Source organism: Corvus kubaryi, unplaced genomic scaffold (genome assembly GCF_017639235.1).
Source record: "Corvus kubaryi isolate FWS band 111438036 unplaced genomic scaffold, C.kubaryi_AGA036_p1.0 split1-37296, whole genome shotgun sequence".
Taxonomy (NCBI): Eukaryota; Metazoa; Chordata; class Aves; order Passeriformes; family Corvidae; genus Corvus; species Corvus kubaryi.
In genome coordinates, this window is record NW_024582075.1 from 5,731,039 (window position 1) to 5,803,127 (window position 72,089).

At 37.5% G+C, this 72,089-nt stretch overlaps 2 protein-coding genes across 4 annotated transcripts; one reads left to right on the forward strand and one right to left on the reverse strand.

Moving 5' to 3' along the window:
• Positions 1 to 18,828: 18,828 nt before the first annotated feature.
• LOC121657413 (synaptonemal complex protein 1-like) lies at positions 18,829 to 40,508 on the reverse strand. 3 transcript variants are annotated; one of them, XM_042013119.1, is made up of 14 exons: positions 40,378 to 40,508; positions 35,574 to 35,774; positions 33,480 to 33,584; positions 32,565 to 32,683; positions 30,504 to 30,584; positions 28,848 to 28,970; positions 28,151 to 28,243; positions 26,608 to 26,668; positions 25,976 to 26,124; positions 25,300 to 25,503; positions 24,741 to 24,907; positions 24,132 to 24,283; positions 23,411 to 23,488; positions 18,829 to 19,816 (listed from the first exon to the last, which is right to left on the reverse strand). In XM_042013119.1, the coding sequence occupies exons 1-13, from the start codon at positions 40,469 to 40,471 to the stop codon at positions 23,445 to 23,447; spliced, it is 1,593 nt and encodes a 530-aa protein (XP_041869053.1). In that variant the 5' UTR covers positions 40,472 to 40,508; the 3' UTR covers positions 18,829 to 19,816; positions 23,411 to 23,444. The 3 variants fall into 3 exon arrangements, with proteins under 3 accessions (XP_041869053.1, XP_041869054.1, XP_041869052.1); XM_042013120.1 differs by lacking the exon at positions 23,411 to 23,488; XM_042013118.1 differs by having other exon boundaries at positions 18,829 to 23,488.
• Positions 40,509 to 48,605: 8,097 nt separating this feature from the next.
• ANXA1 (annexin A1) lies at positions 48,606 to 65,297 on the forward strand. Its single transcript, XM_042013047.1, has 13 exons — positions 48,606 to 48,713; positions 52,467 to 52,546; positions 54,572 to 54,665; positions 55,452 to 55,546; positions 56,830 to 56,943; positions 57,514 to 57,604; positions 58,600 to 58,679; positions 59,573 to 59,629; positions 60,955 to 61,048; positions 61,608 to 61,703; positions 62,696 to 62,754; positions 63,438 to 63,560; positions 64,959 to 65,297. Exons 2-13 carry the CDS (start codon positions 52,481 to 52,483, stop codon positions 65,016 to 65,018), a joined length of 1,029 nt encoding a protein of 342 aa, XP_041868981.1. The 5' UTR covers positions 48,606 to 48,713; positions 52,467 to 52,480; the 3' UTR covers positions 65,019 to 65,297.
• Positions 65,298 to 72,089: the final 6,792 nt, after the last annotated feature.

Genomic DNA, 72,089 nt, shown 5'->3' on the forward strand with positions numbered 1-72,089 from the left:
TAAATTAATCTTCAGCTCCTGGAGTAGGAAAATAATGCAGACAGACCTGGTGAGATGTCTTTTCTCTGCAGGACAAAGTGATCACTATGATAATTACTAGAAGTTGTCACTGTCAGGGAGTAGCTAAGGTTTGCACTGATTTTTAAGACAGATTAATCAACTCAACTTGTATACAAGTGCAGGTAATAAGGATGGATCCAGCATTACTACCTAGAAATAGAATGAATAAATAAATGATATCCATAAGAGAAGTCTTCGGAGTGGCATTTCTTATGGAGAGACAGGGAGAAAAATGTTACACCAAGATGGAAATAGTTCAGTTCTTGTCCCACCTTTACCATAAAAATGATGAATTTTTTTTACATCCAGAATCTCAACATACTGCTTAAAAATGCAATTAAAAATTCATATTTCTTCAAAGTACATTTTTGTCTTTTAAGGATAAGAAAATGAAAAATGTGACCAGCTTTACATAGTTTTTTATTAACCAAAAGATAAAATTTAAAAACTGCAGGGTACTACAAATATCTTCCCATCATGGGAGGAGACATCAGTAGAGTCTACTAACTTCCAGAAGGTTATGAATAAGCAACTTATGACAGATGAAAAGAACAAAAGAAAATATAGCTTTATTATATAGAAAGGCTAAGTGAAATGTCACAGGTTAATACAATCATGCCTTTTCACACAGAGTAAATAGAAGAAAAAATAAAGCTCAGTTGTGGAAACAGATAGCTGAAACAATGGAAGCAACATGCACCAAACATGCAAGAGGTGTGAGGGGAAACTGAGTGATGTGATCCAAATGCTGATGCAAAAAAAAGCAATGGCTAAGGCATTGTTTAAGGGAGCTTGGGACAAGCATATCACCATCTCAGTCAGATTAGTGTTGTTAATATGTCATTTAAAGGAAGAGGTAAGAAAGAGATTCAGGATAAAGTGCTGACAAAAAGCAGGAAGGGACTGTGAGCACAAGGATGATTAGTTAAATTCTAAGGAGATCAGAGCATCCATGCAGCTTTTGTAGATACGCTCAAGGAATGCCTTTGTAGGGGTCCTGTTTCTTTCTGTCTTCAGGTTTCCAATCTACAGAAAAACATGAGCAAAATAACAAATAATTGCTGAAACAGGAGGATTAGGTAGCTGTTCATGTTGAAAGGAGGCAATACTACTTTTTCAGAGAGAAGAAATGGCAAGTGAGTTGACATGACTGATTTTGTCTGGGAGGCTACAACAAGATTTTTAAATATAAGTACTGTTCAAATGTGCTAAATCAGACCAGAAGTTGATTGCATAATGGAGATGATGAAAGCTACCAAGGTCAAATGAAAAGATTCTTTAAATATTTTTTTCTTTTTTATCAAAAAGAAAGATGGCTGACAATTGATCTAAAATATGTATTGGAGATTTTTATTAATAATTTCAATGGAACCAACAGCCAGATATGCTCCTTACACTGACCTAGCACTCTCCCCATATAGTGCAGAAATATCTCAGGAACTTCATCCTTAAAGTTTACTAATCCTACATAATGGAACTTCCCCACCTTCTACAAGCCAAAAGCATCTCAGTATCATGACAGTAGCTCAGGGATTTTCTCATGATCTATTTTTCTTCCTACATCATCCCAAGCAGGACACAGGAGGTGAGTTTAGCAAGGAAACAGAAACACTGTAACTGTTCTATCCAAAGAAGAGGTCATACTTTAGGTAAGAGCAAAAGATCAAGAATAATGGATATGTACTGTTTTCATTTAAAGCCAAGTACGAAATGCCAAAGAATAACATCAAAGCTCACAGGATATTAATTGCTATAAAATGTGGAAGTTCAAATTAAAAAAAAAAAAAAAAAAAAAAAGAAAAGAAAAAAAAAAAATCAATTGCACCTCCTTGTGGTCTACGAAAAAAGTGATGAGTCTTAGGCACATGGGTTTTTTTTTTTTCCTAAACAGAGACAACGAATCTATTTGCTTATATTCTAAAATTACATTAGATAAAAAAATCCAAATGCATTTATTCAGAGATGTATTCCTGTTCTGTGTCTGTGTAGAGTATTCTGAAGCAGATTACTGGGAGGGTGGTGAGGCACTGGCACAGAGTTGTGGATGCCCTACCCCTTGAAGTGTTCATGGCCATGTTGGACAGGGGTTTGAACAACCTGCTCTAGTGAGAGGTGTCCCTGTCCATGACAGGAGCAGGCACAGGGGTTGGAATGACGTCCCTTCCAACACAAGCCATTCCATAATTCATGATTACTGCAAAAATTACATAAAATAGGCATCTGTAGTTTACTGGCTATTTGCATAGGCATTGGCCTACAGGAGGGATATTTTTTGAGCAGTATAAATATATAAAAATCAACAATCAAATACTGTCATTATTACATAAAAATATGACCCAAATGCTGGCCACACCTCTCCTCTGCCTACTATTGACCCGTTTCAAGGGCACCACGTCAGGTTCTCTTTCTTCCTTTTTCTTGTTCCTACTTTCAAATATCTTGTAGCAGACTTTCTGGTAGAGATTGTTCAACTATACAGCCAGCCAGAGGTGACTGCAGAGCATTCAAAGTTATGTTTGGGCTGCTTATGCATCCCTAGGATCTTCAAGGATCCACTACTGATTTTACCTGGCTCTCCCTTAGAGACTGTATCTGCTACAGTCATGGTTTTGGTACAGTTTTACCCTCCAAGCTGTGGACAAACCAAACATTTAACAGGACATCTCCATTACTTCCTTTCTATTCTGTGCAGAACCTGAGCAATATGCACCAAACCAGGTGTTTCCCTGGAGTTGTATGGGAGAATCTTCTACTTGGAAATCAAAGATTTCCACTTGTAACGATAGATATTATAGATCTCTAAGTGTAGCAGTAAAAAATGAAATGAAATGAAATGAAATGAACCCACAATCCCACAAAAATGTCAAACAAAAAAACCCAAAGCCCCAAAGCCAAACAAACCAAACATCCAACCGAAAAAACTCCATAAAAATACAGTTCTCTGAAGAGAGATTACAATATCAATGACAAAGACAAACAAGAAAACAAAGGAATAAGGAGTTTTAAAATATAAGTTTTATGTATCCTTGTGTTAGGAACCTCTAGGAAGACCATGGCAATAGTCTATTCTCTGCTTGCTTATTCCACTCGAGATCATGTGCATATATATATACAGAGTTGTTTTTAAATCTGTGATATATTCTTGGTTTGAGTAATCTCCTTGTTTTCTGTTATACTCAGATAGATAAAATATATCTAACATAATTAATTTTGATTATCTGAAATTGATTTCTGTATTTATAGAAACTGTATTGCGTGAAAGTGAGTTCCATGGACTAGGAAACAAATAAGGAATTAATAAAGATGTTTTTCTTTAATTACTCTTAAATATTGTTACCTGGAAAAGTGCAGAATGTATTTCAGAATACTCCCTCTGGTTTTTTCTGAACCATCCTCATTTTAAAAATACTGCAAAACAATTTTTCCAGCAGAAGTGAATAATACAGGTCCATTTTTAGGAAACACCTGCATAGCCTCTATATTCTCTTTAGTCTGAAATGCTTGCTTTGAAAATGATCTTTTCTGTCATTTCTCATTCCCTGGCCAGAAAACCTGAGGAAAGCCTAATTTCCAGAAACAGTATCCATTGAAAGCATACCACAGCACTACTTGCTTAACGTAGAAGGTGGAAAAAAGCTTGAGCTCCCTTGAATTATCAGTCTATGCGCTCAAAGTGGGAATGAAATGGCCTAGCATTAAAAGCTTTCAGATAATATTTCATGTTCATAGCCACACCTTCATTGTCAAACCACAGCCAGCTTTTTTGCTGTTGGAACAATGAGATACAGAGAATGACTTGTTCTATGGCAAAACTTGCTCTTGCAGATAAAGAAATTCATAATGCTTCTGTCGATGCCTTGTTGGGACTACCTAAAAACAGAGGCTAGACAAAATTAGGAGAATAAAAGTGATTATATTTATTGAAGGGCCTCCAGGCACACTTTGGGGAGATGAAGCCCACCTAGGGGCTATACCCAAAAATGGACCACAGGTCATGGGTTTTTCATACTTTTGTAAGTTTGGTCAATTTGCATATCAGGGGTTAATCCTCCAATTGCAACTTCAGGTAATTAAGTCATTACCCCAAGCTTGTTTCCCCCCCAGCTCACTTTTGTTTACACTTCTTGGGGCCTGAGACAGCAAGGTGCCCTTGAGTTTCAGGCCTAGAGAGAAACTGTTTTTTCTGACCAAAATGGGAGAGCAGTAGCTAACACTGTCTATATGGAGTTTAGAGTTATACACTAAAAAATTGCAGAATAAAAAATACATGAAAAATATAAAAGCTAAAATCCTAAGGCATCACTGTAACCCCTGCTTGTTGATGCCTTTAGCACTGGTCACAGACTGTGACAGGAAATACTTACATACTGTGATGCAGCTCTGTTCATCTCTCCTGAAGCTGTTCAGAACTTCTATCTAGAAGATACAATTGTCATCACGCTTCTTGGGAATGGTGAGGCCAAAGTCCATCATATCTTGCCTAGGCATGAAATTAAACTTATCATGACCTGACATAATATCTGGAAGGGTCATGGTAGGATTTGATGTCCAGTACACCTGGGAATACGGCTTTCACCCAGGCAGTCAGGGCAGCTTTCAGTAGAAACACTGTGACATTTAGGAATGCCTTAATTAACTGTGGGCTCTTAATTGTGCCAAATTAGTACCTTGCTTTGCATTGATAGATGCAGCAATTCATTTTCTATAGCATTTATTTCTATCTTTTTGCATGTGCAGCCCCGTGTGTGAACTAGGCTGTGTGATGAAAACCTTTGTTTACTCTAAGATAATGTTTCTACATTAAAGAATGAAACACTTAAATGTGTAGAAAAACTCTGAATTCAAAGTTCATCATACAAAAATTTTGTAAAAAAGTGGATGTCATGGTGCATGTTGAATATATAATCTTCAGTTCCAAGCACCCACCAAAGCAGCTCTCTCACTTCCTTCTTCAGCAGGGGAGAGAAAATATAATGAAGGGTTCATGGATTGAGGTAAGAACTGGGAGAGATCACTCATCTAATACCATCATGGGCAAAACAGATTCAAATTAGAGATGTTAATTGAATTTATTGCTAACAAAATCAGAGCAGGATAACGAGAAGTAAAATAAGATCCTAAAAACACCTCTGGACTGAGTTGTAACCTGCTTCATGAAAAGCATGGGTAGGGTGGTAGACAAGAGGCTAGGTCAGAGGCTCCAGCCAGCCATGTCTACTGCTGCAATACCAGAATGAAAAGCTGTGTCAAAAGAACTCATCATTCAAGAATTTAACTGCTTGAATGCTGTTCAATTATTTATTAGTGCTTATGATTGGCCAAGATTTACCTGTGTGAGGTTGCCAGTTTTTTGTCAGCCTTTCTGTTCCTTAAATGACACCTGCTGCAGTATGAAGTGGGAAAACCATGGTACTGGGTTGTGACAGATAAATCTTTTATGAAAATATCTCTCATTTCAAAAATGGATTTATTCAGGGTACACACACTGTTGGTAGCAAGTCAGAGTACAAACGGTGTGCACAAATTAACTTCTCATAGCAAATATCTGATCCTTCTGCAGTCTGATCAAAGTTTGTCCCTATAGATTCAGCAGTGTTTTTTCCTGGAAGACTCTTCTGCATCTATGAATATCTGTGTAAAAGAAAGCTGATGAGGCATTCAAACTAGAAAGGAACAAACTCTTCCTGTAAACAACATAAATTTGCTAAACAGACTGGTTCTACTGAGGAGAGTCTCATGGTTCTCTGTAGCAATCTAAATGGCCTTAAACGCAAGTTCTGATAAATACAAGTCGTACTTCAGGTGTAAGGGAATCATCAAATATGTAATGGCTGTCCTTAAACTGAACAGCCTGGACAGCACTTTTTGCTGGTGGTTTAAAATACGGCATCCTTGGCAGAGTTTTCCCTCAGGTGGGCTCATGTGTTATTTTTGTTGCCTTTTAAAAAGAAAAGGTTTTGGTGTTTGGTGGAATACATGTATATAGACATTAGGTGAACGTGCTTAGTTTCAAACTCAAGTGGTTAAAATGTGAAGTGCGCACTAGCCATTCATTCCGAAGGACGTACAAACCCCCCAGTATTAGAGGGAGACAAAGCCTTTCTGAAAGTGGGTATTACTACTGCTGGATTGCACACTGGGTGATACACAAACAGGCCATGGTTTAAATGGGCATTAAGCACACATTGATATATTCTTTATGGTTTGAACAGTAGGGTTTGTTGGAGTTTGTAGACTTTCATTTCTGCCATAAAGGTAAATTAAAAGCACAAATTTTGCTTGTGTCCAATTTTAAAAATCACCCTAAGCCGAGTTTCAAGAGGTTAAAATACGTCTTTAGACAGATGGCACCCTACCTGACTGTTCAGACTGAAGGACTGTTCAGGTGTTATAATTTAGGTAACTTTCCTGCCTCCAGTGTCTCTTGGCACACTGACTTCAGTTCACATACACTGTGCATAGCTCTATTGCTACAAAGGTCTTTGTAGCTCTTTTGGTTTGCCCTGTTTTTGTATATGACCTGTGTCTGTAGATTGACTTATTAAGAGTTTAGACTGGGGATTTTTGAAAGTCAACATTATTATAGAGGGGAAAATTGAGCAAAATAAAGAAGGAAATACATTAGTCTGTATTTTCATTCTTTCTGTGAAGGAAAGTTTAATATGGCTTGCTTGTCTAGAAATATTTATGTCAAATTTTATGTTGGTGTGGCATATATACATGCCTGTCTCAAATGAGCCATTTATGGTCACTCAGAGAATTGCCATCAAAGATATTAGCAAATAATGGTTTTAATATGAATTTATAAAAATGCAACTTAACAAAGTTTGATGGCAAGGCTCACTCTATTACTTACTACATGGATGAAATTCGATTCAGAATTGAGTTAGAATGAGACTAAAGATGCATAAAAGTAAGGGGGACTCTCCCTTTGAATGATGAGTTTCATAGTGGACCCCTTGCTTTCTAAAGCAAGAATGGAACTTAGATGTGGGTAGGTCCAGTCTTAGTCTCACAGATGAACAGTGATTTGTGCCTACAGGAATCAACTATATGGATTTCATTAATATTAATTTAGCTTGTTATCAGTTACTTACCAAGGATCTGTTCCAAATAAGAACTCTCTCCACCTTGGGTAAGGAAGGATGCTTCAGTCTCAGGTAAGAAATCTCAAACTCTGAGAGGCATACCAGCTTATGGGGAGAGTCACTGGAATGCTATCCAGTTGCAGCTTTAGAGAGAGCTCAAATTGGATTTACCCATAGATCTGTTATAGTAGAAACTCTGTCAACCTTGAGGAGCAACTTTAAGAGTTGCCCCAGCTCAACGGGAGATCACTGACATGCAGCGACGTTACCTTGCAGGGAGAACTCAAAGAATGCTCACTGAGGCTGTCATTTTTTTTGGGATAAAGTGATTGGCTCGTAGTCAAAATGCATATAATGGGAAAAGTATGCATGGGACTCCTTGTAACCACAACTTTGTTCCTTGACAAGTGAACCTTGGAAAAAAGCACACACTAAGTATGTGTTAATTGTTTGATCAGCATGCCAAACTCATATGTATTGATGATCATTTGGTCACTCTGCTACTTTGTGGGTTTCCTGAGGGAGATCTTGTCCCGGCTATGGTTGAAGATTTAATCTTCTTTGGAGAACATATCAAATGATTGCTATTTTGTTAAGAGGGTTGAGGTCATCCAACACACTGCTGTAGTGGAGTTAGAGGCTCTTCAGCTAGAAATGAACCATGACCGACCATGTAATGTTGGCCTCAGTCAAGTAACACTGACCAGCCCATGAGCAGACTGACCCCATCACATCTGCATGGTGGCTGCAGCAGGGCAGAAAGTCGGACCCCCCAGGCTTTGATGTAACTGTACAGACCAGCTTTGACTAGGGGGAGTCCCATCAGCGAGCCTCTTGGATCAGTCCTCTTCTCAGCAGTGGTTCTGCAGTTGGGAACTCTCCTATTGGGTTGGAAGGCCACCCGGAGGAATGCCGGAAGGTTGAGAGACCTTGCCTTCTTAAAGGGAGGAATTGTGCATTTAGAAGGTTACCCTTCTAAAACTTTAGAATTCTTTAGTCAGCTATTAGTAGCAATTTAATTTGACAACCCGCATCTGTAATCGGTTAATAATGGAGATTAAATAAAATTCTGTTTGGCTAGTTATTTGTCGCAATTAAAAACTCTCTGCTACAACTTGTTGTACACTCAGTGGAGGTGAAGGCTGAGCATGGCTCTCACCTCACTCAGTTGAATACATTTGCTGAAGAAAGCAGAATTAGGAATAACACATTTTCACTCCTAGGGAATTAGAAGTCAGAGTATGCAAAAACAAATACAGACATCAGCATGGGTAAGTTAAACTGTTAATATAAAGAATTGTGTATGTATACATAACGTATTTATGTTTATATAATTATTTGGTTTTAGTAACTTGTTTCTCTCTGGATAAACTTTTGATCACGGTTCTTAAACACTATATAGTTGCACCATTTTATCTGTTGCATAATAGTATATTAATTAAGAAATATTCATATAAAAACATGCAATTAGAGAAAAGAAGGTTTCAGGAAGATTTGTTTATGTTTTTAAAGGCTTAATTCTGTAATGGCATGCTATTTAAGTTTTGTGGGGTTTTTTGCTGGACTGTCATATACTAATACATCATATGCTGCATATGTTTTTGATAAGCAAGGTGTTGTGATGGCAATGAAAAACAATTTCAGTTAGCTCTTTCAAAAAAAGCAGAAAAAGTAAAAGTATATAGCATGTCTTTTGGGGGGCAATTTTCTATAGGAACAGGCATGTTTCTGATGCACATTTCAGGGTTACACAGCGGAAAAGTATTCAAGCACATTGTTCATTAATAAATGGATATTGTGTCCCATCAGTGACATCTTCAGATGTGAGGGTAGCTGAAAATTCTTACAAATGCGTTACTGACTGTGGATCAACTTTTCTTTCTGAGGTGCCTGCATAGTGCTGCAGGTTTTCACATGATAAAAATGAAAGAGATACTATCTGCAAATTCAGCTATTATTTTAAATCTGCAATTTGCCCATACTTAACTGTAGCTTCTGATGAATTTCCTTTTCCAAAAATAAGAACTTTGAATTTCATATTTTTGTTAAGCCTGTGTACCTGCTGAAGTATCTGCAAATCTGAAAGTTGTCAGCTTTTCAAAATACGGAATGTACCCTTTCTCTTCTTAACAATGCAGGGTCCTGCACCCGGGGAGGAATAACCCTGTGCACCAGGAAGGGCTGAGGGCCAACCTGCTGGACAGCAGCTCTGTGGAGAAGGACCTGGGGGTCCTGGTGGATGGCAAGCTGTCCATGGTCCATCAGTGTGTCCTTGTGGTCAAGAAGGCCAATAGGGTGCATTAGGAAGAACGTTGCCGGCAGCTCGAGGGAGGTGATCCTGCCCCTCTGTTCAGCCCTGGTGAGGCACATCTGGAGTGCTGTGTCCAGCTCTGGGCTCCTCAGTACAGGAGAGATGTAGAGCTCCTGGAGTGGATCCAGGGGAGGGATATGAAAATGATGTGGAGCATCTCTTTATGAGGAAAGGCTGAGGGAGCTGGGCCTGTTCAACCTCAAGAAGAATTGACTGAGAAGGGATCTTGTCAATGTCTGCAAGTACCTGAAAGGAGTGTGTCAAGAGAATGGAGCCAGGCTCCTCTTGGATGTGATGAGCAATAGCACAAGGGGCAGTGGGCAAAAAGTGATGCAGAGAAAGTTCCACCTGAATATGAGGAAGAATTTTTTACAGTGCAGGTGACTGGAGTAGATTTTCCAGAGAGGCTGTGGAGTCTCCCTTGTGGGAGATACTTCAGAACTGTTTGGACACGGTGCCATGTGCCCTGGGATGACCCTACTTGAGCAGGGAGGTTGGACCAGATGATCCACTGTGGTCCCTTCCAGCCTGACCCATTCTGTGATCCTATGATTTAATCCTGAACTCTTCTGAATATGACATTAACCTATCCCCATTTAAAAGAGAAATATCTTCAATGGAAATTGTGGATTTGCAGATTTATGATACTTTGTGTTTCAGCTTTGGAAGATATCATAAAGAAGAAGACAACAAACTTATGCTAACCCACAGAAATTGCCTGTCAGAATTTTCCATGAAAAGAGACTGCAGTGTTAGTGTTAACAACTTCTATTTGAATGATTATGTGCAGATTCAATCTTTAGTAAGTTAGGAATATTTTGTTTCATGACTTAGGATGTAAAGAAATGGTAAAATGAAAAGAATGAGCCCATTTTAGCACTAATTGTTGGAAAACACAGAAGTCTCTTCTCATGGAAGTATAATTAATTTGTCAACATCTGATATGAGCTTTATTTTAATCTTTTCTTTCCTGTATATTCCTCATTACTAATTCATGCAATTACAACAATTACACAATGTTAAAAAGGCACTACAGTCACTTTTAGTCTTTACACAGAAAGATAAATTTAATAAATTTAGTCACTATCATCTTGGCATCATATCTTTTTAAATATTAGCTGCCAGTTTTTAATATAATATCAGTGTCTATTTTTAAACAAAAGAACTTATGCCTCTATGATAAAGTATGATTTTAGGTCATAAAGACTGTTAAAAATAGCCTCTTAAGTAATTTATATTGTAGTAAATCAAGCACAGTTACTTTCAGTTGGCCTCTATACTATGAAGTACATTTAAAAATACACTTGCATCTTAAAATATATCTGATTGCGATCTCTGTATATTCTAGTACATTACTTATTATTAAGGCCATTAAAATGACATTTTAAAGCAAAAAAAAATTAAAACTATTTTTAAAGAACTAATTCCATAACTTTTTTCCAATAGTGATAATTTGTTTTCTTTCACTGATAGCTGAAACGTAATGTAATTTTAATTAAAAATTGTAAATATGCTTATAGCTGGTGTGGCATATAAAGTGCTTATATATGAATTTTTCTGTTATTCTGCATTATGATGAATTTAGCCATACTATTTTCATGCAAAATATACAAACAAGATTTGCATGCCAGTAATTTTTTAATTTTATTTTGACTTTTTTGAAACACCTGTAGAACCATTGCTAACTGCCATGACGCATCAGTACAGGGCATGACATTTGTTGAAAACTCTTGTCAGGCTGAACAAAGACCATGGACCACATAGTTGGTAACTCTGGAGCTTTTATAGTATACTACATTTTACTGTATCTAACTCTGGAAACTAGCCCATAAATTACACTCAAAAGATGTTGTCTAACAAGTCCTTAAATCTTACTATACACTTCCTCAAAACTGGTGGCTAACAAACTCTTACTTTTTTACAGTACTTTAATAAGATTTCAACTCCCCCAGCAAACTGCTCAACTTCGCTGGTTAACAAGCCAAAACACAAAGCCATAAGCTCCCCACTCCCACATCAAAGCTCAGTTCGGAGTAGGCAAAGCAAGGGAAGATAGGAATAAAGGCAGAAAAAACACAGAGAAGTATGAAGCTCTCAAGTCCTTAGATCCCACATTGGTCCTGCTGCTGGGGTGGTCCTGGGATGAGGTAGTGAGGAAGAAAGCAAAAGCGGAACAGAGGAAAAAGAAAGGGGGCCTGATCTGCTTCCTTTTACAGTTAACCTAGTGCAGCCTCTTACATAAACTATACTTTTTTTGTCATTTAATTCACAGATGCATGGCCAGCCCTTTGAGCACTCCTCCAGGGAGTGAGTTAGGAATGACAATGATCATGATGAGGACACAGAGCACAGCTCTCAAGGTGGCAAATAAGGTTGGTTCGGCACAGCACTCTTCCACCTCCACGGCATCCTCTCTTCCAATCAAAACTTTTGTGTTGCAACAGTCAATGTTTTTGAGAAAAACATGCTTATGCCTGGTCCTCCACACTAATAATTGGAACTGTAAGTGTCATTTTAATTTAAGATGCAGCATAGGAATCTGTATCAAAATCTGACCTTTGGAGATACTTTTCAGATATGCAGAACACTCTATTCCCTACCAAGACCACATCATCCACCTAAAAAGCTACCTACAGGTTAAATATCAAAGCTCAATATTTTAGTAACATCCAAAAATTCAAATTTGGATAGTAAAGTGTTGTGGTTTGACACTGGTCCAGCGCCAAGCGTCCACGAGAGATGCTCACTCACCCTCCCCTGCCACATCTGGGCAGAGGAGCAAAAAGGAAAAAAAAAAGTTAACGAAGGCTTCATGAGTGAGATAAGGACCAGGAGAAACACTTCAAGGGTGAAACAGGCTCAGCGTAAGTTGTGAAGTGAATTTATTACTAACAGAATCAGGGAAGGATAATGAAAAGTAAAATAAGCCTTTAGAACACCTTCCCCCCCCAGCCCCTCCCTCCTTCCCACTGACTGCACAGGGAGACAGGACATGGGGGTTTGGTCAGTCCATCACTGAGATTTCCTTCTGCTGCTCCGGGAGAGGAGTCTTCCCCTGTGAGGCCGTGGGTCCCTCCCACGGGAGACAGTTCTCCTGAACTTCCCTGGCGTGGGCCCGCTCTCAGGAGCAGCAGCCCCACCGCCCCTGCTGCAGCCTGAGTCCCTCCCACGGGCCCACAGCCCTCCCAAACTGCAGCGCCGGGGCTCTCTCCTCCCACGGGGTGCAGCCCTCCAAGGCCAGGCTGCTCCCGCCTGGAAGCAGGGCCCTCTCTCTCCACGGGTTCTTTCACTGGATCACAGCCTCCTCCAGGCATCCACCCGCTCCGGCACGGGCACCTCCCCCACGGGCTGCGGGTGGATCTGTGCATCCCCCGTGGATCCATGGGCTGCAGGGGCACAGCGGCTTCACCATGGGCTGCACCACGGCCTGCAGAGGAACCTCGGCTCCGGCTCCTGGAGCAGCTCCTGCCCCTCCTTCTCCACTGACCTTGGTGTCGCCCTGTTGTTTTCCCTCACATGTTCTCACCTCCTCTTCTCTGACTTGAATCCAAAGTCCTGTGACTTTGTCTTGATTTTCTTCTTAAGGATATCATCACAGAGGCATTACCAACCTCTCTCATTGGCCCAGAGCCATCAGCCATTGGCTCTGCTGGACATAGCGGGAAGCTTCCAGCAGCTTCCTCAAAGGAGCCGTCTTTGTAGCCCCCCTGCTAACCAAAACCAGGCCGTGCCAAACCAATACAGTAAAGGTACAACTTGAAGTCATTTAAAAGGACACGTTTCTTCTCTTTCTCTTTCACTTCCTCGATATTTAGATTGCACAGCTAATATTATGTGTATGAAATTCGACTTTTTTTTTCCTGTATATGTGTTGAGCTTTGTTTATACTAATGAAACTGATTTCTGTATCATTAGCCAAATCAAATATTTTTTACAGAACAACTGTATTAATATATCTAAAATATAATGCTTAATTTTATAGGTTTGGATACTGCTACATCTAGTATTCTGGTGTTTAATTACATTTTCCAAACTCAAAAAACTATACAGCAGGAAACTGGTAAATGCTCTGAAAATTTGTCTCTATACAAGTATTTTAGACCTAGATGATGCATGATCTCTTTGAGAACTTCACTTCGATCCAAGATTTAATTATGCAAATTTCAGAAGCAAAGTCCTTCTGAAGCATGCACCTAATTTCTCTCTTAGTCAGTGGAAAAAAGCTAACAACTTCACACAGAAGACTATGAAACATTCTTTTTGGAACTTGTCTGTGACCTGTCCATGGTCTTTTGTAGAATAGAATCATGCGAACTGGAGAAAAATGGGGAATGAAATGCATATCCTGCGTGTGACGCTGTGGTTGTGGTCAAATGGTATGGTACCATATACTAGTATGTAAGTACCAAAGAATACAGAAAAAAAAGCCCCCTTCATTTGGTGAAGTTATGTATCTAGAAGAGGCAATCAAAGATACTTAAAAGGACTGAGAGGTACTAAAAGTCAGCAAAAAATGCAGTTGTCACAGCAAGAGGCCTGTAATTTAGAACTGACGTATGCCATGTCTTGAGGCACTCACCAAGAACATTCACCAAGAATGCTCTGTCTGCCCCATGGAGGACTTGTTTGACTTGAAGAATATGCTACTAATGTCCTCACATGTTGATGGGATGGGTTTAACTGCCAAGTGACTCTAGCCAATTTCAAATTATTGGGTTAAGTTTTGTGTGTTTCAATGAACTAAAAATTATTCATGCTGATAAAGCTGCATAAACGTCTTTTGCAGAAGGGATGGTGAAATGCAGAAGCAGAGAAATAAAATGGCTGGTGGAAATGAAATGGAGTCAAGAGTAGGACCTTGGTAAGTAAGCAGAAGGCAATAGCTGTAGCTGTGCTGAATGAAACCAGAAGGCTATGATTTCTCATTTATTAGCAATCTGGGGTTTCAGTATATATTTCATATCATAAGCAAGTAACAATTTAATAGTTTATCTCTTTTTCTATCCTAAAAAAAAGAAGTATTTGCTAATTTATTCAGCTTAGAGCATCCCACATGATGCAGGAAAGGTCTAGAATAGTAAAAAATATGTTTTAATGTGAGCAGAGAGAAAGGTGACCAGGACTGCGCTATATAGAGGACATACTAATAAGAACTACTGTTATTATTATGTAAAATTTCTGTCACAAAATTAAATTCAAGAATCAGAGAATTACAGAATTAACTAGATTGGAAAAAACCTTTGAGATCATTAAGTCCAATCTGTGATTTAACACCACTTTGTCAATTAGACCATGGCACTGTGCCACATCCAGTCTTTTCTTAAACACCTCCTGAATGGCGACTCCACCACCTCCCTGGGCAGACCATTCCAATGTCCCATCACTCTTTCTGTGAAGAAATTCTTCCTAATGTCCAGCCTAAACCCGCCCTGGGTGCAGCTTAAGACTGTGTCCTCTTGTCTTGTTGCTGTTGCCTGAGAGAAGAGACCAACCCCCACCTGGCTGCGTCCTCCTTTCAGGCAGTTGTGGAGAGTGATAAGGTCTCCCCTGAGCCTCCTTTTCTCCAGGCTAAACAGCCCCAGCTCCCTCAGCCTCTTCTCATAGGACTTGTGCTCCAGACCCTTCACCAGCTCTGTTGCCCTCCTCTGGACATGCTCCAGCACCTCAACATCCTTCCTAAATTGAGAGGCCCAGAGCTGGGCACAGTATTAGAGGTGTGACTTCACCAGTGCTGACTACAGGGTAAGATTGACTTCCTGGTCCTGCTGGCCACACTATTCCTGACACAGGCCAGGATGCCCTTGGTCTTCTTGTCCACCTGGGCACACTGCTGGCTCTTGTTCAGTCTGCCACTGTCCCTTTCTGCCTGGCCACTGTCCTGCCACTCTGTCCCCAGCCTGTAGCACTGCAGGAGGTTGTTGTGGCCAAAGTGCAGGACCCGGCACTTGGTCATATTAAACCTCCTATTGCTGGATTTGGCCCATCAATCCAGCCTGTCCAGGTCTTTAGCATCATCTGCCTGACCCTCTGGACCCAGGGCCTCGTATCCACTCTGTAAGGGCACCTGGGAGGGTGATGGGGGTCAGGAGGGAATTTTACAACCTCTGTGATTGGGTACCCATTTCCATTCCCCCCATCTGCTAGGTCTCCTCCTTCTGCCTGATGGTAAGAGGGTCAGGGCTCCTCTGACTCCTGCTGAGCTTCTTGCAGGTTTGCAAGGCTGTAACTCCACCAGTCTATTTCTCTTTCCCTAACGTTCCTCAGCCTTCCCAGTTCTTCCTTAAGCCCTGCCACCAGACAGAGCAGATCATTCACCTGCTCACACCACACACCGGTGTCTTTTGCACTGTCCTCTGGTACTGCCCCCAGGCTCAGACACTCCCTGCAGCCAGGGGTCTGGACAACTGTGTCCTTGGGGGACTCTGCTTGGGTTAGCTTTTGCTGGCAGCAGCAGCAATGGCTTTTGATCATTTGCTAACCATGGTTTGGGGGGGGGATGGAAAAAGCACCCTCCAACCAGCCAAAAGACACACCACACCACCGGGAGTGCGGCTGCACCCTTCCTGCTCATCCTGCCTGTGGGAACTGCCTGCAAACTGCTGTGCCATGCTCTCACTGACATGCCATGCCCCTCGTTGCCTGCTTCCATTTGTTGAGCTGCCATCTGCATAATTTTGAAATATTTGTCTTACAATGATCAGTTAATTGGTTAAAAAAAAGAAGTACCAAATGAACAAATTCTCTAATAAAAAATTTAAAAATCAAATAATCAGTTCAATCAATTACCATAATATAAGTGTTCATCACTGATAGGAAGATAAACATATATAAAATATATTAAGGGACATATTTCCAAAAATTAGCCAATGAAGTAAAAAAATCATTACTAGACACAGATGAAAAAAAAACTATAACATAAAGAAAAAGGTGAAGAAAACAAAAAAAGGTAGAGTAAAATTAAGAAAAAAAAGTAGGGTCTGCAAAGTGGAGAAATACTTTCTGCCAGGTTCTGAAAATAAAGTCTCCCCAGGGATAGTAGTTTCATTACCAGCTGAAACTACTTTAATAGAGATATACTTAAGTGAAGGAAAGATGAATAGTTTTAAGTTTCCCCTAAGGGGTTAAATTTTAGAATTAATATTCTGAAGTGTCTCTTTGTCATTGACATTTCAATCAAGAGTTGATTTATACCATTTCTGGGAGTGGGACCTAAACCGCACAGGACTCTGTTGTGCAAACATGAGAGCCAGTGTCACTTGTCTGTTCACAGTGTAATTTCTTCTAGTTATTCACAGATGAATAAAGCAGTCCTTCCAATTCTCACTTTCTGGAGAGGAAGAGAGGGTGGGAGACTGCTTCCGCTCCATCACCATGTTGATAGGCAATCATAGGTCCCATGAGAATTTAAACATAAAGCACATTTCAGATCTATTTATTCCTCCTTACAGAAGAATATTTTGCAACCAGAGAAGAGAAATTCAAAAACTCATTTGTATTTGAACAAGATGAAACAAAAAATTGTTTGTTAATTAAGTAAATCTTAACTTTTTACAATTAGCAAGAAATCAGCATATTAATTTCTGATCACCAAGCAAAGGGATGTGATGTGGGATGTGTCAAGTCTTAGCTGAGGCATTGTAAAACAAGGACAACTTTCTTCTAAATTACTGGGTAAACTGAATAGAATAAAACTTGGACCTGGACAGTTTTTAAAATCGTGTACTACCCAACTTTGTGGCTGTTAAAGTATCTGAGCAGGTAAATAAGAAAATCAGGCTCAAAACCAGAGAGATTCCTGGTAATTTTCTGTGCTCTTAAATAAGATTATAATCAGCAACAACAAGAGGAAAAACACTTGTTATTAGCTTTATTTGATTTCTCTTCATTAAATTGGGATCAAATAGATGGGGAGCAGCTATTAACAGTTCATGCTACCAGATGTTATCACTATATAGATAATTGATTTCATTTAATAGGAAAAGATCCCTATACTGGCAGTCCTGAATTCCACTGGGAATAGAATAGAAAAGGTCCTCCAGAGCCCATTCACAATTTCCTCAGACAGTGACCAAAACTTCTGGGTTTCTCTAAAGCAAAATACTCTTTTTTTTTTCTGATTTTAATGGATGTTTTTTACATCAGCTAAAATTACTTAAAATAATAACAATAAATTTGTCTGATGAGATTGAGATTTCCGTGTTAACTAAAAGTTAATTTAGTGACAGATCTCACATGATAAACAACTCTATTTGATTTTTTTTCTTCACGACAAAAGATTAGATATGCTAAATTAGAGCTATACAGAAGTTTTCTTAAAGAGTACTTGACTTTTACAGCTAAGATTCCTTCCTGATGAGAGAAAATAATTCTTAAATTAAGTTTCTGGATAATGGTATTTTTCTAAATAATTATTATTTGTTCTTTCATTATACTCTTCTTTAATTTGATTACATTATTATTTAATCTTTTGTTTATTTGTTTATATACACCAGAGGAATAGCAAAGCAAAATTATCAGGGACAGTGTCAATTGCTTTGCATACGTCCAGGTGGTCAGAAGGTCACCAAATTTGTCAGGCATGATTTCCCCTTTTTAAAGCCATCTTGGCTGTTACCAATCACCTCTTCATTTTCTGTGTGCCTTAGCATAGTTTCCAGGAGAATCTGTTCCATGATCTTACCTGGCACTAAGGAGAGACTGACTGGTTGGTAGTTCCCCGGGTATTCTGCTTTCCCCCTTTTATAAATAGGGATTATATTTTGCTTTCTCCAGTCATTGAGGACTTCACCTGCCTGCTGCAATTTTTCAAAATTCATGGAAAATGGCTTAGCAGCTATGACAGCTCCCTTGGGACCCTCAGATGAATCTCATCAGGTCCTCCCATGGACTTGTACAGGTTCCTTAGGTGGTCTCAAACCTGATCCTTTACTGTACTGGGCTTATGGTCTTCATTCTCCCAGTTCCGGAATTTGAGTTTGTTGTCAGCTTGGCTAGTGTGCCTGGGGCACTTCCTTTTGAAGACTGAGGTACAGAAATCATTGAGAACCTCATCCTTCTCTTTGTCCAGGGTAGTCAGGTCTTCTGTTTCCTGCTACAGAGGGCCCACATTATCCCTAGACTTTCTTTTGTTTAGAACATACCTATAGAAGCCCTCTCTTTTATCTGCCTTGTTGGGGTGCATTGCTGCTGGACTATGATTCTAAACCAAAATGACACTGTTTTCTTATCACTTATTGTACATTGATTAATTTAATTACATTTAAAGTATGTAATGGATGGTATTTAATATGATCTTTTATGAATAATTTTAATTAAAATCTAATTCTGAACCTTAATGTTGACATTATAAAAAAGTAAAAATCAATAACCTAGTAGAGAAATTATTCCTTTTCTCTTTGTCACAGAATTAAAAACAGATATAAAAGCTAGCAACTTGCATATGAACCAATGAAATTGCTTCAGAAAACTTGCATAGACATGAGATTAAGTGAAGGAAAGAGCTAAATTATAACCTTTGGAGTCAGGCATTCAAAAGGGCTAGAGAAAGAATAAGAATAGTGCCAAAATTTCTTCGTAGATTAAATCTTTTCACATGAGGACTTTAAATAGCTAACAAAGCTGAAAAATGAAGTTAATAAATATATTCATTTTTTGGATATTTTATTTTACACTTCTATAAATAAAATGTTCAATTGCTTTGCACTACACAGATCGATAGCTGAACCACAGCTCAAAAGTCTCCTCTGACTTAAAACAGGGTTCTGCCTTACTGCATGACTTCCATTCTTTAAAGCTGATTTAAAACAGCCCTTAACTGTCTCATAACCAAAAAATCAAAATTCTAATGGCAGCAAAAAATCAAACTGTCTATGTGTACATTGTGCATATAGATTGTATATAGCTTTTATAAATATTTAGGTTTTTTCTCTGTCAGTGGTGGACTGGAACTGGTTCAGTCCTGTCTAAAGCTTGGACTTATCATTAGTGTTGCTCCATGCTGGGATGGTAGGTTCACAGCAAAGCACTCAAGATCATCCTCTCTGTCCACTCTAGCTGTTTTTCTCTAAAGCATCTTTACTGTAATGCATCTACATTTGGGTGACGTCTGCATCCTTGTTCCCTTTCTCTTGCATTCCCTTCCAGTAGTCTTAGAGTGCGCTCTAAGATTCAATGGAAAAAGGCCCTGAGTACACTAATGGCATTCAGAAACAGACATTGTGTTCCCAGTACTACAGTTCCCAGAAGGATAGTTCCCAGCAGTACAGCGATAAGTACACATCAATTTGTTTGCACAAAAGCACTGTCATAGGGATGCTTTATCCATACAGAGTGTTCTTTCTGGATAGGTGATTCAAACCTAGAAGAAGCACATTATGAACACACATGCAGTTAAAAAAATAAGGCTTTGGTTGTTAGTATCTGAATGATAGATCAGTGCTGGAATACAAATTTTTTTCAACTTATGATATAGATGGGACTTCACACAGCTGAGCAGTTCAAATAAACCACTCAGATTCAGGCACACATGCTTGACAGATGACAGAAAAACCTCAACCCAACTGTAAAAGCAAACATGTGGTGTTTAAATTTATGGCATTTACTTAGCATTATCATCTTCAAAAACCACTTGTTAGAGACAAATTGTTGTCTTCAACAACAACCATCATCTTCACATTCATTTGTTCCTTATTAAAACTATGGTTTCACAGTTTATAATTTTAAAGATTTCTTCTTACCTATGATTTATTCAATTTCATCTTTTATTAAAAAAAAAAAAAGAGAGTGAAAAGTTGAAACACATACCATGGTAGAGAAGCCAGCACTTTAAAACAATTGCTAAATAATTTGAAGTGGGACAAAGCAAAGTTAATTTTGGAGGCTTGTGCTTCACAGATGAAAATCAGCCTTAGAAGCTACCTCTCTGCAGATATTGATTGTAGAGGCATATTAAATGCCCCACTTTAGACAGCAAAAGCTTATACACCCCATCCACTTGCAGCAGGACTATACCTGTTTGACTCAAAGGCACTTTTTCTCACTCACAGACTCTTTTGGGTTGTTGTTATGCAGGTTTTTTGTTTCTTTCTTTTAGAAGATTTCTTAAAAAAATTTATTAAAAACCATAAAATTCTCAAAACACTTAAAGGCCTGTGTAAATTTTCTGATAGTGAACCACAGGTATTTAATGCTTCTAATTTTTTTGTCCACTCAACAAATACTGCAGAAAATGTTTTTCTGCATCAAGCTTTCTCTCCAGTACTCCTCCCTAAAACAGGGGGCTTCTTTCAGTATTGGTATCTCTCTTTAGTGTTCCTTCATTATCTGTTAAACCTAAAAAATCAAAACAAAACCAAAGACAAAAAAGCAACAAACAGTATAGTTAAAAATTACCAAAAGAATAATTTACAGGTTTTATCCATTATTTACCAAGGAAGAACTTCTCCACATTAACTCAACATGATGGTTGTTGTCTTAGTGTCTATGTAGAGAAAGTAATTATTTTATACAATTTTGAATCTATTCACTTGGAGATTCAGCAACTTAAATATTGTAAATGCATTACTGGACTCTGGCTTTTGATGCATTTTAATGCATATAGTTGGATCAGTTTCAGCACAGAATCACAGAATGGGTCAGGCTGGAATGGACCACAGTGGGTTATGGTCCAACCTCCCTGCTCAAGCAGGGTCATCACACAGCACATGGTACAGGACTGTGTCCAGGTGATTCTGGAATATCTCCCACAGGGGAGACTCCACACCCTCTCTGGACAATCTGTTGTCACCTGTACAGTGAAGTTCTTCCTCATATTCAGCTGGAACTTCCTGGGCATCAGTTTCTGCCCATTGCCTCTTGTTCTATTGCTCAGCACTACCAGGAAGAGCCTGGCTCCATCCTCTTGACACCCTCCTTTCACGTACTTAGAGACAATGATGAGATCTTCTCTCAGCTGCCTCTTCCTGAGGCTGAACAGGCCCAGCTCCTTCAGCCTTTCCTCATAAGAGAAGTGCTCCTGTCCCTAAATCATCTTTGTAGCCCTTTTCTGGATTTGGTCCAGGAGCTCCATGTCCCACTTGTACTGAAGAGCATAGAACTGGACACAACACTCCACATGTGCCTCACCAGAGCTGAGCAGAGGGGCAGGATCACCTCCCTGAACCTGCTGGCAATGTTCTTCCTAATGCACCCCAGCATACCATTGGCCCTTCTTGACCACGAGGACACACTGCTGGCTCATGGACAGCTTGCCATCCACCAGGATCCCCAGGTCCGTCTCCACAGAGCTGTTGTCCAGCAGGTCACCCCAGCCTGTCCTCTTGCCTGGGGTTGTTCCTTCCCTGTGTTTGCCTTTGCAGAGCTTCAGACAGTTCTCCTCTGTCCATCTCTTCAATCTATGGAGGTCCTTCTGCACAGCACAGCAGTGGTAGCAGCCTCTGCTCCCAGCTCAGTCACCAGTGAACTTGCTGAGGAGGTATCTGGCGCTTCATCCAAGACATTCATACATAAGTTAAACAATTCTGGGCCCACTACCGAACCTTGAGGGACACCACTAGTGACAGGCCTCCAGCCTGATCCTGTGCCACTGATTATGACCTTCTGGGATCTGCCATTCACCAGTTCTCAATCCACCTCACTGCCCACTAACCCAGTCCACACTCCCTGTTTGCCTATGAGAATGTTGTGAGAGACAGTGTGAAAAACCTTGCAGAAGTCAAGTTAGACAACATCCACTGCTTTCTCCTCATCCATCCAGGTGGTTGTTTCATTGTAGAAGGCTATCAGGTTGGTCAAGTGTGATATATCTTTAGTGAATCCATTCTGATTGCTCCTGATCACCTCCTGTCCACATGGATAGAGATGGCCTCTAGAATGAGGTGCTCCATCCCCTTTCCAGGAATTGAGATGATTGGTCATCCCTGAGCCCTCCTTCTTCTCCTTGTTGAAGACCAGTGACATTTGCTTTCTTCCAGTCCTCAGGCACCTCTCCCAAACTCTATGACCTTTCAAAGATGATGGTGAGCAGCCTCACTGTGATTTCTGCCAGCTTCTCAGCACTCAAGTATGCATCCTGTCAGGGCCCATGCACTTGTGGATGTCATTTGCCCAGTCTGAGAAAACTCAATTCAAACAGTTAGTTTTTTCAGTTATTTACTCTGATGTAAATTCACATGAAGCAATGCTTCTTTTGTAACCTACTAATAAGCAAGGAATCTATGCATCCCAAATCATTAGATATATGAAACAGGAGCTGCTGGAGCATGTCCAGAGAAAAGCAACAAAGCTGGTGAAGAGCGTGGATCACAAATCTTATGAAGATAGACTGAGGTTTAGCCTGAAGAAAAGGGGCTCGGGGGGACCTTATTGCTCTCTACAACTATGTGAAAGGAGGTGGAGTGTGATGAGCATTCGTCTCTTCTCCCAAGTAACAAATGACAGAACCAGAGGAAATGGCCACAAGTTGAACCAGGGGATGTTTGGATTGGATACTGGGAAAAATTTCTTCATGTAGGGGGTTGCCAAGCACTGGAACAGTTTGCCCAGGGAAGTGGTTGAGTCACCGTAGCTGGAGGTATTTAAAAACCTTGACAGTGCTGGCTTAATGGTTGGACTGAATGATTGTAAGGGTCTTTTCAAGCCTAAAGAGTTCTATGATTCTAATATATTTTACTTGCAACAGACATCAAGGACCACCAAGATGCACAAAGATTTCTACAAGAACAACAAAATAGATATAGAGGTGCAAAATAGAACATGGAAATCCCTACAGAAAACTGTAATCCTGTAATTCACTAGTTCGCAAAACTATGTTATGCTTGGATGTAAATATGCTTAGAAATCATGGAACATAATTCAGGGAAAATCTCAAATCCCTTAAGAATATCTAGGAAAATGAGTGCATTATTGATAACTTCTTTAAAACCATGTGGGGTGATACATTGTAATGTATTACCTTGATTTCCATTTTAAACTTCTGCATGAGTTCCTCAGAATGATGACTCTATCTCCTCAGAGCTTATTGCAGGGTCTTCTGGAGAGTTCCCATAATTATATAGTTATACAGGATCAACATACAACCCAGTAAATCTTCTAAACTAAAAATAGTATTTTTTCAAGTAGAAGAACACATCCACCTTCCTTCCATCCACCCTAAGTCACCAAGATCAGGCTTTGTGTTGCAGACTCATAGAAAAAGCCAACCAAATATTTTAAGAAAGCTTTTCTGCTAGTCCCACTAGAAGAGCATAGTGTATTAAATTCATGCAATGGATATTTTTAAATTTTCTTGAAAATGGCTTACTGCCTTCTGAATTCCACAATTGTTATTTCATTCAGTGCATGCCTGCCAAATCTGGGGACATTCTGGGTGCATCTAACTTGAACATGCACTGAGATATTTAGACACAGTATACAAAGAAATCTATTTTCAAAATGATAAAGATACTGAAGAAAAGATGAACAGTTGAGTATAAATTTGGAAACCCTGCATTTACAAGCCATGACCCAGTATTACAATTCATATAGTAATTCACTAAAATGCACAAAATGGAGGATATGTCATGGGAATCCTTAAGGCATGGCAACAACATGCTTTTTACTGCTGCACTCTTTTTTCAAAAGTATGTTGGCTGAGGATAGTTAGGCTTCTGTGAATGGACAAAAGGATATCTCACCTGACAAGGCTACAAAAAGACAATCCCTTTTAATCCAGTTGGGGATTTCTCCTGTCTGGATACAATCAAACACAATTTTTTCTGTTTCAACACATTCTAAATCATACTTTGCTTTCCCAATGTTTCTGAAAAGCTTCTTTGGGAGGTGTGTCCTATCATGAAAAAGAAAAAAAAAAAAAAAAGAAAGCGAAAAAAGAGAAAAAAAAAGAAAAAAAAAGAAAGAAAAATAAAAAGATAAGTTATTTGTAAAGAAGTTAATTTTTAAAGAAGGTAATTTGTAAAGAACTTGCTGTAGAAGAAGTAGGAAGAGAAGATGTTGATGTAGTAGCACAGGCCTGCCAAATAAGCTTATTTCAGCATATTTTATAATACAATGGATAAAACTTGCACAAGCCAGTTAAGTTGAAATTTTTTTCTGCTTTTTATACAAGGTATTTCTAAGTTACTTGATTTCTTTCATAATATAGATGTATACTCTACTTTAATACTTTTTCCCCATAAATACACATGAAAATTTTAACAGCATTCTTCAAAATATATTTTCTCTCTGTGAAAAGAGATCATTATTTTTCTATGTTATTTCTTTGTTTTATTAGCTATTCAATATACCTTCTGTCATCCGTAAGTTCATTTCCATAAAGTACTTCATAGGACAGAATGTCGGCCTGAGCATTATTAAAAACTTCTTTCTGATCAGCTCTTTCTTCCTCGTTCTTCCTGATAAGCTGAAGGATGTATTGTTGTGCCCGAGGGACATCACAATATATGGTGTGAACCTAACATGGATAAAAAATTAGATCATATTTCCTGTAAAGCTGTAGCATCTGTTTGCAGTTCATGCAGTTTCACATAACTGAAAGGTAAGAAAAACATGTTTTTTTCCATGATACTATTGTCATGTTTCACTAATTGATCTTTTAAAATAATGCCAACTAATGAGTGTTCAAGTTGGTCTAATCAGTTTTCTGTAGGATTTCAGTGGGTATTTATGGTGCTTTAATTCCATGTGTTATTCTGAAAATCTTACCTGTAGATTAATGTATACAAAATAACATTTTTCCATTTTTAAGACTATAACAATAAGAAAAACCCTGCATTTTTTTCCTTAATGAACTTCTTAGAAAACCCATTAAATAAATTTTCATCTTTGCAGAAACAGTATTCTTACCATCTTGATAAGAGATTTCAAGAATATCAGCACTGTCATTTGAGGTTTCATTGCCTTGTTAAATCTCCTTTCACTTTGGAGGAGCTCAGTGACTTCCCTCTCTCGTTTCTTTAAAGATTCTTGCATCTCTTGCAGGATGATGCGTGCTTGCCAAAGATATCCATTTTCCATTGACCATTCAGTCTTCTCTTCTTCATTAACTACCTGGAGGCAACAAAGGTAACTCTTATATACTAAGCCAAGATCTAGATTTTGATTGCTTCCATATGAAATTCCCAAGATTATAACGAGCAAGGTGGAGCAGAAATGGAGAAAAGCAATGAAATGTTGAATAAGACAGTTTCTTTGGTTCCAACATTCAAAATACAGTTTTTATAATTCAAGGAGGTGGATACTTCAAACCACTTTGTAGCAAAGTTTCTACTATCAAATATATAGTGACAGCCATAGCACACTATCAGTGATTCCTGAACCAATGAGTTTGTTTCATTATCATCATGTTTTAATCATTCATCATAAATGTATCATTCTCAAGCCACGTATATATCTGCACACCAAAATTACCATCAGTTAGCCCATGATTGATTTCAACTTTTGCTAGCATCAGCCTGATTGCCTTTGAAATACCTGCAGTAATCTCATAAACAACCATTTACATTTCCATTTTTATGCTCACTTGTTCTGTTTTTAATACTAAAACCTCTGATATATCTGAATTTTCTCCTTCTGTCTTTTCAGACTTTTGCTGAAGAATTTTTATCTGGAAATTCATGAGGTCTTGCAATCTTTCCACATGTAGACTCATGTTGTGTAGTTCCTGTAAAGCTGAATTGAAAACAATAGAAAACAAGGTAAGAATAACTTCAGCATTTCTAATCTGCAATTCCAACAATACTGTCTCTGTGAAATTATCTCCCCTTAGAAATCAAGAATTTATCATGAACGAATAATTTTTAATAATCAATATTTCATTTTAATCAATAATTCATTTTGACTTATTAAAACTAGAAGAATTATTAAGGACTCGTGCTTTGTTCTGCTCTACATTTCTAAAGGATAGGCTACAAGTGTTGAAATAAACCTACTGAGAAATTATGCTGACAGTAAAAAACCTGGTGTGCTAAGGAGTTTGGAGTCATTAAAGACAGTACTTGTAGCTTCAACATTCTTTTATTATTCCACCTGCACGCACAATATTGAAATGGAAATACTTATATTGACTTCAGCTGGTATGCAGCTCAGTGTAAACAAAAAACCAAACCGGAAAGAAACAGAAACAGATCAAGAAACTGCATTTGAAACACTCACTCAGTGTGTGCTGGGTATAAAGAGAATCTAGCTTTTTACACAGATTTTCTAGAATCCAGACCTGCAAGTCAAGAAAAGGACAATTACAGGAAATCAATGTTCTACCATTTTTCATTATATTTCCTTGGGGAGAATAATCAATAAAACGTAAATAATGTTGTTGCTACTTCTGTGTACAACCTACACAAATGGGCTATTGACCAATAATTTTCTTGAAAAGAAAACACAGAAATAGACCAGACACTGCTCTGGAGCTAGTGTTTTCACAAGAGCCTGAGTCAAGGGGTCCTGTGCTTATACTTTCTTAAGCATTTGTTCACATTACTGAAATGATAATAGAGACAAAAATATTTGATTCTCCTGAAACAATTGAATAACAAAGCTTTTGGAAGGATTTCTACGGCAGCCCTGCAGAAAAGGTGTGTGCCTGCATTATCTGGCCTAACAGAAAATATTCCTTCTTCCCACAAGCCTTAGGACATAGTATCGTCATCTCTTTTAACTCTTTATTATAATACTTTTGCTACATTTCCTTGATACATAATAATTAGGTCAAAAGATTTGTAAACCCCAGGGTTTTTTTTGCAATTTATCAATAAGGCACAGGGTATTATAGTGGTGGGCATGGCTGAAAGTGTTTAAAAAGTGAAAACCTTGATTTTAAATACCGATGCCATGCAGAATTTAAACGGAAGGTGGTGCTACATCACTTGAAAGAAGAAACTAAAAATCTTGCTTGAGATCGTGACTCAGAAATCGTACAGCAGTCTGCATTCAGTTTCACAGACCCTGTCCCCAGCCCCCCTCCCTCCCCCACCACTCCCCACCACAAAGTTGGGTAAGATCTTCCTGACTACGTGTCTTGAAGAACTGCAGTGAAAACTGCCTGTAACAAAGCAATGTTGCAAAATTAGAGGAAGATTTGCACATATTAAACAGAAGAGAACCCTGTGCAGAAAATAATAAATATCAGGTCATGCTTACCAATGCTATCTATTAAAACGCAACAATTTTTTTTACACTTATGCTGTTAATAAATTAAAGTATCATTATTGCAGACAAATTTGGAAAACCTGGGGAACTTTAGGCAGTTTTTCCTGGGAACTACCAAATAAAGTAGTTTTGCTGCTGTGTCAGCCAGCTGAAGTGCAGTATTACAATAACTTAGACAATGAGAAGCTTTTGTTGATTTTTAATTCTAATTGCTAAACAAAGAAGAAGCAATGTACTGTACTGTAATTTTAAAATTCTTTAAAAAAAAGACATAAAATGTGGAATGCAAGAGAAATCACCATCTAATAGTTTTTAGTGGAAAGCAAAATACAGTAAGACAAACCAGCATATGCTACCTTCCTTGCTGTTTAAAAGGTGAAAACCTGCATGAATTCTCTGCAAAAAAGGAAGGCAAGTACATAGAAGTCAATCTTTGCTGATTTAGATGTACATATCTAAAGGCAGACAGGCAGACAAACAGCACACACTAGAAACAATAACAAGAATGCCATCTAACACCAAAAAGAAAACACAAACTATGTTTCTTTACCTTTTCTTCTTTCCAGTTCTCTGTTTGTTGTTTCATTTGGTGAAGAACCTCTTCCTTCTGTTGGATCAGCTGTTTGTTTCTTTCTCTCAGGTTCTGAAGGAAATAAAATAAGGCAAAAGGGATTACAATTTTGACACTACTTTTCAGAAAGGCAGACAGTTTGAGGTTTTTTGTTCCACACCTTGAAAAGTCATAACATTTGGACCAGGCTGCTAAGACCTGTGGATCTTGCACCAAAAAATTAAAATTCCTCATTTAGCAGTGACCATCTGTGGCCAGAGATAGTCTGATTCTAACGACCTTTTCTAAAGGCTTGAACACTCTGAATCTTTTCCTCAGTAGCAGAACAGCAGGAGGAACAGGATAAACCTTAATATCTATTTATCACCAAGTAAGCAGCACACATCCTGTATATTCTAGGAATATCCTTCACACTTTATTTACATGAAAGGAAGGCTATTTTCAAGTGCATAGCTGGGCCAAGCCATTTGGAAGTGTACTGTGGAAGGCTTTATTCATCTCCAGAAGGAGAAAGACACAGCTTATTTTAAAATAAAATTTTACAATTTTACAAACTGTGTGCCTTCATTTAACTGTCTGTCCATAAGAAGAGAGTCTTAATTATAAGGCTTGTTCCTGCAACCTCTGTAAGTACCTGCCGTGCTTATCCCCATGTAAAACAGTAATAATTGGTTACCTCAATTGTATCTTGCCAGTGTATGTTGTTCTTGTTCATCTGCTCTTGGTAAGCTTCTAACTGGCATTTCAGACACCTCATTTTCTCACTATAATGTTTCTTTATAGTAGTTACAGTCTCCTCCTTTATAACAAAATATTATTGAGAAAATAAGTCATGAGTGAGCATAGAAAGTCAAGCACAATAAAGAAAACAGTTTCCACAACAGGTTCTCTTCATTTTCTTTATTCAATGTTTTTTATTTTTATTCAATGTATTTTATTGCAAAATATTATTATTGATCCCAGGAGGTTTGTACTATCATTCATTGAAGACTTCAAGTAAAACTTACTGCTAAAATAATATATATTTTGTGTATTTTTCTGCAGAAATAAAGCCAAAGCCTTTCTGAGAGCAGATCAGAATGAATTCACCTGAAGCACAGCTAAGCAATTTTAAAGACATTAAACTTAGGTCAGAAAGTGAAAGTTTGGAAGTAGCATAAAAAAAAAATCTGCACAGCAACCAAAATGAAAGCGATTCTGTGAAGTAAGATGATTACAGTCCCAGTGTTTGCAGGCTGTTGTCTCTTGCTATGCATCTGTGTTCTTCCCTTTTCTTTCTCTTCCCTTAGTGATCTGCAGTCATTTGAAAGTGGAAGATGTGACTGTGCCAGGGTTACATTCCTACCAAATTTCAGAAATAGATTTCCACTGGTATTACAATGCTTGTGCAGGTGTGACAACCTGAGAATAAGATGAAGTCTTGTTCTCTACCAAAGGGTATTTAGCCTTTGTATGCTACACACAGGAAGTTCTCTTGATTTTACTTGACAGTCAGAAGTGTTTGTTCACTTCCCCTTGGTGGCTTTAGAGGAATTTCTGAATCTCTTCCTTCTGTGTGCCCAGAGTAAACTTTAATTGTGTGGAAAACATTCCTCTTCATAGGAGCTAAGTGCCTGTATTACTCTGGATCAGAAAAGGAGAATGATGTGACAAATAAACAGAAAGGTGAAGCTGTAACTGCAAGAACAGATTCCAGAACAGAGTAGTCAAAGATGATGTAGATAATTCCATCTTTTGGGAGAGTTATTGACTAATGAAATGCAGAAATGCTTCCACTAAGGAAAGAGACGTATTGTAGAGTTTTGGTCACATGAATGGCATCTCTGGACTGTCACCGTCAACTTGCAGGAGTTTACAGGTGGAGGGATTCTGCTATTCTATAAACTATACTGACAAAACATTGCAAAGCTAAAGCCAAGCTAAGTACAAAGCAGACAAAAAATACCCACCAAAAAAAAAAAAAAAAAATAAAGCAGCCATAAAGGCAATTCAGCTGGGCGCAGCCCTTTACAATGCAGTCATTCTGTCATTCTTGAGAGGCACGGCCTACAGAAATGCTAATGTTGTAACTACAGTGTCAGTCATGACACGGAAGTGTTATTTAACAAAAAATTTTAGTAACAAATAAATTTTAGAAAAATCTCTGCTATTGTGCCCGACGCAAAGTAAAACCAGACTTCACAAAATTGTGAGATAAAATACACTTTAAGATACACTGACATTATTTACAGAATGGTACATGAATGGAGATGTTATTGTGAATGGAGTAGATTTTATCCCTCTGTATCACTTTGATTAATGGTCAACAGTGCTAATGCTCCAGAATAATTACCTGCTTTTCTTTCCTTATATTGTCTAGTTTTCTGATTATCTTCATGTGTCTGTTTTTCATTTGCTGCATGTCTTTTACAATCTGTAGAGGATGAAGGAAATTATAAACTCAGAGCACTAGCAACTCCAGTTGTAATGAACCAGAGATAAATATCCAGTAAAACTGCAGGCCAAAAGTCTAGGCTTCAATAATAGAAAATATGTTATGCTATTGAATAAAAACCTGTGAACAACTTGAAATGGAATTTCTCTTTTGGTCCTAGCATTGCACCTCCACTTCTTCCTTTTTAATGTCATGATCTAAATAGAATATGGAAGACATAGTCATTATAATCATTCTAAAGTTCTAGAAAAAGAAAAATAGCATTGTGAGACCTACAACTGGGGAAAAAAGGGGGAAGCAGTGGGGAAGATTGCATTTTTGCATTTAAGAGTGAGAAGAACAAAGTGGTTACAGAATATACTCTATTTTATTTTGTATTTAATTAAAATAATTTGAAATTTGATAGAACTTTAAGGTACACTGGCATTTTTAATGACTAATAAGAAGTCATGTATACATGAAGGATGGACAACTTGAGCATTTTCCTGTTTGACAATGAATCATTTAAGCTTTAAATTGCATCAGGTTCCTTAGGAAGCTGTTTAATTAATTTTGTTTCTAATCCAATTCATAACAGTCACCAAAGGAAAATTCCACCAGCACCTGTCCTAACTGTCCACCTTTTCTTTGACATACTCGTCTAGTAGGTGCAATGTCAAATTACACCTACAACACTGATACATGAATGACACTAACAGATACTGCTCAGTCAATTACAGTAGTAATGAATGTGATCATATATAAATTATAAAAATCTAGAACTGTTCCTGAGATTTCCTTGGGTTCTGTTCTTCATTTAAGGTTTGTGTGATGTAGATTCTGCTGACAGTGAGCAGCTCAGCCAAATTAAAACAAAAAGAATAAAATCTCAGATTATTTGTTGTGGCTGATGCATTATTTGAAAATAGTTGTGGTTGTTAGCATGGATCTATATTCTAAATCTTTATGAATATTTACAAGCAGTTGACTTGGGAGTGAGGAATCTCTGCCATCTGACACTGTCACAGTTCAAATGACATAAAAGTAACAAAGCACCAATGCAGTCTTGAAATATAGTCTCCTATTTACCCCCATCCAAAAAATTACTGTGGAAGTAGAGGAATTTTAAAGAGACACAATTTAAAGGTTAAGACACAAGAAAAGTCTCTTTGAGGAGAAGACTGAAAAGATCCAGATGGGTTTATCCCTCTCATCACCCAGAGAGATCAGAGTCATCTCAGTAATTTGCTCCAGGTATTTAACTTGTGTCTTAACATCTAACTCAGCAGTCTGTATGCAGCCTGTACAAAAGAAGTCACCACTGAACTTTTTTGACTCAAAATAAAAGACCAAGCATACAAGACCATATTTAGTGGAATAAATAAAGCAATGAACCCAGTAAACCATGGTATATGTGTATTTGTGTTTATTTTATATATATATATATGAATGCGCACACACGATAGTCCATAATTTAAAAATGGCTAAGTAGAAAATCAAAAATTTTTCTAGTTACTGGCACCAGAAATATTGTAATAGCAAAAAAACCTCACACTGCCAGTCAAATACCACATCCAGCAATCAAGAATCACGATGAGAAATATGTAAGAAGACAAAGGTTTCCTCCAAACACAGTTACAAGGGAGGTTTTGTCTTTACACACCTGCCTGGGAAAGGCATTTAAGCAACCTGCAATCTGATCTAAGTTAGGATGGCACTTTGATTTTACTGTTTGCATTTTTTATATCAATATTCAAAATTTAAATGCAGGCTTCCAAATTTGAATCAAAAAAACAACCCACTGGGCAAAAGAATTATATGAATTGAGTTAGTACAATGATAGTGATTATGACAATTCATCCAGTTTATCCTAAGAAAAGAGATGCTTGATTAAACTGTCAATTTTTAAAATATTGTAAATTATTCAATCATTGGGGGCTTTCTTTGAGGGAAGGGGATGTTTGGTTTAGGTTTTCTTACCTTGATGATATGCAGTGTAGCTAAGCTGTAGGGTATATATGGCACTTTCATTGTACATTCCTCCAACTCAGTTGCTTTGTGATCAGCATCAGAACAAATTCCAGACGTGGTAAACTGATCTAGTGTAAAACAAAATTTACGTTATCAACTAAAATGCACAGCAACTTTACATGTGCATATTACATTTTAAATTTTTTACTAGAGGCATCAACTATATACATTTTTTTTTTTTTCCTGATAGCAAAATAGGCTCCTGGGAGGAGACATGCAGCAACTCTGACTTGTCAGCTTTGATTTCTGGACACCATCACACATACTTATATTGTTTGACAATTACTTGTCCCTGAATACTCTGGTATTCATTACTTACATATATTTATGTCATTAAAACTAAAAATTAAAAACAAGGTTACAAAAAACCATACAGAAACATGTTGCCTCTTAAGAAAACTAGCTTTTACCACAACTAAGAGGACACTTTATGTCCTTGGAAACTACATTTTACAAGTTATTTGATAGACCCGTTTTTTTATGACAGTATGATATATATTTTACTTTTTTTAAAATCTTCCTTTTTTGTTAAATAAGATCACAAAATTACTTTTTTTCCCCAATCAGATCTCTCTGTCTTAATAATATAGCTGACTTCCTATTGGAAAATTATTTTAAGTATCATGATCCTCAACCCATTATCATAATTAACTAACTGGAGTATAAGGTCAAAAATACTGATGTAGTTACCTAGAACAGTGACTTGTGTATATCTAAGCTAAAGAATTTTATTCAAAAATCCAAGCAACACAACTTCATTCAATCAGAGTTCACATACAAGGGAGAAAAAAAAGAATATCCTCATTTTGTTTAATATATTATGTGTTCAAGAAAGCACGAATAATACTTGCTTTGTAAATATACCTTTTTCTTGAGTTCTGTCTTCACTCCATCCAATCAGGGAATTCAGAAATGACCACTTGTTTATATTCATTCCAAGCTTGTGCAACCATGAGTTTCCCTCTCCCTCTGTTAACAAAATTCAAGTGCTAAATCATTTACATTATTGGACTGATTCTCTTTGGACAAAAAGTGTTTTAAGTAATTAAAAGTGATACAAAATGTGAGAGACTGGGAAGTAGTTGAGAAAGCCACAAGCATAAGAAGGATGTGTGAGGGCTTGTTTGAGACTTGAATGGTTCCACCCGATCCTAAAAATAGAGATATTGAGTGCAAAGGTTATATTCTGGACTTTTTAATCATCTTCTGTAAGAATGTTTTCCAAATGTTATTTTGAAAAATTAAAAAGCAAACTGGATTTTGCTCAGTATCTTGGAAAATGTGTCTGTGTGTTAAGAGGTGGGGCTGTATCCCATTGTTACTTGAGGTGTGTCTGACAGGTTTATTTGAGAACTCTGGATGCATGCAACATTCCTGCAGAGATAAAACCAAGCCACAACACCTTCAAGTGTTCTGGTGTGAAAGAGAAAAAAGTTCCTCAAAGAAGTCCTCTGACTCTTTGAATTGGTCAAAACAATTGTCAGAAATTAAGAGATTTTGTGCACTAAGGAAATTTATATGTATAGACACCTTTCCTGAGTTCCTAAAACAATACTAATTTAGTTACATACTGCAGTGATTTTATACTAACAAAGATCTGTCTCTGCACATTGCTTTTACTAGCTGTGCTGTAAGTGGATGCACCACTTCAAAATACGATCTGTCCAGCTACTAGATGGAGTCATCAGATCCTGTTCAGGTACAGCCATAAAAGTCTTATTTCTCAAGATCCAATTTTGATGATGTATAAAATACATAACTAAAATACATGTTGTAAAGAGTACCCTTGGGTCAAGCTATTATTTTTTCTGAATTCATTATTTTCATTGCAGTACATTACATATGTATTATACATATATTAAAAGTTTTTGTTCTGTGAATTATGTCATTGAAGGACGCAAATATAGAATATATTTTCTATATAGAACAGCTACTTTTGAAAAGACTTGACCTCTCACATCTACATCCTTTTGGTTCACAGTTTGCTTTCTTTCTGCCATCTTGGAGACTCTTGGCAGCCCTTCACTTAAAAATCCTACTTTAGGCAAAATTAGCCACTAGTGTATCAACGCTCGCAAGAGCATAGGGTCTATCTTTTCCTTAGGATAAAGATCAATCAGACATCCAGATTTAATTTCTGACTAAAAAATGCATTACTATATTGTAATTACGTACTATTAGAACTATTACATACTGATGCGACTGCAAAGTTTGTCTTCAACCTAGACAGACCCCTCAGAGGAAAAATATTTGAAACTCCAACCAGTTAATTTGTGAATGCTAAAAATTAGTCTATAATGTCTTCTGTTTAACTTCGCATTTCATGGAGCTTGTGACTCAAAGCTACTAAACATCCCTTTTCATACCACTCGTGGGTTAACTCACACAGAATTCTGTGGCTTGGCAGGGATGAGACATCTGCAACAGTTTTTTCCATTTCTTTCCAATGCCACCGGTCAGACTGCTCTCAAAAGGCACTCTGGGTGTGACAGCTCCTTTCAGTTTAATTCCTTTAGAATGTAAGGCTCTTCAAACCAGAGGTCTCTCTTGGATTACAGTTAGAATGAAAGCATCCAGCACAGAATAGGCAGACATATTACTATTTCTGAATAACTACAACTGTACTTTTCAAAAGTTTTCAGAGAGATTGCACACTTTGTTTTAGAAGTTACAGATGTAGACCACACAAAAAAAATCTACTCCTGTTCTGATGGCTTTAGTTTTGACAGGTACAAAGCCACTATGCATCTGTTGTACATGAGGAGCTTGAAGACCTTGTCCATAACCTATAAACTGAATCTTGACAGGAATCCTTCCACTCAGTCCATATTCAAACTATATCAGCACTGATGACAAGGTGGACTGTAATGTTTATGCAGTTCTGCTTCAGAATCTACCAACACCTTATGTGGAAAGTACAATCTCATTCTGAACATCTGAGGCACAACTACTACTTACCCTCCTCAGGCGTGTCTTCCACCACAACACTTTCAATCACACATGAAGGATGTTCCTGTATGTCTTCTGAAGAATCAATAACACTGCCTGGTAGAAGAACAGAGGAGTGTATGGCGGTCTGTGGTTTAGACTCAGGATCAGTTTGTACTGAATCTTTGGGGACTTGCCATCCTGAAAGGTCAACACTTTGCACCCATGCTTCTGGAAGAACAAGCAACATAATTGTTTTTAATAAAATACTAGGACAAGGCATTCTGTTGAGACTCTTAAAAATAAATTTCATTAAACAAGACCAGATTTGTAATATTACACCCCAGAATAGATTTAAGATTAAAATACTGAAAACTGTCAGCCAATTTAATTAAACCTGGGTGGACTTTCTCAGAAACTGATCACAGGAAACTTTAGTTTTGGGTCTTTCCTTCCTGTCTTTTTTGAAATCTAACGTGATTTGGTGATTTAATCTTGGCTTGACTGTCAGATTTAGCTGAATTAGTAAAGCACATCGAGGTCCATGAAATAAAGTAATCAGAATTCACCATCTGTCCTGAATAAAACATGTCAGGTCTCATGCAGCTTCCATCCAAAAGCACATCTCAAACACACTCTTCAATGTATAACTCTTGGTCAACTTTTTTCCACTGGATATCCCTAAGAAATTTGCTCTTTTTGTGATCAATTTTTGTTTCCCCAGAAAAAGGTTTTCTTGATGAATTTTAAAGAAAACAAAGATATTTATGATATTTATTCCTTTTTTTTTTTAACACCTTGCCAACCTCATAAGTTCCATAGAGAAAGATGCTGCTTTTCTATTTCTTCAAGGTTTATGGAACAGCCAGGAGGAAAATGAATACTTGATTCTGAACATGAAATGCAAATGACAGGCTTTTTGGGAAGCACTCATAGCACATGCACAGAAATGAAAATGTAGGTGCCTATAAGTTCAGCAACTGAACTCCTGTTATGGCAGAGATTTCAGCTATCTGGCTAGGGGTGTCAGCATTGGCACTTGCTCACACTTGGTTTGTGTTCACTGAAAAGACCTGAACAATACACTTGCAGAAGTAGAAGTGGTCATAAAAAATTATGATCATAGCAAAGTTTTCATTGAAATGACCATGGACCACTTGAAGGTCTATATAGCTAATGGAGCTGACAGAATGTTTTCATATGGTAGATTGAGAAATGCAGCTCAGAAATGCAGAATAACAAAGACCAGTCTGGTTTAACTAATCCTTCCATCCCACTGTCACCACAGCTTGAAACTTTTTTTATGTTTCCCCAATCAGTTTAGTAAGTAGTGCTACCCAAAGAAGCAGCACAAGAATATGTTCCTAGACTGAAATCAGCTTCTGCTGTGGTTTAAGCCTATGCAGCAGCTCAGCCCCATGCAGCCGCTACTTCCTCCCTCACTCCCCCACAATGATGGGTGAGTTCATCTGGAGGGTGAAAAACTCATGGGTTGAGCTAAAGAAAGTTAATAGGTAAAGCAAAGGTCTACATACAAGCAAAACATAATAAGGAATTAATTCACTACTTCCCATTGGCAAGCTGATATTTACTCAACTACAGGAAAGCAGGGCTCCATTGCATGTAACTGTTACTTAAAAGACAAATTCTGTAACTCAAAAGATCCTTTATTTTTTCCCTTTACACTTTTATTGCAGTGCACAATATCGTACAGGATATCCCTTGGGACAGTGTTGTGGTTTAGGAATGGTACTCCCTTGTTCAGTGCCCGCCCCAAGATTGTCCTAAACCACACACCACTCTCTCATAACAAAACAAACTCTCTTTTAATACCTTTGTGTAGAGAGGCTGTCTGAGAGTAAGTTTCATTTTTGCTTCTTGTTACAGCATTTTCTGTTGATGCACAGACTCTCTGCTATTCAATATTACCCATAGTGCAAGTGCATGCACTGGGCTTTCTTATAATGACACCGGTGGACTGAACAGGGCCTGTCCCACCCTCTGTGCTCTGATGTAAAACAAAGAACAGCAGTGTGAGAGAGGACTGGTGGGAATGCCCTTAAAGTGTGGTTCATTAGAACAGCCAGAGCGAAAGAGAAGACCACTGCTTCTGTGACTTGGGCAGATGTACAGAGTGCTTCTCCTTCATCATGGGGAAAATTGTTTCCCTTTGTTGCTTACAAAACAGTGGAAACTATAATTTTTATCCCTGCTGCTGATCACTCCAAGAATCAGGAATGTAGCAATGAAGTTACAATATTCAGTATAACTGAGTGGTTAGAAAATGGGCCTTCTGAAGCCTCATCTCTTTTTTGTGCATGGAATAGTGTCTTCCTCTCCTATTTACCAACTGCCTGGATTGTTACTGAAGTCTATTCTTTCCTCATTAGCACTACATCACATTGGTATCAGCTGGTATGAAGATTCATACCAGGATATCTTTTATAACTCCATCTCATCCCTTGAAAGTGATTTAGCAATTAACTTCGACAGTGTACTACAAGTAAAGGCTTGTTTGCATTGTTACAAGCTACAACTCAGTTCTTTTCCAGATGGAAATTCATTATGCAAACATTTTCTTTTTACTCTGCCTGGTCAAACAACATTTTTCTCTCTAACATTCTCAGGTTACACTGCCTTAAGTAACAACCTTGCCCAGTTTTATTGCCCAACAGAGCTGACAATCAAACATGTTTAACTTGTTATTCTTCAATTCTGGTGAGAAGGTTAAACAGTCAGTCAGGATATATGTGTACATATATATAGTTGGCAAGAAGAAGACAATATATGGCAGCTATCACCTAATAAGTTGCCAATAGGGAGCAAAACACCTGTGTCAACCATTAATATTCCAGCTTGCTACCACAGGCAGCAAAGCTTTTCTTGCTGTATTTTGTCGATCTTTCCTCTTGAAAATAAGAATAAAAGCATGTGTTTTGTATTATAAGTCACAGACATGCTGGAGAAAATGCAAGAATCTAGATTTAACTTTCCTTGGAAAATGATGTGTGTTTGTGTGTCTGTTGATAGACAGAGTTGTTCCTTCATATTGGTTAGACCTGAGATTCCATGGTATTCCCAGTCTACTCATTCATTAGTCAGCTGACTGAGACAACAAACAGACCACAATGCCGCACTAATGGTGCTATTCATTGCTAAATCAGACATGGCAATTCAGTGTTAATCTTCAATATTGCATTTAAATTCTAAACATAATGCTTGAGAAGTATGTTTGACATCTGAAGAAAAACTACTTTTACAAATACATGTGGGAAGGCCTAGTGTTAGGTAAGAGAAGACTGCTCCCTTATGATTTATGGACAATATCTCCAGGTTGCATAGAATAAGCTGCAAATATTCCTCATCTTTCTCTCAAACTGTTTTTCAGCACCCTGTTCCCTAAGGTGGGGCAAGACAAACCACCCTCAATGTTTATTACAGGCTTTGCATAACTGCTCATTTATTTTTTAATTATACACCATTGAAAAGCAGTTATAGAATCTGGCCTTCTGCTTTCACTTATCCTAACCCTGAACTCTTACTTAATAAATGTCTCAAACTATCAATGATTGTAGATGCTGAATATTTTACTTTTTGAGACTCAATATGGCCACATTGGGGCCAGAAAAAAAAATGTGTCAGAAAAAAAATGAAGCCTGAACAGTCACCATAGTTTTTGTAGGAGGTAATCTACATAACAAAAATTATTTTAAGAGTACAAGTGCAATTTAAAGACAATTTTAAGATGTCACAGTTAGGATACATATTATCACTGTGGAAAATCTAGGAGGAAACCCACAACTTTTGGCAATATAATTTTTTTTCTTTTGTTGTGACATCATCATCTCTTCTTTGAGGCAGAAACCTCTGGTAAAACTTATTTGCCTTGCAGACTAATCATTTTCAGCAAACAGGAGTTAGGATTTCAGGGAAAAAATAAGCAGCAGGCATGTGAGACTTTGAGCAAAGGTCTAAGTTTACAAAAAAAAAAGTCTTAAATAAAATAATGGTAGAAAATAAATTAGGACCTACTTAATTAATTTTTAATCACTTATTAGTGAAAATGGTTTATGTTTAAAGTTCAATTGAAACTCCCTTTCCTTAAGTTTAAGTTAATTGCTTCCTGTCCTACAAATTGATGATTTTTGAAGCTTTCTGAACTCAATCTTCTGAGAAATAACTGAAGATTCTTACATTATTAGCCCATCATCCCACTTTTCAGACTTTCACTAGAAGCCACATTCATCAGCTCTTTGATGATTCCCTTGTACACTCTGTCTTGTTCATCTTCTAAGATTGCATTTCTTGAAATGACATGAGTATCATGCCTGACATACTCAATAACTTGTTGAACTGTGAAAAGTCAGGCCTATTTTTCTAAAAAATCACAAACTATTTGTAAAACCTGCTGTCTTTACTTAGAAGACCTTAATTTACCACACTTTCTAAATGTTTATGAAGACACATATACAATATTCCAAATTATCCCTAGCATTTGAACACATATTTCCTAGGTTTGCAAGACAGCTTTTGAAAAATAATTAGCTGTGTTTAAAACTATTATCAATTATTTGTGCTTATCCTTCTGCTATGTAAATTACTTAGCTCTTTTAGTATGTATTTTCCATGCATGAGTTCTTTTCTTTCTTCGACTTTTTCTACATCTGAGAAGCTGAAAAAGAGATAGTTGTCCTCTTCCCACTTTTCACTTAACTTACTTGATATAATAGTAGCCTGGCTCCACCCTTCCACTCTCAATAGCTGTGTGCCAGAATGTAACATACATAAACATTTTTTGTTTTTACTAAATAAATCCTAAGTCCTAAATAATTACCTTCATCCATGGTTATCCGTCTCTTTCTCAGTGTTTCCAGACAGATGAGAGTTAACTTCTGGTATTTTCTGAAAGCCTCCCACACTGTGTACATAAATATTTAACCTGCAAAAAATGCAAGAGCCTCACTAGGCAACAAGATACCTGCAGAAAGAAAAATACTGTTACTGGATTAGGTTTCTTCTCACTGTTTCCTGCAGCAGGCAATGTCTGTTTTGCCACCAGACTAAAACTTACTAGATGAAAGTCAAAGGTGTAGGAAATTTAACTATAAGTGATACAAATACCGGCTGGTGCTATATATCTGAACGCACAAATACCCACAAGATTAGAATGGTTTCATTAGAATAGTTTACAATCTCTGCACTTCCTTGGTTTATCTGGAAGAATGTGAAATGTGATTCTCTTGTTACACTTCCAGTAGTAGTTAAATTGATAGAGATCTAAGTGTTATTTTACGCAATTTCATCTCTAATTTCATATTAACAGAGTGATTAAATGGTTCCAGATGAAGCTGTTACTACGTTAGAACAACTTTTGCCCTGCTTTTCATTATTTTTTTCAAGGAAGTCTATTGCCATTTCCCTTCTCTCCTAATTAAAGGTAAAACAAGTCCACATTTTATCACTGCCTGTACCACTATGCTGTGACTGGCCTCAGCTGAGACTGGCAGGTTATTATGAACTGTAAGGCAATATGCGGTTCTCTTGGAATAACTCCAGGTACAAAACTTCTGATATATTCCTATATTAATATGAACAAAACAGCAGCAGAAATGGGGAGAAGCAAGTACTATTCAGCAGTTTCGAAAGAAAATACAGAATGCAGTGTTTGCAGGCTGCTGTGATCCAGCCCAGGCAGGTGAGACCAGTGGCTCAGGGTTTCTACCTCATCGCTATTGTTGTGCACCCCACCCTTATGACAAAAAGGACTAAACCAGGAACTTGCCTTTAGATCATAGTACAAAAGGAAGGCTTTTGGTATCACTAACTCAACAAGCAGTTTCACTATGGGATTACAGGAAGCAGCTTCATTGTAAACCTTTGTACAAATAATCCACAGCTAATTTAATTTCTGGGACTATTTTCTCTGCTGTGTTAATTTGAATATTTTATAGCTCCTATGGGATGTAAAGAACACAGCATGGTATAGGGACCTATATAAAAGCCTTCTTTAAGAGGGTATTTTTCTTTTAAAAAAAGGAACTATTTTTTGACTTTTCTTTCTAGGATAACAAAAATGTAAGGGGGTGTTTTTGCCTTCCTTCCTCTTTTCTCTTATCACAGGGGAAAAAAAAGAGAATTAAAAATGGAAAAGGAAAAAAGGAAATAATAGAAAATCTACCATCTGAACAAATAAGGATGTTTGGTTTTTAAATATTCATAATCTTATAAAAGTAAAAATATATTTGACAGATCATGTTTCCAAATTCTTTTTTACAGTAGTAAATGATATAAAACACATACTGTTTTATTGTATATTGTATAAAACATATACATATATGCTATATTGTATAAAACATATACAATGTTATAAAACAACTACTGTTAAATGAAGAAACTGGCAAATATATATATATATTTTAAATATATATATATATAAAAAAAATACCCATCTGTATTTTAATGGGGTATTTTAGGTTTCTATTTCAATTTTTTAATGTTCACTGTAATGTTTCTTGCTTTGTTTAGTCTTTGAGGGGTGTGTAGTTGTCCCAGTCTTGAACTAGAATGTGAGTGTGTTAGCTATTAAACGAACACAAGAAAACAGATTGGTAGTGCCGCAGATATCTTGAGATCACTCCTTTCAGTATGTTTGTTTTGGCTGGTATTTTTGCTAGTTTTACTTAAGAAGAATCTACACCTGACAGACCTTCTTTACCTTTTTACTTAAAACACCCTTCAAAAAATCCCTGCAGTAATCAATTACACTATATTTTTTTTTCTTAAATTAACATCATTGGGACTCACTCTTCCACTCTTGTCTCTTGTATTTATTTATCCATAATAGTTCATGCATAATTATGTGAAGATAAATTTCTATGGCTAGGTGTTTTATGTTCCTCTTTGTATGTTCCCAATGACTTGGATTCTCTTGAGAAACTTATAGCAGCTCCAGGGATAAATAATTTACTCTAGTATAGAATTGCCCTACATTTGAAATGTTGCCCCTGCACCTTTCTCCTTTGAGGAAAATCAAATGCAAATCAAGCTCTGAGTTATGTACCTTTAGGCAGTTCTATAGTGGAACAAATTACAACAAATACAAATATGTCTTGAACCTTTTTCTCTTTAAAACAGAAACAAACTCTTTAAAATTTCCCATTAATAACTGTGACTTGCACCATGTCACCTATTGTGCTCTAGTGGTATTTCTTCTCAAATAGCAGTCTTGAGGCAATCCAGTCTAGAGTAAAACTGAAACAAAAGAACAGGAGATTTCTGGGGTTTTAGCTGGAAACACAGTAAAGAATTCTTGTTTAACATCACAGTAGAGAAGTTTGTATTAAATCTTCTGGATACGAATTATTTTGCTGAAAGTCAACAATAAACTTATTTTTAAATTAATGAAAAAACACATAAAATGGAGGAGGTCAGAAAAAATACTTTTTCAAATGGAATTCTGCAGCTTAGATTTTTTGCTGTCAAGACTTTGGTTTTGTTAAGACTTGAGGGAAAGGTACATGAAAAGCTTCATTTTGTCTGACATTAAACTATTCCAATGTTCCATAGAAGCAAATCAATTATGCAATCAGTGACTAATTGTGAATTAGTTCTCTCTCCTAATTTTGGCAAGTAAGCTACTGAGTGAAATACTAACAGCCAAGCAGTCTCCAAAAACTTCTCCTAACCACAAATCACCCCCACTGATTCTGGAAACAAGCTATTACAAGAGTGAATGGCATGTATAGTTTCCTCAGGTTTTTATGACTGTTCTTACTACACCCTGAATGTAGACAATGAGCAAAACATGATTTACTATTCTGCACTTACGTAATTCTTGTTTCTTCATAGTAGTGGCACCCATATCAGGGCTATGCCATTCAGAAAAAATATCACCTTGACTGAAGTGATTCTGAAGATTCAGAGCATGATACTTGCTCCTCGTTGTAGCTAGGGAATAAGATATGTTTTATTGTTTTAATCTGGATACTTTTTGTCAGTAGATCCACTCAGTGGTATGTATTTCAACAGAAACAACCAAAGCAGCGTGGTTTGCAAAGGGCATATTTGTAAATGTTTAAAATATTAATTTTCTTAAGAGAAAAAGCAACACAAGAAATGGCAGTATATGTAAAACGACTTCAAAGAATCAATTTCAGAATGCCAAATAATCTGGGAAATCCCAGATGGCTAAATTTAACCTGCATATTGCAGTACCACAGGTGGTTCATCTGCTGAATAATTTTTTGCTAATTAGTGCAGTCTGTTCTTTCTTTGAAGCTACAACAACACAATTGTGCAGCAGGGTTCAGTCTCTTGTAAATCAGAGGACTGCTCATCCTGCTGCTTGATTTCCCTAGAAGAGACCTCCCAGCTTGGTTCCTCCTAAGATCAGTTGTGACATACCAGCAACTCTCTTTTTTTGGTTTGGTGTTTTGCGGGGGAGGATGTTTGGAGGTTTTCTCCATTAAGGGCACCAACCTTTCCACAGCATTGATACACACTTCAACTATTTAAAGTCCCTTGTGTTTCCTGGACCTCTGTTATTATTTACACCCTCTAATTAGCATTGTATGCTGCATAGGACAGTAAAAAACTTATGCTTTCCCACTTTGTCTTGTCCCTTTAGCACTTTCCCCTGCATGTGCAGTGAATTTTACCTTCCACTGTAATTTATTATTTTTGTCACAGCTTCATCATAAACCAGGTCTGTTTTGCTCTACTGTGATTTAGAGGAAGATTTGTATAACAAGGATTTCCTAATTTTTTTTCCTAGAGGCTTCCTAGAAGGTCCACATTTTCCTCATACAAATTACTTTGGCACACAGTTATAGCGTTTTTTTCTGGAAGGCAGTCTGAGATGGTGAAAAGCTTCTGGGAGTGCTTCCCTGTTTGTGCCCCTAAGATGAATTCCTGGTTAAAGAGGCAGAACTTGAGTTCATTTAAACTGAATGGGATTTCTAGTCATGAAAATGATGTTACCTTAACATGATTCCTCATGCAGCTACTCTGCCTGTTTCCACAAGCGAATGGGCTATTTTTATTTCTCTGTGCAGAATATTTTTATTTCTGGGCTGTTCACTAGCCTTTTGTGTCTCCTGGATAGCCAAGCTGTGTTTTACCATGAGATTCAGAATATCCCATTACACTTCTAAAAATTTATCCAACTGCAGAAAGATATTTACTGCAATTAAGGAAGAATAAATATTAAAGCTAATTATGGAAGCAGGTGCATGTTTGATTAAAGCATGGAATTATTGCTGCCTGAGAATTATTGCTAATTTCATGAGGCAATAACAAAATGCAAATCCATGTTAAAAGACAGAGGTGTTAAATATTTTATACCGTGCAAATACAATTAATTCTTGTTAGAAAATTCCTCAAAAATACTTATTGATTATTTTGAATCAGTATCATGACACAAATGTATGTTGTCCAATCTTTTCCCTATTTACAAGCTTGCAAAGAGGTTCAGAGCTGAAACATGATCTGAATGGGAACTAATATATTAATGAAAATAAAACCTTTAAGAGAGAAGCCGTAACAGATACTACACAATTTTGAATGTGTCCTATTGTGTCTAATGAATATATATTTTTTTTAAGCATGAAACTAAAAAAGAAATTATATGTCCAGATTTGAAGCCATCCAGACCATAATATAGGATCACAGGGATACCCAGAATCACAACCTGACTCTAGGTGGACCTCACTAGGATCATGCAGATCAGGTGGAAATGAATAGATAGTGTAGCTCTTCTCACTGAATTTGATATTTAATCTCTTGTAATGTCAAAGGAAGAGATGAAGGTCTGAGGAGGCCCTATACTTCAGTATGCTGGAAGGACATTTTTCTGAATAACGTAACTGAGACATGCTTCCTGAAACAGGATGTGGTAAATATGTGTTAGTAAAAATGCTATCTCTGGAACATCTTCTTGGAAGTATTACTGCCTTCAGTAGGCCTGCTGTAAGTCACACATGCTCTTAGATCTGTATCATCGATAGGACTCTCTCTGTTCCCTGAAACCAGAGTACAGGTGCTACATTGCAGGTCCTGGCTGCCCAAGTAAATCAAGTAATGTGTTTCACCTCAGTTTTTTAGGAAGTAGATAAAAGCTACTGAAGATAAATGAAGTCACAAGGTGCAAAAGATGAGAGAGGAAGATTCCAGTTGGCTCTGGATTGCTATCAGATGGTTCAAAAGGGATGGCTGTCCTGGTGTGAAACAGGCAGGGCTCGGTTTTATGATTTATTGCCTGGCAGTAGCCTCAGGAACTCTTTCAGGATAATGCTATTTCATAACAATGCAATTTGTGAGCATCAGTTTTCACTTAAAGTTTATCTCATAGGCAGTCTGAAGATCATTTGTAAAATTGGGGTTTTGGTTTACTCTAGGTAGAATGGTCATTTCCAAAATTTCTCCAACCTTAACTCTTCTTTAAGGCACCTTGAGTAGAATAAACACAGAGTTACAGCAGGTTGGTACCTCTGAAACAGATGTAAGGGCTGCTGCTCTCACTCTCAAATTCCATGAAAATTCCTGACTCATTTTGCTATCATTTTGTGTAGGATGGATTACGTGGGGAAATCCCATCTTCCCAACTGAGCTGTCATCACTAGCCCTAAGAGAAATATTTGGCACGGCCAAATCTGGCAGTTTATCAAAAGTGACCATTTTTCTTTTCCATTTTCACTGAACATTTCTGTTTCTCTCAGGAGCAGCTGCATTCCATACTACATTGAGTGTTGTAAATAAAGATATTTCTTTTTGTCACTTTTGAGACATTTAAGCCTCTATGACAGTTGGCTGCATGCTTTGCCACTTCTGAATAAATAATGACAAGTCAACAATAAACAATATGCAAACTGTTACAGCTTTATGAAACAAATGATGGAGTAACAGTTAAAAACTTAACAATAAACAACTGTTAGGAGCTCCATCCAATTGAATTGATTTTTTTAAGTGGCAGCATTTTGTACAATAAAGCACTCTAGTGCAGATGGTGACTCAGCTGAGCTCCAGGAAGACAGTGAGTCAACATCTGTCCATGCGTTAAGAAGGAGGAAAAGCAAATGCAAACAGCTTATGCAATGAATAGCAGGACAATTCCTTCCTGTGAGATCACTCTGAAGGTGGAAACATGGGCCTGAAAGACAATACAATTAGATTAAAAAAAAAAAACCAAAACAAACCAAAACTAAATCAGACGTGAAAAACTACTATGATAAAAATGGGATAATAATCTGATTAAGGAAAACTATATTGAAAAATAAGTCATCATGAAGGAGTGTTTTATGATACACTTGTAGCCCTTAGTTGTGCTCATTAATAGACAGGGCAACAGTCCCAGAAAAAGCATATAAACAGAAATTTTGGCCAAGTGAATAAGACTGACCCAAGTGAAATAAGACTGCTAGTGTCATTCTGACATGGAATTCAGGAGGGCTAGAGTAATCTGAACATCACACATCATAATTAAATAAACGAATCAAAATACAACCTGACAGCTTGCTCACAGTATCGCTGCCAGCTAGTAGGCCCCTTCAGTTACTCAGCTTACTGAATAACATCTGAAATACCTTGGTCAAATGATATATTAAATGTACAGAGGGAAAGGAAATAACAAAGAATAGGAGAAAATTGCTCTTGGAGGGTCAGGCAGGCTGCGGACTCCCTGGGAGCCAGAAGTGTTCCCACGGGGGCCAGCAAGGCAGGGCCTGGCAGCCCCTCCTATCCCATCACCCCAGCCAGGAGCAGGACAGCTGGGGTGGGCACTATAGGCAGCCCCAGCTCCAGGCACTTGGCACCTCTCTGGGGATGGGAAAGTGACAGACCATCAGCCCGTAGGCTGGGTTCCAGTTTCAGTCCCAGCCCTCTGTAAGGCAGGAGGGCAGTGACTCAAGTGGGGAACGAGGGCTGAGGCCACTGCTGAGGGCAGATCCCGGGGCTGGGGTGGCCTGACTGCTGTGTCCTTCAGCACACCAGAGGCTCTCCCCTAGGCTGGTGGGATGGGGCCCTCCTTGGCTGTGATAAGCAGATTACTGAGCACCACACACTTGGGGGTACGGAGGAAGATGTGCATGTGTGTTATATTACATTTGAGACATTTGTGAGGGTCTCCTCTAATAATTGCCATCAGTCTGTTCCTCTTCCTCCTCATTTAATCGATTGTTAGACATGGGTTTCGAGATCAGACTGCATTTCATGTACATGTGAGGCAGACCACTCATACTTGAGGGTACCGGTGGGTTGCAGCAAGTCAGCAGAAGGGGCATGAAAGTCTGCTATCTTCCCGTTGCAAACACTTCTGGTTCAGCAAGAGGTATTTCTTCACTGGGCATTGTGTTCCAGGCCAATCTGAGATGTTAGTGATATGCATGGTGCCAGGCTGGGCTGGCTTGGCAAGGAAGTGCTTGCAGAAAACCACTTCTAGCAGATATACCCTCATCTTGTGCAAACCACTCTCACTTTGAACTTCAGAGTTTAATCTGATGGTTTCAACCTCTTTCTGATCATGTAGATGCCAATTATTGCCCTTATATTAAGCCTGCCATTTTCCATGAGTTTCTTTCCAAGAAAAATGTTATTTATATTAAATACTAAACATGTTTCATTCCTGGGCCATTTCTACCACTGGTCTATGTGTAAAAGAAGCAGAGCTGATAGCCACCAGATCTCAGCAAAGTGAGGATGCTGCCTTGACTCTTCACCCTTTTTCTCTCAAAGTTTCACTAAGCAAAGATAAATCTTAATATATTCACTGTGAAATGGTATCAGACATGACAAAATGTGAAGAGAGTAACTCAAGTTTAGTTTTCTTAACATTTAATCATATGATCCCAAAAGATTTATGGCAATTTATTAAAGTAGGCGATGTGGTCAGGGCAGGAGACGAGAGGAGACCTACTGTGGCTTGCTCATTTTTTGTCTTTTCCCTTCAGAAATCTGCACATACTTTTGCCAGCACATAGTTTCGCAATGACTTTTTTTCCTTAATGTTTCTCCATTTTGGGTGGCGCCCAGATACAGCTGCCGCAGATGATAACTAGAGCTGTGGAAACACTGGTTGCTAGGAGGGGTTTTCTGCAAAGGCTATAAAAGCTTTGAAAGCCCTCTGCTCCTTTACTCCTGACTGTGCAGCCCTGCAAGGCAACGTTTGTGAGGAGTAAGGTAGGATTTTGTAGTTCATGACTGCTCTCTGTAGACCGAGCACACTTTAAGAATTGTGTGCTGACTTTGTCAAGTGACCTGGTGCAAACTTTCTGTGGGTTGGATTTGATGTCAGGGGAAAAGACGGGCGTGGGCAGGAGAAATTCTTTCCATTTTGGAACACTTTACACAAGGGCTTGGACAATTACTGCTTTTATTTAATGCAATTAAATAAAGGGAATAAAAAATGGTTAAAACTTCAAAACCAAACTTATTTGGAGTTGACCACTTTATATACTTTTCCTTTTTAGTAGGCTGCTGTAGAAATGTGCAGTAAAACTGGAATTCCTAGGAAACTACTATGCTTTGTGTGTAAACTTGAAAAATAGAAACAGCTGTTGTTAATTCAACAACTGTTGCTTTAGGGCTTAGAAGAGACATTGCTCATGAAAGGGATGAGAATCAAATCTCTTAGAAATCAAATCAGAAATAAAATTTTAGAAATTAAATGAATCTTTTAGAAACATAAGAGCAAAATCCTGGTTTTCTGACTAAGAACTTGGCAAAGCCACATAAAAGCTGTATCATCTGGGGTTTGTTCTGCTAAATCTTTCCATAGAATTTTACAAGGATGAGATATTTTTTCTTTCTGGTGTTTTCATATTCAGCAGACTTTCCACTGCAAAGTAAATTACTGTGTTAGATCTTCTGCCTGTTTTTCTACATGGCTGTAATTTACATTAAGATCCTGATATCAAGCCTTTGAAAGTAACCACATATCTGACATGCCTCATGATATGGTTAAATAAGCATAGATAAATGCTGTCATTTGACACAGACTGTAGTGTAAAAATCTAGTTTGTGCCCTTAAATATTTTTAATAAGGCATTTTCTCAAAACCTTAAAAAGTTTTGATAGGTTCAGTTCAAGGGTGCCTCTTCAGGGGGTTAAGATCCAGACAGAAATATTGTGGTGATTTTTGTGAAACAACAGTTAGGACTTTCAGTCTGGATATCTGTCTGATTTTTCAATCCAGTTGATTGTTGATCATTCCAATTGGGAATGAAAAAATGCACAAAACCCACAATATTTTTCAAGCTGAGAGACATTAACTTTTTGATCCTCTTTCCTGTTCAGCAGAACATGTACAAATTCCAGACTGGGAAGTGGGACATGTAGCCTAGACAGTATTTTGTTAAACAGAATAACTCTCGAATAGGTACCTGGCAGGGAGTAACCAGAAAGGAGCATCACACTTTTCTGTGGTACATTCTCTTTGCTCCTCTCAGTAAGAACATGGGGTTTTTTTCTTTTCCTTGCTCACAATCTATGTTCTGAGCATAAAAGTACCCAAAAATGTATGACAGAAAGCCATCAGTTCTTTCAGTCCTTTTCATACTGTATTGAAGTAATGCTTGGACTGAATGTGTCCCTCCTGGGTCTAGGTATCGTTTACATGATTGCATTTTAGAGTGGCAGGAGACAAAGTATTGGGCAAGACCTTGTCTCCATCAGGGGGCTGGTTATCTTCCTAGATTCCAGTCTGCTTTTTTCTTACCAGCTGTAGTTTCTTCCAAAGCAGAAGAAAAGTTTTATATGTAAGTTGGTTTCTCACCTTGCGAAGCTCCTCTCAAGACTAAGCAGACTATTCAAGCAGACTAAGGTCTTTAGCTCCTCTCAAGAGCCATTGCCTACTTTGACTTATATTAACATTGCATTTTTTGTTTACTACATGGAAATAGATGGATCTACGTGTCAGTGTCTTTATTTCAAAAGAGGCACAGACTTTTTTCTTACTGTATAATTTAAATCAGAAAAGACATAAAGTTTTAGAGACTTAATAAGCACAATTTAGTGTAGTCTAGTAGCCTTCTGCTCCAGTCAGCCCCAAGGACAGCAAAACCTTTAGAGCTTGGTGTCAAGGGTGGGTGTGGGGATATGTAGAAGAAACGCAGTGCTTCCCAAAGCCAGTTCTCCCTGGTAAGTGTTCCTTTATCAAGCAAAATACACCTCTTCTCAGATCTGGTGCAGGGAGACTGAATCTTGTTTCACAGTTTGAAGTGGTTCTGTGCCCTGTGGACCAGTTAGTCAGCAGACATACCAGTACATGTCAGCGTTGATGACTCAGTGCACCCAGTATGGAGATTTTTATGTGCTTTCATCCTGCTGCACATGGCCTTCATTTTATGGTGTTATAAAATGCAGCAGAACTTCAGGTACTACAGTGCTTCATCTGCCCTTGTTAACTTCTGTCAATACAAGAAGAGTGCAGGACTCACTCTGACAGCTTGAGAAAAGTGCTGGTTGCAGTTGTGATGTAAGCATGCTTTTCTCGTCCTGGCTAAATAGCAGGTCATAAAAGTTGGTCCTTAAATATGACTCAATATTCTGTCCATTATTTACCCAGTTGAGGCCTACTCTAAATAATATACAAATACAGATTTTAAATCAGTTTCAGTTTTTGTGGCAGCACAGGCAGAGCTAAATTCCTTCCTAAGGGAAGGAAACAAAAGCAAGAGTTTTTTGGGGAAGAGGGAATATGGGTGGCTCTTACCTTGGAGAGGGGTGGTAAGGAGAGCTGCAGGCAGGCTGTGTGAGGTATTTGTCACTTTGTTGGTTGCTGAATGTGGAAGTAAGCTTTAGAGTTTTGCTGTGAGAGACAGAAAGACCTGGACTGTGGCTACACTCCTTGGTGCTAAACTTGTATTGGTTCAAAAGATTGGTCTCTGCCCTTCCTACAGGACAGAGGGGATGTGTTGGCAGCATAACTAACATTTTTTATTATGATAAAAACCCCGAAAATCCAAATAGAATTTTGTCTCTTAACACCAGTTTCAAGGTCAGTCTGGTTTACTCAGCAACAGTACCTCTAGTTATTGCTTGTATGTATGCTTTAAAACCAACTCATCCCTAGAGTTTGCTGAGGAAGAGCATTTAAAAAAAAAATCTAGTTAAATAACTATTTGATAAACCATTGATATCTTCTTTCTATTCCCTCATTGTTTCCGTTAGCAAACAGAAAATTCCTCACACCAACAATAGAAGTTGTTATGAAGCAACCTGTCCATTATTTTTGAGTACTTAATGTCACATCACCACTCATTTCTTCCTTTTCTGCATAGTGACTAATGGAAAATCTGGGTTGATTTTCTGTTTGAGCGGTGAAAAGCAAAAAATTATTTTAAATCCTCTTCTTAAACTGGTAATGCTTTATTATTATCATGTAGAAATTGTAGGAAATATGCAAGAAAAAGTAATGTATATAAAACTCTCCAGATGTACTCATCTTCCTTAGAAAATGTCTAGTCAAAGAAATTACATGAAAGTATATTTAACAAGGGAATATCTTTTTTCCTAACATAATATACGAGAACTCCAACCTCAGTGACTGATGAGACAAGAGCACTTGTTTACCAGTGAATTTCAAAATGAGCATAGATGATAGATTAACTAATGAGAAAGACAGGCTAATTGGTTTCCAGTAACTTCCCTTTGTAAGTCAGTGCTAATGCTAATGTGTTGCTATAGGCAAATAGTACTATTACTGTTCTAATCTAAAACTTCTGAAAGTAGCTAAGAATGTAGGGGTGAGCAAGCAGTTGTGGAGCATCACATCACCTGAGAAACATCAAAGCTTCCCATAGCACAGGCCCGTTACCATGTGGGACACTAACCACTGCATGTCATAGTTCTAGAGAAGTGATTTTGGGGGTGGGAATTCTTGAGTTGCACTGGTGCTCAAAATGATGAGAAATGGTTTGTATCTCTTCCCAGAAACTCTTGTCAACATGGCTATGGTATCAGAATTTCTGAAGCAGGCATGGTTCATGGACAATCAGGAGCAGGAATGTATTGTAAGTATTATCAACTTTGAGAGCATCATGCTTATTTTCCTATACTCTTACAAGTGGTTTAAAGGCATTTAAACATCTTTCATACTTACAAATAGAGGAAAAATAATGGTAAAACTCCTGCAGATTAGAACTGGAACCCAATTTTATTGCAGTGTACAGTCTAATGTAACCATATAATGTAGGAAGTTTGCTACCAGATGAAAAATTGCTCCTGTTTGCACCTGTCAGTCTAGTTATCAATTTCTAGGCAGAACTAGATAGTGTGATTAAATTGTAATTCCCAACGGCCAGTCACTGATTCACTAAAATTGGCTTCTTTAAAGTAGTAATCTGATGCTGAGTTGTGTGAACGTGTCGAAACATGTTCAGGCAATGTATGTGAACAAAACAGGGACTGTTTGGCTGAGATTTAGGAAGCCATGAGTTAGAATATAGGAGTGTAAAGGAGGAAGTAAAATTTTCATATCACATGTCATGCCAACGAGCCACAACACGTAACAAAAAGCCTCAGACAATGAGTACTGTTATAGATTAGAAGGGAGGGGTATGGTAGTGAGGAGTCAAGATTACTGCACTAGGATGATGTGGAGAGTCTTTGTGATAATGAGGTGAAGATACTGAAATGAAAGCAAAGCTAAAGCAGTACACCGTGAAGTCACACGGTGTTCCCTAAAAAGCTTACATTTTGAAAACAAAATTATATAGGGGGAGTTTCAGTAAACAAAAGTTTTCTGCTCTAGACCCCTGTGGATTTTGTAATTTCGACTCCACAACATTCTGTGCATAAACCTTTGGCTCCATCATCCTATCTCCCTTCCATTCCCAGGGTCCTGAGACATTCTTGGCTGTGGTGGTTACAGACAGTTTTGTGTTGCTAGTAGATAAGTTTGGCATGGAAACCAGTATACAAATGTTAGCCTGTGAGATTGAGAAACAGGGAATGAGACAGTCCCATTCCTTTGTTGGCTTAGCGCACAAGGCACAATGATCTTTTAAAAAGTATGTGAGAGATTGATTTAAGTATACAGTCTGTCTGCTCTCTTACAGCTCCTAGTAATACAATTGTGCTGGGAGATGAACATTCAATTATCAGATGCTAGAATCATGCAAAATTCAATACAAAGTCTTGTATGTAAAGCATGTATCCATAAAACCTTGCCATTTCTCTTGGGGTGTTTTATTTTAATGGCAAAGGATTAAAAAAAATTCAAATACTAGTTTTTGAAACAAGTATAAATTTCATCCAAGAATCTTGGAGCATTTTATAACTTCTGTAATAGTAGTAGGCATCAGTTATTTGGTGCTGTTGAGTTATAGGTCCTACCAGTAATTTGATGTGTCATATTGCTGACATAAGGCAAGCCATGTGATCTGTTGTATAGTTCCCAGAGGCCTTCAGACATTGACTAGAGAGTGCCCTTCCAGGAGTAGATTCACCAAAACCAGATGGTGGCTTTCTGAAAACTGTGGCTTAAGTTTCAAAGAAGCTGGGAAACAGGTCTCCACTTCCTTGTAGGATTAGGCTTGAACTCTTCCCCAAGATCTTAAATGCAAGAAGTGTTTGAAAGCTTAGATATGAGTCAGCTGAGGAGACCCTTAATGTGATACAGTCAGTTTGCATAAGATGAACAATAGAAATTAGCACTTTACTGGAAGTGCCTGTAGGATTTAATTGTGGGTTTAGAGCCTTTAAAATTTGAGCATAATTTCCTAGTTTTGACAGTTAATTATTTTCTTATGCAATCCAACTTACATTAAGAAATAGGTCTTCAGGTACCTAAACCAATTTATGAAGCACTTTCTGTTTAATATAAGAGCTGTGAAAGGAATAGATCCAATACATATCCATTACTGAACCTGTTCAATTATCTGTAGCTACAAAACTGTATGTTCCTTGATGATAAAAGGCAATCCCAAAGGCAATAGTTTATTTGGGCATCCAAAACTGCTTCTATACAAAAATATTATTTGGTATGAGAAATTTTTTTCCTTTTTTAAATTTCATTTTCTATTTTCCCTCTGCAGAAAAGTTCAAAAGGTGGCCATGGAGTTCAGTCATACCCAAATTTTGATCCGTCAGCTGATGTTGCTGCTTTGGACAGAGCTATTACTGTAAAGGGTAAGAGGAGTAAATATTTAACTTGCTGCATTAGGACTCTCAGGAAATTTTGAGAATAACACTGAATAAAATATCAGAGCAAGAGACAATGGCAAGCAAGAGAGAGGCCTCTGCTTTTAAAAGCTTGGCAATACATTAAATTGTGCCACTTGGTGAAGTATCTCAGTTCTTTGATAGCCTAGTGGTGTATTACAGTTTCAGACCTTAATGCTATATTAAAGTTCTTGAATATATTAAAGGAAGTGTTGTAAAATTTCAATTTCTAGGGAAGGAAAAAATACTGCAACATACCATACCAATACTTTTTCGCTTTATTTCTGTAAAATTCCTGCAAGAGGTAGTGATTATGCTGATAATGTATTGTGTGTTTCTCCTACATTTCTCGCTTTTAATGAAATTCACATTTGGCACTTTGTCTGTACTTCAAAAGGTTTTCCAGTTTGACTTACTGAGATTAAATGAGTATGCCATCTATTTTCTTTTTTAGTGTGGGTTTCTGTTTGTTTGGGGTTTTTTAGGGTTTTTTTTCAGTATAATGGAAGATCTACACTCAGAACACTTTAAGACATTTTGTATGAAATTTATGTGTCCTAGAGGGGTCTTATTTATTTGGTTTCTTAGCTACATCACTAATCTTGTGAGTCTGTAGATGATTACAGCTTTTCCTTTGGTTAATCTTGAGTTTGTCTAGAAACCAAAATATGACATAAAGCAGATAATAACAACAAAAAATGTAACTGGCTAAATGATTTTGACTATTTTGGGATTTTGATTGGTGATTCATAGGTGTGGATGAAGCCACCATCATTGACATCTTGACTAAAAGAACAAATGCTCAGCGTCAGCAGATCAAAGCTGCCTATCAGCAGACTAAAGGAAAGGTAAGGTATATTCAAGCCAATCTTAAATTTTCACCCAGAATATATATGTTTCTCCTGGCTCAAATGGTATATGTGAGTAAAGATAGAATACTGAATAGGATAGGAGAGTTGTAGGACCTTAACACTGTTCCCCAAGTATGCCGACACTGGTATAGGGAGGGGCTTCCAGTGTTCTCCCACCTCTAAGTAGTAAAACTGCTCGTCCCTGGAATTGAGAAGCTTGGAAGTTACTACATGTTTCTGCAAAGTGTTTAAATTGCTCTTACTCTTCTCAGATAAAGATTTTCTCCATTTGGACCTGTAACTCCAAATTGAAATTAGTTTCACAGTTGGCATACCAGACATAGTGAGCATTTGTTCCTTGGACAGGGATTCCTTTGAGGGTAACTTTTAAAGGCCAACTTATAAAGTAAGCCTAATGTCTGACTTTAGCCTAACTTTCCTGTTTATGTTCAGGAAACCTCACCTGTGATTTTCATAACCCTCTCCTCCCTCAGAGGAAGCTCCAGCTTTGCAATTATATTTTTAAAGTAATTGTAGTAAATGTATAATGTCAAAATGTTGAAGAACAATAATGTTAGATTATCAGATACCTTAGTTCCTGGCACACCGTCCATAAGCAGAACAAAACTAACTATGGACATAGTGCTTATTTCTGAAATAATCTCATTGGTTTAGCTATCCTCACAAAGCAGGTTGACATTCTCACTCTTACAGCTACAACCTGGACACAAACAGAGTAAGAGTACTGAACATTTTTGCATAGGTGGCAGAATAAAGCAGACTTAATTTTTCTTTTTTCACCCCTCTTAAATTTAGGTCAAATTGGAATATAGATCATATCTTCAGGACTTGTGGTTTTGTTTAGGGTGTTTTACATATTTTCACTTCAAACTCTGTATCCATCATGCAATAAATGATGAATTCAAATGTTACTCAGATAAGCAACTCAGTCGTAACTGTAAGAACAATATGGCATTATCTTTTCTTGAAGAACAAGCAGACTATTTTGAGTCTTCTTCTCATGCTGTAAATGGTTCAATATACCTGAACTAGGTGAACTGCAATGTGTGAAGGCACTCCTGAGTATTCACTGAAAAACCCTGCCTGATGATTTGGTTAACATAAAGGTGACCAATTTGAAACTTGAAGTAGGGCTTCATAATTCTTACTATTACAGATAAAGGAATGATGTAAACTAAGAATGATCAGAGGTCAGACTGATTTTTGGACTGCAGCCGAATAGCAGCTACACTTTTACTTTCTTATTCTTCCTGAAACAGAGTCTAGAAGATGCTTTGAAAAAGGCTCTGAAAAGCCACCTCGAGGATGTTGTTGTGGCTTTGCTCAAAACTCCAGCTCAATTTGATGCTGAAGAATTAAGAGCCTCTATGAAGGTAAGGCAAAATCTTCAGAGAAGAACTTTCGTAGAGAGCATCAGTAATTATCAAGGCCTGTAAATGACACTGGACACAGATTTCAAGGCTTGTGTATTATCTTTATTTAAACTTCATTTTGTAAAATAAGTCTGTATTGGTAATTCAGTTTATGAGAACAAGACCCGGTAATCTCTGCTGAATTTCAGAGTTGGGGATTCTTTTGTGAGAATGAACTCTTTCTGCCTTTTGAAAACTGGTTGCTAATGGGAGCATAGTGTTTACATACATGTTTACATAAGAGAAAAAAGGGGCGGAAGTATTTTTCTTCAAAGATTTTACATTCCTATCTTTTATGTGCACAGTTTGATCCTTTTAGCACTTCTTTTGGGGACCAGTATATTAAATGTGATAAGAATTTAATTCCAAAAGAGCTGAAATTACAATATTATATGGAAGCATACTGTTTTTAATTTTTCTCATTCCATGTGGTGCCTTCAAAGCCAAGCCAATGATTTACGTCTTACTTCTGTTACGAATTTAAGCTTGCTCTATTGGATAACATCTCTAAAATTCAATCACTTTTATCAGGGGCTTGGAACTGATGAAGATACCTTGATTGAGATTCTGGCCTCAAGAACCAACCAAGAGATCAAAGAAGCCAACAGATACTACAAAGAAGGTAATTCAGAGCAAGAAAGAAGTATTAACATTATAACCCTGTAGCCAACACGTTAGAGTCACTGCCTCACCTCTTAAAATAAGGAGCTGAGAAGAGTATAGGAGACAAATGAAGCTTCACAGAAAATTGACAGAGTTGCTGGGGAGGGAGGTCACGGTGACTTTTGCTGACCTATGTAGATCCCAGTAGTGCAGGAAAAGATACATCACCACTGCTGGAATTGTGGGTGTCTCATGGACTGAGTCACACATTTATATGCTTTCTAGGATGCATGCAAAACAAAGCTGCTTTTCTTCCCCTGTAACTAAACCTTGGCTGACATTTTAAGATAAAAGGATAGACTTGAAAAAGGAATCTTACTGAGTTAGCAACAGAGACATGTTAGCAGTAGGAGGAACAGTGTACTACAGGGGGAAAATATTTGAAGAAATTACTAATATGTAGTGTGGTGTCTCTCTTATATGTCGAGTTTACTGTGTTTTCTAATTAAATCCTTTTTTCTGAGATGATGAGGTAACTTTGACCAAGACATTTCTTCTTAGATGCTCATATTAATAGCTTGAGTTTTTGGAAAAGTTTTGTGTTTGAGTACAGTACTGATAAGGACAGCCACAAATAAGAATGAAAAAGAAAAAGGGTCAGAAAAAGGTTTTTGTATTTCACAAGCAGAAACCCAAGACAATGCTACCTATAAGGCCTCAGAGGATATTTTTCAGCACATTTTGGGTTTAACCTCCAATTTCACAGCACATCTCACAGGATTTAGAGGATATGTTAAAAATAAATTCCTTCACTTGAAATCAAATGAAAAAAAGTATGAAAACTACATTTCTACATTAAAAAAAAAAACTACATTTCTACAAAACTACATAGTGGACATATTCAAGTGGGAAATTAGGAAAAGACTCAAAAAGATCACAGAAAGGTTTGGAAGGGCCTTTAAAAATTATCTAGTCAACTTAGTTGATACAATACAAACTATGATTTGATTTCAGTGCTGAAGAGAGATCTGACACAAGACATCATCTCTGACACATCTGGAGACTTTCAAAAGGCTTTGGTTGCTCTTGCCAAGGTATGCTATGCTTAAGCATTTTGAGTGGCAATATCTATTATCAAAAATCAATGTTGTCAAGGCTATTTTAGAGAGACGTGCAATAAATAAAGATTTAGGTAATATTTATTTCTTTGCATTGCTTTTTTTTCACTTTCACATCCTTGACCATTATAAACTGTTCTTAAACAAACTGTAGTAAGATTTTATCTCAAATGCCTTTTAAAAAACTTCATTGTTTATTGGGAAACATATTTCCTTTTTATCAGTTACACTTTCAAGACTTTTTTTGTGCTATCTTTAAGTACTAGAAAAAATAACAGGCATAATGTCATGTCAATGGACTAGAAATAGAAAAAGAAGAAATGCTTAAAATTAGTGAAATAAACTTTTTTTTCCTGTTAAGATATGTTTCTAGTAGGTAGATGATAGGACAAAGCCAGGGAGTTATCAAACACTGGACCTCCCCAATAAAAAGACCCTTTTAAAATGACTAAATATTTTATTTTTGAGTATATGTATATGAAGCTTGTACTTACACACAGGATGATTTTTTAGTACATCCATGTACATGGTTTGGATTTTCAGTTTTAACTTTCAAATCAGCTTGAAAGGTGTCGATTGAACGATCATCAGGGAGCAAGTCACAGGTTAGAAGCCTGTAGTTTCATGTCAAGAAACAAATACTTCCTGTGGATTTTTAGGCAGGAATTAAGAAATAAGTTGCTGGTGGCTGTAGAAGTATGTTCTCTGATTACAAATGCAACAGTTTTATTCACAGAATGTTTGACATAACTGCACCTATTTCCAGTTATATATTAGTTTGAGTGGTACTGCACAACTCTAAACCGTTAAGCTTTAGTGAACTGAATGATTGTGAGTAACAGTGAAATTTTATTTATTTCTTTATGTAGGCTGATCGATGTGAAAATCCTCATGTGAATGATGAACTTGCTGACAATGATGCCAGGGTAAGGTCATACTTGGCACTTTGCAGTTCTTCTGACTTACTTGAGATTGTGCTGGCTGAATCCTGTATATTGCAGACCTAACAGAGATTTCAATGTGATACAGCAGTCATTTCTGAGGAGATAGTGTTTTACAAAGTTCATGCAAGTTCATTATATGAGGGAAATTAGATCTTCACCCTAATATCTACCTTCAGAAACATTTCTGCAAGACCTCATCTAGTTAATGTGAAGCATGCAGACTATTTGAAGTACAGGTCACAAGTAGAAGAGTCAGACCCAGTCTTTCTTCTGTTAATAAAACAGTTCTTGAATTAAGGAACAAGGGTGTGCTCATCTATGTGCAGAATTAGCTACCCTACATTTACCAGTGTGAACTCTGCAGTGTATCAGATATAGCTATTGCTTTACAATGAAGAACATTTTAAGATTATTGGTAAACCTCACAGTTATTTTCTTAATAATTCTAAAATAAACATCTGATCTTTTTCTTATTTCTTTCAACATTAGTGGCACGATTTTTGATAAAATCTTGATAAAACTTAGCAGTCTTTCCTGAGTTTTCACCTATAAAATGTTACATCACACTTACAATCTAAATTTAGATTACTTCCAATTGAGTTTTAAAAAAAATCCAGCAAAGACTAGGCCATTGAGAAATACTGCTTTAATTCCTAGTACATAAGGAGTTCAGTTCTGTTATCTGCCCTGGATATGAAAGTAAACTGATACTTTGTCTGAGCTCAAAAGTTCGCACTGTTTATCTTGATGCAGAGTGTTAAATCTTCGAGCTGTGTGGAGGTCTTTAATTATTACTCTTAGAGAGGTTGGAGGAAGTGAGGAAAATGGAGGAGATCGATAAGGTTTTTACTTTCCTGGAAGTAAAAGTCACTCCTGGAAAGATGAGGAAGTACTTGGTACATAGGCTTCTCCTGAATATTGGACCAGTTTGTTGCAGAAACAGTTTTGTCAGTCTTAAGAAAGCCTATGAGTCTTGAACTTCCATGCAGACTGCTATCGCGACAAATGAAAAATAACTTCATTCAAAAATGTAGTATACCCAGAAAAGCTAGATGATGATCACGAAATGTCTGAAAATATGCTTTTTAGCTGCATAGTGTTTGCTACTTACTATTATGACATAAGTGAAGTATGAAGCATTATTTGACAGAGCTGGAGTTAGTCTGAGGTAGGGTAGAGTTTTGATCTGGATTGTGTCAAGGGACAGTGTTCATTACTAACAAGCAATGGCCCTCAAAGGTACAGTATTCCTGTTTGAGTTTTACTATTCCCATATTGACTTTGCCACCTTCTTTTCTTTATGACAGGCCTTGTATGAAGCAGGAGAGAAAAGGAAAGGAACAGATACCGGTGTGTTTGTTACTATTCTTACTACAAGAAGCTACCCACATCTTCGAAGGGGTATGTTGAACAAAGCTTCATGCTTCTCTGGGATGATTTTTGAACGTGGCCTGCTCATGAATTCAGAGACTATACAGGTTATCAAGACATGACCCCAATTGGAAGCATGCTTGCTTACTAGGGGTGTGGTTGGCAGCCTGGCTGTTCTTTCCATAGTAGAGATGAGCAATATTATTTAGGCTGTTAACAAAACTGAAGTCTCAGCTGGGTTGTGATCACAACACCAAGGAATCAGAGTGGAAGAGGTTCTGAGAGGTCCCCAAAATTGCCTTGGTTTTTAGCCAGGTTGCCCTAGACAGAGGGCTGTCACACAACGTCACAGGCTCTGGTGTAGTCAGTTGGCCACCTCTACCCCTGCCGATGGGAAATGAACCCTTCCATCCTAACAAAGTCCCGTTCCGTACGCTGACTCCACCAGTCCGTGCAGTAACGCTGCTCCACATTGTGCTGTCTGAAGAAAGTGAGAAAGAGGACCCACAAACAGTCCTCTGCTGCAGCAGTGAGGACAGAATAAGGCAGAGACAATGCAGGGAGAATACTGTTTTCTTCCCTTATTTAGTCTTTCAGAAGTACACCAAATACAGCAAGCATGACATGAACAAGGTACTGGATTTGGAGCTGAAAGGTGATATTGAGAACTGCCTCACTGCCCTTGGTAAGTGGTTCTGCAGATTGAAACCTACTGTGTGTACTGACTAAACTTAAACTTTTACTTCTGTCATAATTGCTCTGGTCAGAAACTATTCTTTATTTACCGTGCTTCATTGAGAAGCTTGCTAAATAATGCCTTGGAAAACCTAATCCAATCATAGTGATTTAATTGACATCTAAAATCAGTTGAAGTTGATGACTAGGTAGAAATACCTCTCCTGGTATGTGGAAAGGTCTTTCAAGGAGAACAGATGAGTTGTCTACACAGAAAGAACTTTAAAAGAAATCAATATGCCAAAAAGAGCTGTCAGAACAGCCACATTTTTTATTAAAAATCCAATAGTTTTAAACCTGTCTTCAACCAAACCCATTCTTTGACTCTAAGTTTCATGTTGCAAGGATACTAACAATATACAATTATTAAAAATATAACAAGTTCCCTTCTGTGGTTTTGTTCATGAAAATACTCATATAAATTTAGTAATTGTTGTTCATGAACAATAAGGTAAGGAAGGGACTCCCTCTTACCACTGGATCAGGGATGTAACTGGGAGCCAGGACACCCATCTTGTTCTTAGCTTTTTTATCACTGTCAAGCGTATTTTGGATAAAAGAATAATTTCCATCAGATCCCTCTTATTATCCAAATTGAACTATAACTTGCTTTACAAAATATCAGATTATAACCTCCAGCTCTGCTATAGAAGGCATAAATGCTTTCACATTTTTCTCTTTGGGAGCTGCAACACCTTCTGTAATTTTGTGGCAGTAAACTAGGGAGAACAGCATTGTTTTTATAGTAACTATTCTCCCCTGACTGAATTGTAAACAGAGGAAATGAACTTCTCATCCTCGTATATTTTGACATAAGGTAACAAAGAAGTACATAAATAGGGTCTGCCGGTAGGAAAAATGAGACTGTTTTTAAAGTGTTTTATTGCTAGACTTTTGTTACATGTGTAGCAGAAGTGACCTTATTTCACTGCTTTGTTACAGTGAAGTGTGCCACAAGCAAACCTGCTTTCTTTGCTGAAAAGCTCCATTTGGCAATGAAGGTAATCTCAGTAAAAATCTCCTCTTTGTAAACATGGGGTGCTATATAAGCTGAAAAGTAGAAAGTTAGCTAGAGGTCTCTAGGCCCTGTGTGTGATAGAAAAGGACTGCAGAAGGAAATTCAGTGTATTTCTCTCACTCCTTCTGTTCTTTCCTTTGAAACCTGAGTATTTTCCATTGGAGGAGTTGTGTGTTTGCTGTAGTGTGTTCAGGAGGGCATCTGTCCATACACACATATCTTTTACTGTTACAGTGACAAGAAGGTGACTGGAAATTCTCTCACTTACGAAACGATTATAGTAAAAAAAGGAAAAAGGCGAGCACTGTTAAAAAAGAAATGAAAAAAGGCAGTGAAGTCTAGGCTGTCCCTAATGTCTTGCAAGCACAGTGAAGGAGATGTCTGGTTTTAGGAAACAGTGAAAAGAAATGTTTAAAAATGTTTAAAAAACCCCAAACAGGGTGGAGGTAGCCTGTCAAAAGTGAATTGTGCTCATAGGGAACATAAGACAGATGTGAGACCTCCCTGTTACAAGATACTAAAGGAAAAGGAAAGGGGTATGTTCATCTACAGAGAAGTCTGATGGATTAACACACAGAACTTGATTAAAGATATTTCAGTGACATAAGTAGCATAATTATTTTCCCTTTTTTTTTCTCCCCCTTTTTACTTTGTTTCTTTTAATAGGGTGCTGGGACTCGGCACAAAGACCTCATCAGAATCATGGTTTCGCGCCATGAAGTGGATATGAATGAGATCAAAGGCTATTACAAGAGTCTGTATGGCATCTCTCTTCGCCAAGCCATTATGGTAGGTTTTCTCCCACCTGACATATGAAATGCGGAACAACTGGATTACTTTTGAAGTCCAGTAAAGGTCCATTCACTTTTCTGCTCCTCAGTCACCAGTTCATCCTGAGTACCTCATTGTAGATGAGTAACTTATGTTTCCAATGGCCCACAGGCTGGGAGAACTAATTCCTTTTCCAGGTCAAAGTTTATGTCAAAAGAACAATAGTAATTTGTTAGTAGTGATGCATGTCTCAGGATGTCACCTTAGAGTAGAAGCCAAGAGCTGAATGGAGAAACAGTATCCCCAAATTCCTGTACTTAAGCACTACATTGGCAGGAGAGTGAAGAAAATTGCTGTGACAGCTCTAACGGAGATATTTGACATAACTGGATATTGGCTTTTAACATTCGGGGTACTCCAGCAAATGAATTTTTAATTTTGTTAACATTTATTTGGCCTGTTTTCCCTATGACCTAACCTAAATGAGTTAAACTAACAAAAACCTTTTGTTAAATGGGACTGACTACCCGAAGTATTTTCCAGAAAATTTAAGCAGTGAGGGACTTGAAGAAAGCTAAGCTGGCAAAGCATCTTTGTGGAGAATAGTAGACATAACTGAAAAAAAGAGTTGTCTTGATTGGAGTAGAAACATACTCCCTACATGTATGAAAATGCCTTTTGGATTTTTATTGGTGTCTGCTGTGCTTTCAGTTAGGTGCCAAAGGTCACTTTAATCTTCCCTTAAGTGTGTCTGTGATCTGTAATTTGATACGTAATTACACCACCTCATCATGTTCCAAAGTGGTGATTACATCCTAATGTCTTGAGGTATAGCTTGGCTACACAAAACAACTCATGTATCTCTGAAAACTAGATTCAAATGAGAGAAAACAAGAAATGCGTGTCATAATTACACTGAATACTTAATGCATAATTGCTGAATAAGCAATCCCATGGTGAGTAAAGTTTCACTGTACTGTTAGTCTCTGTTTGAGATGCTCCTAGAAGCAATGTGTACACATGAAGTATTTTAATATTAATGAGCATTGGATAACACTGATCAAGAAAGAAATTTTTACTTTATTTAGAGTAAAAGCTTAAGCTCCTGGGTAGATAAAAATCTTCTGTGCTTCTCTTTTTCACTTACACCGCTAGACCTCCCAGCATTTTTACTAGCCTTGTCTACCTATACTGCACTCTGGAAATGCATGTATTTATTTCTAGGTCATGCAAATAACTTCAGTGAGGGTACTTGGTTCGAGCTCAGTCTGTGGCTAGCTAGTGTTTTATCAAGTGATTAATTCATATAGATGGAGCACTGATATTTGATCAATGTATCTTGAATGTTAATTTGAATTTATTTTACTTGAGAGCATTATTTTAACAACTGTGTGGTTTTCATGCTTAAATTTACAGGATGAACTCAAAGGGGATTATGAAACCATCCTGGTGGCTTTATGTGGAAGTGATAACTAAGTTTCATGTTCCTGAAATGCACTCAAGCCCAGTTGCTGAAAGTTTTTGTATTTGCATGTCTATATAAAACACAGGCTTTACACAGGGAGGTTTCTGTGGAAGGGTACTTAGTGCATATGTATTATGTTTTTTTCAGTATCCTTACTCTGAATGGCATCAATATTTCTGGTTGCCATTATTTATCCAAAGTGAAAGAATGCCCCCAAGATTGTATTTGCATATGAAAATGGTAAAGTTTTCATCTATGCTAAGCAAATAAACTTTTAAAAATAAAATTCAGCCATGTGTAACTTTGTATATCTTTTGTTGCTATTCTGCATTTAGTTTCAAGTTCTGTGAGTACGGTGTGTGAGGGAAAAATCAGTAAATAACTTAATCAAAACGTAATGTAGTAATATCAAGTGTAGCTGAGTCTGTACCTTTCAATTCCACTTCAGCTAGGGTTTGTGTAAGCCAGATATAAGAAAAGCACTTAAGGATATCCTGTTAAAAAAATTTAATATATAAAATTAATAGAAAAACGGCAATGATATCTCTGTCTTGTTCTTATTTAAATTTCAGGGTGAATAAACCTGTTGCGTTTTGTACGCTGGAAAAAAAATTCTTCATAGGACATTATGGGAGACTGAAATTATAAAGGCTAATGGCTCAAACAATTAGCTGTTTGCAAAAGCTTTGGGTGCTTTTCTGAGGCCAGGTTTGCACGCTCCCCCCCGCCCCCCCCCCCCGCCACTTAAAAAGGGAGGAGAGGAGAATTTTTCAATGTGGAGTGGCAAATCCTCTGATCTGCAGAAGACTTCTTTTTGGCAGACTGCAAGAGGGTCTCAGCAGGAACATGTTCTTTGTGAGAGCCCAGCCTAGCTATTCAACTTCAAAATGGGAATGAGGGAGCACTTAGAATTTTCATTTAAAGGAGAAGATGATATAAACATGTTAGTAATATAAAAACAGTTGTTAATCTGGTTACAGGGGCTTTGCAGGACAATGCAACAGAGGAAATGTTTACTGTGCATTGCTGTAGTCTAACAAGTTCTTCTAATTGTAAGGCATTTCACTGTTTTTTAAAATATTGTATGTATTCATCTTTGCTAGAGGCAAGAGTAGTAGCATTTTGATTGTATTCTATTTTTGTCTACTTCTAAAATGCAAATGCTGATTTTTTTGAAGAGGAAGGTTTGGTTTGTGTAGTGCTGTATCAAGGAGAAGTCACAGTTTACTGCAAGCTAGCTCAATCCCCTGGGGTTATTCGCTTCTGTCTGAGAGGCACAGGTTTCTGCAAAGTTAGGGAACTACTTCCTTAAACATTTAAAAAAACAGAAGTTTTTTTTAAAAAATTCCATTCATATGGCTCTTTCATATGGCTATTTCGCAATTGTTTTAAATGTTACAATGTATTTATTGCCATGGAAAATTGCAGCCCATTATAGTTTGGAAACTTTCATACTGCAAGAAGTAGGACTGAGGTTAATGCTTGTGAAACAGAGACTGAACCATCTATTTCACTACCAGAAGGCCCCATGATGGTCTGAGTAGAAGTGAGAGATGTTTCTGAAAAACAAAAAAGACCAAAAAAAATGGCTTTCAGGTATGCTAACGTAAGTGGAAAGGTCATTTCCTGGCATTAAGAAGCACAGTCCTTGTCTTAAAGAGCTATACTGCACAGTAAAGAGGAGAGACAGAGAATTAAATGGACCAGCACAAATAATCTTTGTTTTCTATGCAAAGTAATAAGAGCATCAGCAATGAAATGTAAGTGAAAGTCTAAGAATGCTGACTCTAATCAGGTTGTCATTAAGATAAGATGGGTTATCACAGAAGACCAGTTATTTGGATTTTGTTTGCTCCCATCTTTTTGCATAAAAAGAGAAAATGTCACATAAAATCACTGCAAATGAATTTTAGTAAGTCCCTAAGGACTCCATTCAGTAGCATGCTTCTCTGTGCGCTGAGCTTCAAGCATGGGATGAGTCCACAGATTTGTACCTGGGAGGTATGTTTACAAATTTTCTGCAGCTGTTTTCCCAACCAATGTTAGAAATTAAGTACCAGTATAAGGAAAAATATGAGAGGCAAAATAAAATAGGTATTTTTCTAAACTTATTTCAAAATCAAGAAGTCCACCACGACAAAGTCATACTGGAAAGAACCTCTCGGTGCTTATTCAGACTGTTCAGAGGAAGGCTTGCTGGGGCATAGTCAGTGGGCTGGGATCTTTACCACTATTTTAGTGAAACACAACAACTGCCCTGAGATGGGGCAGGTATTTCATAACACCCTACAAAAATATAGAAGCCTTTACTCAAGCGTGAACATGGGATAGAAGGAATGTAGCCTCTCATGTTTCAAATGGAAAGTCATTTATTAGAACTTGTGAGGAATGGTCACCCACTCGATGGGGAATGGCCATCCAGCCATTTAAAGATAATGGAAGGGAGGTGAGTGGTGAACTCAAGAGGAAAGGAAATGTCAGTAAATATGTTACAGAAATGGCCATAATGAAATTCATGAGAAGAGCTTCCTTGCTTAGTTGTAAGTTGGTGGGAGGGGAGGAGAAAAAGGGTCACAAGAAAGGCAGCAAGAAGATTGAAATATGCTATTTTTCATCACTGTACACTTGCAGTCTATCAGCAGAAAACTACTGTGAGGGCATAGCTTTAACACAAACATGTAGATGAGAGAATCACCCTGCATACTAAGCAGGAGAAGCTTTCTGAAGGGCTGGTAGTTTTGAAATAATTTAGAAAAGTATTGGAAAACCATTCCTTCAAGTAGCACTAATTCTTTCACTACTGTTCGATAAAATACACTGGAAATGCTACATTTGTCACATTTAATTTATTATTACTTTATGATCAGCCATCTGCTGCACGCATTGGACAGATTCTTCAGTTCTCTTGTACTGTGAATGCTTTTCCGACCCTTTTGGATTTGCCCTCACAAAACAAATAATTAATGTACAGGAGGCTAGAAAAAGGCACACGAGTTTCCAAATGGAGTTTCAAAAAAATTTGAGCTCTGATGCCACCTTGTGACTGTCGCGAACAACGACAAGGAATAGTATTAGAACAAAAACTCCATCTCAAAACAGCCGAAGGTTTTATACTGGCACCGTTTCCGGGCTGTCAGAATAAAGAGACATAAAGTAATTCAGCATATTACGGAAAATGAGGATTTTTCTATATTCCCTCTTCTCCAGCATCCCTTTTTCCCCACACTGATTTAAAAAAGAACAAGCAGAGAAAAAGAACTGGCTGATGTACCCTCAAGGGGAGAGGCAAAGAGAAGTTTCTCACTGCACTGAGACAGACAGCTGTAGAATATGAAAAAAACCTCCGAACCCAACACATCACCAAACCTTTCTAAAACCATAGCAAACATGTATACGTGCTTACAACAAGACCTGTACTTGAAAGGCTCATCCACTATGCAGTATGTCTTTCTTATTCAGCAGATTTGGGCAAATAAGGGTGAACTTCTAATAGACACCATTATACAAGGTGCTATGGCAAGGTGTTACTGCTAAAAAGATAAAACTGCATAAATTTATTTTGGGAAATTAAGCTGGTTTTCTATCTCCATTCCAGAGGTGGCCTGTGCCCAATTCTATCAATTGCTCTGTGTTTATATTATATGCCCATTTTGCTTCAGAAGACTGGAATAATGTAGACAAATTAAAAATCTGGGCTTTAGTTTTTAATGTCTTGTTTTGCAATCTACTCAAGTACCTCCTTCATTCAGCTGGACCAAATATAGAAAAGCTAAACACACTTCTTCTAAGGAGTTCAGATTTACAAAAGTGGTGACAAGCTATCATAGTAGGTGTCCGTCACCATACCTATTATTGTTTTCTATGCTATTCTTCACAAATCAATGAATCATAATATTTCTAGAATTGTCTGAAAAAGAAGGGCAGAAATTAGATCTTGTATGTTCTTTGATTGTGCTATGCAGAGCTGTACATTAAATTCTTCACTGTGATACTAATAGAGGTTTCCTGATAAGTTGCGGTTAATAAGTATTGGATCATATGCATTTGTGATTTGCTGTAATAACTTACCTTGGCAATTAAACTTATTCTGCCTATTTCAAACTCTGCTTAGTCCTTCCTTCTTACCCACATTAAATAATCATGGATCATTATAAAAAATTGCCAGTTGATTTTTTGATTTTTCCAAATAGCTGATGAACGTAAATTAATGTATGAAGAAAAATTTTGAATTTCTTATTGCTCAGTTTTATCCATTTTAGAATTCAACACTTTCTTCTTCTTCTGCAACCACCTCTTGTCATATTCTAACCTATGCTAGAACTTGGCTGCTAAACTACTGGCAAATTTCTTAGAAGCTTCTTGGGAGGTTATGTCAGGCTTCAAGAAGTCCAGTTGAACTGCAAAGGTTCTTCTGCTATTTCTGCCATTTTACAGCAAAGCTCTTCACTCTTTGTGAAGTCATGTATCTTGAATTATGGGGATGATTGAGAGATTTTTAATATATTTTTCTTTGTATTTAACATTTCAATTAGTGTGAGTTTATTGGCAAATTAATGCTTTTGATCCCTGAATTGGTAATATTACTTCCAATACTTGCTTATTTGAAATAATAACTGAATATAAATAAATACCATGCATTCCTTTTTTTTTCCAGCTAACACTATCCAATTCTTCAAATAAGACTGGACGGTTGTGTGTGGATTTTTTGTTGCCTAATATGAAATTATTTCTATGTGGAATTGTTTGAATTATATAAAGTTTTAAAGAGGTGAATGCTTCTGGAGTATCTGAAAAACAGGATACTTGATATTATGGAAAGTTGAAGACTTTGTTAATCCATGGTTTATCCACCAGGTCTAGAAACAATGTTATAGTTAAGTGTTTCTATCAAACTCTTATATGAACATGTGGCAAGTTACCTGAACTTCCTTAATTCCACTCCACAAAATTTAAATCTTAGGATTTGGAATTTATAATTTTATTTTATCTATATGTATACTTAGCCTACTAGTAAGGAAAATACAAAAATACCGTATATGAAACTCTTAAAAATACACATCTCAAAACTTACAAAAATAAAGAACTCCCAGTCTCCACAGATTTAGTGGCACAAAATGAACTGGGGGAAATAAAAATACTTTCAGTGAAGCATCAGTGCTGCTACAAAGCTCTACACTGGAGAAGAATTTTACTTTTCTTTTTAATGCAGAATACAAAATGCGTTCCCAGACATGGTTTGGTTGCAGATAAGTTGTCCATACTGCCTAAAACCACCAGATGTAGCTGTTGATGCTTGCAGCAGGAAGAACGCACACACCCAAACACACACCCACACCTGCCTGCCCCCCTCCTCCTCCCCTTCCCCAACTGGGTATTTCTTGGTCCGGGTAAGTGATGTTTTGGATTTTTTTTTTTTTAAGCAAATCTTCATGTTGTGGCTTTCCTTAAAATATTACCTAGGTCTTTTCACAGTCTGAATTTATCAGTTCCTCTTCCATTAGACATGATACAAAAAGGTGGAGTGTAAAATTTAAACATGACATGACTGTTGATGAATTAATTATAAAGTAATGATCATTAGAAATAAGTTAACATATGCTTCCAGCAATTGGCTTGACATTGTGACTAGAGTGGTGCAGCACTAGAGTGGTTTCTCTTGCAGCATTGATGCATTTTATGTAGCTGGGATGTAGCAGTAATCTGATGAGCTGCAATTGCCACAATACCAGATGGATCCCTGAAAATAGGAGTCCTGTACTAATCTGTCTAAATTATTGAATTCGGTAGTCACTTGGCAATATATCAGGGAATGCTTGAAGAACTGAATCAAAATAGATTATGAGGTTTTATTTTCAGCTACATCTATAAATGTTCTAGGTCCTGTTTTACCGTTTTTGTGGGAAATGCATCTAAATAGAATAATTAGGAAAATTATGAAAAAAAAATTATATATAAAATAAAAACCCCAACAAATTTCCTTATCAATAAAAAGAAGGTATACATATAAGCATATACAAAACTTTTTGTATAATTTTCTTCTGAAATTATTAAGTATGTTTGCAGGCAAATGTATTTGCATTTAGATGCCTTTCTAGAGTGTAATTGTAAAATGTACATTTAGGGAGAAAGAGACAGAAAAGATGGATATGGCAGTGGAGACAGTCATGCGCTTTTCTGGTTGTCATACTTCATTCATGCCCTGTGAATGAAGAAGTACTGAAGCTAGGGGTCTGATGTTGCTACTCATTTCTAGCTGATAAATGCAAACAAATACTTAGTATAATAAAATTTCAGTTTTAGAAGAATGTTAATGGTTGACTGTTGGAAAGCACTCATACCTGTACATTTATGAATGTTGAAGAACTGGGAGAGATGCCTGAATTTTCAGGTTTAGTTTACTGTTAGTGAAAGTGTTTTATTTATTATTAACATAAGTTGTGTTATACATACAAATGACTGGTAGAAGACTGGCATCTACACTCCTACCTGAATGAAAGTGAATACCCTGCAGATACAAAAGATCTGTCATACAGGGTGTCATGCACTCCATCGTGCACTTGTCTGTTGAGCCCATCTCCTGCTCTCACTTGTGCTTCTGTGACTTTGTACAGATTTTAGGGTGCCTGCTGTGGTATAAATACACTTACATCAACGTTTGTATATCTGTATGTGGTACTTTGATTCCATGGCACACAGCTGATCTGTACAGAAGCTTGTCTGGACATCACATGGCAAATACCTGGTCCAGGCAGGAGTGCAAATGGATCATCAGTGCAAGAAGCCATCTGATGGTCACAGTGAGAGGAAATCTAGAAGGAAAGCTACAGGAGTTTTGCCGTGAGAAACACTAGAACTCAGAGTAAAATCAATTCCTGAAGAATTAAGTTAATAATGAAGTACACTGGTTTCTTAAGCATCATTCCCTGCTCAGCCAAGGCAAATTCACTGCAGTCTCTGAGCCAGGAGAAGAACAGCAGCACTTTTACCCTTTCTAATAACCTAGTCCCTGCTGCTGCTACCTCAACACAGTTTTGCCCTCTCAGTCTCACAAGAGAGGTTGTTTCCCCTCTCCTCTTCTTCCC

What these genes read in the sequence shown, in the direction of transcription:
- LOC121657413 (XM_042013119.1), bottom strand. Translation starts at nt 40,471, where the DNA reads ATGTACACAGTGTGGGAGGCTTTCAGAAAATACCAGAAGTTAACTCTC. An exon ending in ACGGATAACCATGGATGAAG is followed by an intron (nt 35,775 to 40,377) that starts GTAATTATTTAG and finishes TTGTTCTTCCAG; the next exon opens with AAGCATGGGTGCAAAGTGTT. An exon ending in TGAAATCTCTTATCAAGATG is followed by an intron (nt 24,908 to 25,299) that starts GTAAGAATACTG and finishes TATCCATGTTAG; the next exon opens with GTTCACACCATATATTGTGA.
- ANXA1 (XM_042013047.1), top strand. Translation starts at nt 52,481, where the DNA reads ATGGCTATGGTATCAGAATTTCTGAAGCAGGCATGGTTCATGGACAAT. An exon ending in CTTTGGTTGCTCTTGCCAAG is followed by an intron (nt 58,680 to 59,572) that starts GTATGCTATGCT and finishes TTCTTTATGTAG; the next exon opens with GCTGATCGATGTGAAAATCC. An exon ending in CTACCCACATCTTCGAAGGG is followed by an intron (nt 61,049 to 61,607) that starts GTATGTTGAACA and finishes TCCCTTATTTAG; the next exon opens with TCTTTCAGAAGTACACCAAA.